The 68138-nt window shown below is 43.1% G+C and overlaps 1 protein-coding gene, 2 long non-coding RNA genes, 1 pseudogene and 1 gene segment (V, D, J or C); 4 read left to right on the top strand and 1 right to left on the bottom strand.

Moving 5' to 3' along the window:
- Positions 1–20151: 20151 nt before the first annotated feature.
- On the top strand, positions 20152–21803 carry LOC121838659. The segment is given in 2 exon segments: positions 20152–20354; positions 21217–21803. Coding segments are annotated over 2 exon segments (402 nt in total).
- A 16767-nt stretch (positions 21804–38570) lies between these two features.
- On the bottom strand, positions 38571–46923 carry LOC121839370. The gene is made up of 3 exons (XR_006078900.1): positions 46884–46923; positions 45750–45852; positions 38571–38989 (listed from the first exon to the last, which is right to left on the bottom strand). It is a non-coding gene; the product is annotated as an uncharacterized LOC121839370 (long non-coding RNA).
- A 3057-nt stretch (positions 46924–49980) lies between these two features.
- On the top strand, positions 49981–57235 carry LOC121839369. The gene is made up of 2 exons (XR_006078899.1): positions 49981–50766; positions 55972–57235. It is a non-coding gene; the product is annotated as an uncharacterized LOC121839369 (long non-coding RNA).
- A 70-nt stretch (positions 57236–57305) lies between these two features.
- LOC112267815 lies at positions 57306–64485 on the top strand (annotated as a pseudogene).
- A 796-nt stretch (positions 64486–65281) lies between these two features.
- On the top strand, positions 65282–67884 carry LOC112267814 (angiopoietin-4). Of its 2 annotated transcripts, none has more exons than XM_024445954.2 (7): positions 65282–65438; positions 66051–66126; positions 66221–66248; positions 66335–66426; positions 66640–66757; positions 66959–67144; positions 67349–67884. In XM_024445954.2, exons 2-7 carry the CDS (start codon positions 66061–66063, stop codon positions 67648–67650), a joined length of 792 nt encoding a protein of 263 aa, XP_024301722.2. In that variant the 5' UTR covers positions 65282–65438; positions 66051–66060; the 3' UTR covers positions 67651–67884. The 2 variants fall into 2 exon arrangements, with proteins under 2 accessions (XP_024301722.2, XP_024301721.2); XM_024445953.2 differs by having other exon boundaries at positions 66048–66126.
- Positions 67885–68138: the final 254 nt, after the last annotated feature.

Raw genomic sequence — 68138 nt, 5'->3', positions numbered from 1 at the left:
GAGCTGGGACCAAAGTAACAAAGCCTACCATCAGTAACACACTACGCCGCCAGGGACTCAAATCCTGCAGTGCCAGACGTGTCCCCCTGCTTAAGCCAGTACATGTCCAGCCCCGTCTGAAGTTTGCTAGAGAGCATTTGGATGATCCAGAAGAAGATTGGGAGAATGTCATATGGTCAGATGATATCAAAATAGAACTTTTTAGTAAAAACTCAACTCGTCGTGTTTGGAGTACAAAGAATGCTGAGTTGCATCCAAAGAACACCATACCTACTGTGAAGCATGGGGTGGAAACATCTTGCTTTGGGGCTGTTTTTCTGCAAAGGGAACAGGACGACTAATCCGTGTAAAGGAAAGAATGAATGGGGCCATGTATCGTGAGATTTTGAGTGAAAACCTCCTTCCATCAGCAAGGGCATTGAAGATGAAAAGTGGCTGGGTCTTTCAGCATGACAATGATCCCAAACACACTGCCCGGGCAACGAAGGAGTGGCTTCGTAAGAAGCATTTCAAGGTCCTGGAGTGGCCTAGCCAGTCTCCAGATCTCAACCCCATAGAAAATCTTTGGAGGGAGTTGAAAGTCCGTGTTGCCCAGCAACATCCCCAAAACATCACTGCTCTAGAGTAGATCTGCATGGAGGAATGGGCCAAAATACCAGCAACAGTGTGTGAAAACCTTGTGAAGACTTAAAGAAAACGTTTGACCTCTGTCATTGCCAACAAAGGGTATATAACAAAGTATTGAGAGAAACTTTTGTTATTGACCAAATACTTATTTTCCACCATAATTTGCAAATAAATTGATAAAAAATCCTACAATGTGATTTTCTGGATTTATTTTCTCATTTTGTCTGTCATAGTTGAACCAGACCTATGATGAACATTACAGGCCTCTCTCATCTTTTTAAGTGGGAGAACTTACACAATTGGTGGCTGACAAAATACTTTTTTGCCCCACTGTATGTGGTCCAGAGTTCTTTTTCCTCTTGTTGCACATTTAACAGGAGAGGTCTAGATACTACAAAGTCAACAGATTAACAGGAGAGGTCTAGATACTACAATGTTAACAGTTTAACAGGACAGGTTTAGCCACATGTAGTAGGTGATGGTTATTTTGATTTATATCTTTGGAACATTTTTTGACCATGCTTGATTTATAGACTCATAAAGATACATATCTTGGACTCTCACCGATGTGATCACACCTACATTAAGCAATGTTTGTTTTACAAGATCCACATCATTTCACCGGTATCATATCGTCAAGATAGTCAAAGAGTATTTTCTACCTCCAACCCCCTGGGAACAGAGTGAACATCTGGTGACAGTGCTGCTCTATTCTGAGACAAGCAGAACCACCCAGCCCTGTCTATGTAAATCTCAGTTTCACTCCCACAGCTACCAGTCTAGCAGATGAACAGTTTCACTGTCTGAAATACCCTGGACTGGGCCAGATGTGAGGGACTGTCTGATTTAAACCTCTATGGTGGATTCAGGAAGGGAGACATAACAGATATGCCAACATGTAATTAATGACAGATAAAATGGGTATTATACTTTATGATGATAGTTTATGTACAAGTAGTTTACATGTGTCTCATGTTGAATCCAGCGTCAGGTCTCATTCACAGAGCTAACAGTCCGTAACCTACTCATAAAAAAAGTGAATACGCCTCTGTTGATGATCACATGCATTGGATTTCCACAGCTGGTTGTAAGGTCCATTTGTGGATTTTTTGAGTGCTTGGGAGCCTGAAGCGATTGTAACTTTCAAGTAATATTCCATTACGTGAATAAAAAGGGCATAAATACAATGCTATTATTGTTAGGCATGTGTAGTGGAGGCGAAGTCAGGTGCAGGACAGCAGTGTAGAAAACAGGCGCACTTTAATACCGTTCAGAAATACAGCACAATAAAACATATACGTGCAAAAATAACGGAAAATAACAAAAGTAATGCGCCTGAACAAACCACGTGATGGGAAACAGAGGGTTAAATACAAGTAGATTGATTGGGGAAATGAAAAGCAGGTGTGTATGGAACAAGACAAGACCAATGGACATATGAAAAATGGAGCGGCGATGGCTAGAAAGCCGGTGACGTCGATCTCCGAACGCCACCCGAACCAGGAGAGGAGCCCACTTCAGCGGAGGTTGTGACAATTATTGGTTATTGGTTGTTTTTTTAGCAAGACAAAACTATAATGAATAATGGAGATTGTTTTTCAAAAGTCATATATCATGTAACTTCTGAACATATATCACTTTATCTGTTTATTAGTGTTATGGTAATATGCTATGGTAACATATTGATATCCATGGAAAAGAGAATACCAGTCAGTTTCCACCTTCCAGTGATCATTGGCACGGCCAGCCCGCTCATTAGGCAGGATTAGGTGGCCGCCTATGGCGTTAGATTGACGAGGGCGGCATTTTCTGAGCTAAACTGACCAGTACACACATACAGCAACATATAAAACCTCCCATAATTCTGCCTAAAAACAATGATAATTTCTCTCAGCCAGTGGCATATGGGCTTTTTAGGTGAGCGCTGATGCAGCCCTATGATAAGCAGTGCCCACTTTGACAAAGGCAGGGGCGCAAAACATTTTGCTTGTCCATTCCCAGTGCGCCTCTCCAGGGTGCTGTTGGAGAGACACATCGCTGCGGCGTTCCACCAACGTTCCGTCGAAAATAATCATGTAACATAAATCATGTCGGGGATATAGGATATGGTAGAAAGAGTATGTGGATTTATTGTCACCTACAGGACAGAGATAAAATGTAAAAAAGTGTTATGAGATGGACACTTACATCATGCAGGTTTCTCTGATCAATTCCTCTATTTATCTCACCTTTATTTAACCAGGTAGGTCAGTTGAGAACAAGTTCTCATTTACAACTGTGACCTGGCCAAGATGAGTCAAAGCAGTGTGACAAAAACAATAACACAGAGTTACACATAAACAAATGTACAGGCAACAACACAAAAGAAAAGAAACATGGAAAAATCCATGTACAGTGTGTGCAAATGTAGAAGAGTAGGAAGGTAGGCAATAAATAGGCCCTAGAGGCAAAATAATTACAATTTAGCATTAATACTGGAGTGATAGATGTGCAGATGATGATGTGCAAGTAGAGATACTGGGGTGCAAAAGAGCAAGAGGGTAAGTAATAATATGGAGATGAGGTAGTCGGGTGTGCTATTTACAGATGGGCTGTGTACAGGTACAGTGATTGGTAAGCTGCTCAGACAGCTGATGCTTAAAGTTAGAGAGGGAGATATAAGACTCCAGCTACAGAGATTTCTGCAATTCGTTCCAGTCATTGGCAGCAGAAAACTGGAAGGAAAGGCGGCCAAAGTACGTGTTGGCTTTGGGGATGACCAGTGAGATATACCTGCTGGAGCGCGTGCTACGGGTGGGTGTTGTTATGGTGACCAGTGAGCTGAGATAAGGCGGAGCTTAACCTAGCAAAAACTTGTAGATGACCTGGAGCCAGTGGGTCTGGTGACGAAATAAGTAGCGAGGGCCAGCCGACGAGAGCATACAGGTCGCTGTTGTGGGTGGTATATGGGGCTTTGGTGACAAAACGGATGGCACTGTGATAGACTGCATCCAGTTTGCTGTGTAGAGTGTTGGAGGCTATTTTGTAAATGACATTGCTGAAGACGAGGATCGGTAGGATAGTCAGTTTTATGAGGGTATGTTTGGCAGCGTGAGTGTCACAAGAATTTTCTATCACAATGATGATAACAATCACTATAGCTTTGACCAATTCCCCCTAGGTTGTAAAGGTAGGGTTAATAAGAATTAGGCAAAGACTCAGATTCTGCAAACGGTTCGTTGTAGTTTATTCAGGAGAGATCTCAAGTCAATCAAAATTTGAACAGTCTTTATGACACCCTCTACGCACGCACGCACGCACACACACACACACACACACACACATCACTTTTCTACCAGCCTTGGCAGTTTCTCGCCATTCTCTCCACTCCACCATAGATTAAAGAGGCCTTAAAAGGTCCCTCCTGTTGTCAGGTTTTTCAGAGGTATCATCATGTGTAGTCTCTGTTTTCTCCACATATTTCTCCCTCTTAACCTTTTATAACTAGGGGGCAGTATTTTCAAATCAAATCAAATCAAATTTTATTTGTCACATACACATGGTTAGCAGATGTTAATGCGAGTGTAGCGAAATGCTTGTGCTTCTAGTTCCGACAATGCAGTAATAACGAGCAAGTAATCTAACTAACAATTCCAAAAAAAAATACTGTCATACACAGTGTTAGGGGATAAAGAATATGTACATAAGGATATATGAATGAGTGATGGTACAGAGCAGCATAGGCAAGATACAGTAGATGATATCGAGTACAGTATATACATATGAGATAAGTATGTAAACCAAGCGGCATAGTTAAAGTGGCTAGTGATACAGGTATTACATAAGGATGCAGTCGATGATATAGAGTACAGTATCAACGTATGCATATGAGATGAACAATGTAGGGTAAGTAACATTATATAAGGTAGCATTGTTTAAAGTGGCTAGTGATATATTTACATCATTTCCCATCAATTCCCATGATTAAAGTGGCTGGAGTAGAGTCAGTGTCATTGACAGTTTGTTGGCAGTAGCCACTCAATGTTAGTGGTGGCTGTTTAACAGTCTGATGGCCTTGAGATAGAAGCTGTTTTTCAGTCTCTCGGTCCCAGCTTTGATGCACCTGTACTGACCTCGCCTTCTGGATGGCAGCGGGGTGAACAGGCAGTGGCTCGGGTGGTTGATGTCCTTGATGATCTTTATGGCCTTCCTGTAGCATCGGGTGGTGTAGGTGTCCTGGAGGGCAGGTAGTTTGCCCCCGGTGATGCGTTGTGCAGACCTCACTACCCTCTGGAGAGCCTTACGGTTGAGGGCGGTGCAGTTGCCATACCAGGCGGTGATACAGCCCGCCAGGATGCTCTCGATTGTGCATCTGTAGAAGTTTGTGAGTGCTTTTGGTGACAAGCCGAATTTCTTCAGCCTCCTGAGGTTGAAGAGGCGCTGCTGCGCCTTCCTCACGATACTGTCTGTGTGAGTGGACCAATTCAGTTTGTCTGTGATGTGTATGCCGAGGAACTTAAAACTTGCTACCCTCTCCACTACTGTTCCATCGATGTGGATGGGGGTGTTCCCTCTGCTGTTTCCTGAAGTCCACAATCATCTCCTTAGTTTTGTTGACGTTGAGTGTGAGGTTATTTTCCTGACACCACACTCCGAGGGCCCTCACCTCCTCCCTGTAGGCCGTCTCGTCGTTGTTGGTAATCAAGCCTACCACTGTTGTGTCGTCCGCAAACTTGATGATTGAGTTGGAGGCGTGCATGGCCACGCAGTCGTGGGTGAACAGGGAGTACAGGAGAGGGCTCAGAACGCACCCTTGTGGGGCCCCAGTGTTGAGGATCAGCGGGGAGGAGATGTTGTTGCCTACCCTCACCACCTGGGGGCGGCCCGTCAGGAAGTCCAGTACCCAGTTGCACAGGGCGGGGTCGAGACCCAGGGTCTCGAGCTTGATGACGAGCTTGGAGGGTACTATGGTGTTGAATGCCGAGCTGTAGTCGATGAACAGCATTCTCACATAGGTATTCCTCTTGTCCAGATGGGTTAGGGCAGTGTGCAGTGTGGTTGAGATTGCATCGTCTGTGGACCTATTTGGGCGGTAAGCAAATTGGAGTGGGTCAAGGGTGTCAGGTAGGGTGGAGGTGATATGGTCCTTGACTAGTCTCTCAAAGCACTTCATGATGACGGATGTGAGTGCTACGGGGCGGTAGTCGTTTAGCTCAGTTACCTTAGCTTTCTTGGGAACAGGAACAATGGTGGCCCTCTTGAAGCATGTGGGAACAGCAGACTGGTATAGGGATTGATTGAATATGTCCGTAAACACACCGGCCAGCTGGTCTGCGCATGCTCTGAGGGCGCGGCTGGGGATGCCGTCTGGGCCTGCAGCCTTGCGAGGGTTAACACGTTTAAATGTCTTACTCACTTCGGCTGCAGTGAAGGAGAGACCGCATGTTTCCGTTGCAGGCCGTGTCAGTGGCACTGTATTGTCCTCAAAGCGGGCAAAAAGTTATTTAGTCTGCCTGGGAGCAAGACATCCTGGTCCGTGACTGGGCTGGGTTTCTTCCTGTAGTCCGTGATTGACTGTAGACCCTGCCACATACCTCTTGTGTCTGAGCCGTTGAATTGAGATTCTACTTTGTCTCTGTACTGGCGCTTAGCTTGTTTGATAGCCTTGCGGAGGGAATAGCTGCACTGTTTGTATTCAGCCATGTTACCAGACACCTTGCCCTGATTAAAAGCAGTGGTTCGTGCCTTCAGTTTCACACGAATGCTGCCATCAATCCACGGTTTCTGGTTAGGGAATGTTTTAATCGTTGCTATGGGAACGACATCTTCAACGCACGTTCTAATGAACTCGCACACCGAATCAGCGTATTCGTCAATGTTGTTGTCTGACGCAATACGAAACATCTCCCAGTCCACGTGATGGAAGCAGTCTTGGAGTGTGGAGTCAGCTTGGTCGGACCAGCGTTGGACAGACCTCAGCGTGGGAGCTTCTTGTTTTAGTTTCTGTCTGTAGGCAGGGATCAACAAAATGGAGTCGTGGTCAGCTTTTCCGAAAGGGGGGCGGGGCAGGGCCTTATATGCGTTGCGGAAGTTAGAGTAACAATGATCCAGGGTCTTTCCACCCCTGGTTGCGCAATCGATATGCTGATAAAATTTAGGGAGTCTTGTTTTCAGATTAGCCTTGTTAAAATCCCCAGCTACAATGAATGCAGCCTCCGGATAAATCGTTTCCAGTTTGCAGAGAGTTAAATAAAGTTCGTTCAGAGCCATCGATGTGTCTGCTTGGGGGGGATATATACGGCTGTGATTATAATCGAAGAGAATTCTCTTGGTAGATAATGCGGTCTACATTTGATTGTGAGGAATTCTAAATCAGGTGAACAGAAGGATTTGAGTTCCTGTATGTTTCTTTCATCACACCATGTCACGTTGGCCATAAGACATACGCCCCCGCCCCTCTTCTTACCAGAAAGATGTTTGTTTCTGTCGGCGCGATGCGTGGAGAAACCCGCTGGCTGCACCGCTTCGGATTGCGTCTCTCCAGTGAGCCATGTTTCCGTGAAGCAGAGAACGTTACAGTCTCTGATGTCCCTCTGGAATGCTACCCTTGCTCGGATTTCATCAACCTTGTTGTCAAGAGACTGGACATTGGCAAGAAGAATGCTAGGGAGTGGTGCACGATGTGCCCGTCTCCGGAGTCTGACCAGAAGACCGCTTCGTTTCCCTCTTTTTCTGAGTCGTTTTTTTTTTGGTCGCTGCATGTGATCCACTCGGTTACACTGGTTGTAAGGCAGAACACAGGATCCGCGTCGCGAAAAACATATTCTTGGTCGTACTGATGGTGAGTTGACGCTGATCTTATATTCAGTAGTTCTTGTCGGCTGTATGTAAAGAAACCTAAGATGACCTGGGGTACTAGTGTAAGAAATAACACGTAAAAAAACAAAAAACTGCATAGTTTCCTAGGAACGCGAAGCGAGGCGGCCATCTTTGTCGGCGCCGGAAGTACACTCAGTTTTGGATAAAAAACGTTCCCGTTATAAACAGGATATTTTGTCACGACAAGATGCTCGACTATGCATATAATTGACGGCTTTGGATAGAAAACACTCTGACGTTTTCAAAACTGCAAAGATATTGTCTGTGAGTGCAACAGAACTGATGTTACAGGTGAAACTCAGATAAAAATTCAACCAGGAAGTGCCCCATTTTCTGAAAGCCCTGCATGCCAATGACTCCTTATATGGCTGTGAATGGGCTACGAATGAGCTTACGCTTTCTACGTATTCCCCAAAGTGTCTACAGCATTGTGACGTCTTTTTACGCATTTATGTTTAAGAATAGCCGTAAGGGACCACATTGAGCAAGTGGTCACATAATGGCTCCCGCAGAAAATCTTGCGTAAAGTACACAAGTAGCCATTTTTCCAATTGCTTCTTATGAGAAACCAATTGTCCCGGTGGATATTTTATCGAATAGATATGTGAAAAACACCTTGAGGATTGATTCTAAACAACGTTTTCCATGTTTCTGTCGATATTATGGAGCTAATTTGGAAAAAAGTTTGCCGTTGTAGTGACTGCATTTTCCGGTCGATTTCTCAGCCAAACATGAAGAACAAACAGAGCTATTTCGCCGACAAAAATAATATTTTTGGAAAAAAGGAACATTTGCTATCTAACTGGGAGTCTCCTGAGTGAAAACATCTGAAGTTCTTCAAAGGTAAATTATTTAATTTGATTGCTTTTCTTATTTTCGTGAAAATGTTGCCTGCTGGTAGCAGAGCCTAGCATAGCATTATGCCATGATAAACTTACACAAATGCTTGTCTAGCGTTGGCTGTAAAGCATATTTTGAAAATCTGAGATGACAGTGTGAAAAAGGCTAAGCTGTGTCTCAATATATTTCATTTGTGATTTTCATGAATAGGAACATTTTCTAGGAAGATTTATGTCCGCTGCATTATGCTAATTACTTTGAGGCTATGATTACGCTCCCGCATGCGGGATGGGTAGTATCTTGTCCCACACATGTATTATTGGAATATAGTCTTATACGTTTCAGGGTGGAATTCTTTAGTCATTACTTTAACATATAAATCCCCTTATCAGTGAGTAAAGGAGGCTTTGTTGTGAAATAGGAAGCCGATTCTGGATTTAATTTTGGATTTATTTTGGTTTAATATGAGTCTGGAAGGAGAGTTTGCAATCCAGAGATTGTATTTGTAGTTGTAGGTATTTGTAGTTGTCCACATATTCTACGTCAGAACCGTCCAGAGTAGTGATGCTAGTCAGGCGGGCGGGTGCGGGCAGAGCATGCATTTAGTTTTACTAGCGTTTAAGAACAGTTGTTGTCCACGGAAGGAGTGTGGTATGGCATTGAAGCTTGTTTGGAGGTTTGTTCACACAGTGTCCAAATAAGGGCCAGATGTATACAGAATGGTGTCGTCTGCGTAGAGGTGGATCAAGGAATCACCCGCAGCAAGAGCGACATCATTGATATATACAGAGAAAAGAGTCGGCCCGAGAATTGAACCCTGTGCTACCCCCATAGAGACTGCCAGAGGTCCGGACAACAGGCCCTCCGATTTGACACCCTGAACAAACTCTATCTGAGAAGTAGTTGGTGAACCAGGAGAGACAGTCTTTTGAGAAACCAAGGCTGTTGAGTCTGCCGATAAGAATACGGTGATTGACAGAGTCGAAAGCCTTGGCCAGGTCAATGAAGACGGCTGAACAGTACTGTCTTTTATCGATGGCGGTGCACCTGCTGAGGTGCACCTGTGACCAAATCGGAAATCGGATTGCACAGAGGAGAAGGTACGGTGGGATTCGAAATGGTCCGTGATCTGTTTGTTAACTTGGCATTCAAAGACTTAAATGCTTCTGACTAACTTAATTTAAAAACATATAAATATTTATTTTTTAAATTTACTACGTAGGCAAGTCAGTTAAGAACAAATCATTTTTTACCATGACGGCCTACCCCGTATGACGCTGGGCCAAATGTGCGCCGCCCTATGGGACTCCCGATCGCCGCCGTTTGTGATTCAGCCCGGGATCAAACCAGCATCTGTAGTGACGCCTCTAGCATTGAGATACAGAGTCCAGAGGCCAGGTCACAACTTGCAGACTTGTTTACGTGTTGCTGTGCGTTTTGTTGTCAACCTATTTTGCTACCTGACAACTTTACGGTTTTTACTTTTTAATTACAGTTTATATTTTTGTTTTTTCCCTCAACTTTTTCACTCCGGACGCTTTATCTGGACATGGTTCGTCAGGACCTCCAACAGCCGAAGCTAAGTAGTAACATTAACATGATGCCTTCTAATTGCAGTCGCTGTACTCATAATATACAGGAGAACGATCGCCTTACGGCGAGGATAGCTGTGCTGCAAGCCCAGCTTCAGACGCAATCATTAGGCAAGGGTAATTTCAGTGTAGGAAAGGATGAAACAGCGTCTGTGCCACCAGTAAGTACAGATAGTAGTATAAATCCCCTGGCACAGTCCCCGCAGCCGGACAACTTTCTCACGGTTTCTGGAAGGAAATGCTGTAGGAAGGCGACTCCATTACCCGCAGTATTAGACTTAAAACGAATCATCCAGCGATCATACACTGTTTACCAGGGGGCAGGGCTACCGACGTTAAGGCTAATCTGAAGATGGTGCTGGCTAAAGCTAAAACTGGCGAGTGTAGAGAGTATAGAGATATTGTTATCCACGTCGGCACCAACGATGTTAGGATGAAACAGTCAGAGATCACCAAGCGCAACATAGCTTCTGCGTGTAAATCAGCTAGAAAGATGTGTTGGCATCGAGTAATTGTCTCTGGCCCCCTCCCAGTTAGGGGGAGTGATGAGCTCTACAGCAGTCTCACAACTCAATCGCTGGTTGAAAACTGTTTTCTGCCCCTCCCAAAAGATAGAATTTGTAGATAATTGGCCCTCTTTCTGGGACTCATCCACAAACAGGACCAAGCCTGACCTGCTGAGGAGTGACGGACTCCATCCTAGCTGGAGGGGTGCTCTCATCTTATCTACCAACATAGACAGGGCTCTAACTCCTCTAGCTCCACAATGAAATAGGGTGCAGGACAGGCAGCAGGCTGTTAGCCAGCCTGCCAGCATAGTGGAGTCAGCTCAGCTATCACCATTGAGACCGTGTCTGTGCCTCGACCTAGGTTGGGCAAAACTAAACATGGCGGTATTCGCCTTAGCAATCTCACTAGGACCTCCTCCATTCCTGTCATTATTGAAAGAGATCATGATACCTCACATCTCAAACCTCTTAAGCCTACCCCCTACTTTTTCGAACATTCTGTTAAAAATCGCGCAACATTTTGGCGTCCTGCTACTCATGCCAGGAATATAGTATATGCATATGATTAGTATGTGTGTATAGAAAACACTCTCACGTTTCTAAAACTGGTTAAATCACGGCTGTGACTATAACAGAGCGTCTGTTTCATCGAAAAGCGCAGGAAAATCTGATCACTGAAAGTGGAAAAAAATATCCATGCGCCACTTCAACCCATTGTTAAAGGTGAACCGTATTAAATGAGGCCGAGGTTGCAGTACCTACAGCTTCCACAGGATGTCTAGAGTCTTCTCATTTGCTTCGGATTTGATTCTTGGTAGAACCGACCCAAGGGAACCGATTCCCTCAGACCTCCAACTTGATGTATTGGTTGAGTGTTTTCCGGACATTTTTTCCAGACGACCACCTATCGAATTTACATCGCCTCCTGATGATTTTTATCGCTTATTAACGTGTACTAATACCTAAAGTTGCATTAGAAAAGTATTTCGAAGTGTTTTGTGAAAATTTATCGTCGACTTTTTAACTTTTAAAAAATGACGTTACGTTATGAAACGCTATTTTTTTCCGTTTATCACACAGTCTTCATAGATCGATATCTAGGCTATATATGGACCGATTTAATCGAAAAAAGACCCAGTATTGATTATGGGACATCAAGGAGTGCCAACAAAGAAGATCAAAGATCAAAGGTCAAAGGTAATGAATGTTTTATATTTTATTGTGCGGTTTGTGTAGCGCCGACTATGCTAATTATTTTGTTTACATCCCCTACGGGTCTTTTGGGGTGTTACATGCTATCAGATAATAGCTTCTCATGCTTTCGCCGAAAAGCATTTTAAAAATCTGACTTGGTGCCTGGATTCACAACGAGTGTAGCTTTAATTCAATACCCTGCATGTGTATTTTAATGATCGTTTGCGTTTTAACTAATACTATTAGCGTTTAGCGTAGCGCATTTGCATTTCCAGAGCTCTAGTTGGGACGTCTGCGTCTCAAGTAGGAGCAAGAGGTTTTAATGTTAGATCCCTTACTTCAAAGGCAATTATAGTCAATGAACTAATCACTGATCATAATCTTGATGTGATTGGCCTGACTGAAACATGGATTAAGCCTGATGAATTTACTGTGTTAAATGAGGCCTCACCTCCTATACTATACAGCGTTCGTCATTGAGTTCCCTGAATTCCTATCGGACCTTGTAGTCATAGCAGACAATATTCTAATCTTTGGTGACTTTAATATTCACATGGAAAAGTCCACAGACCAACTCCAAAAGGCTTTCGGAGCCATCATCGACTCAGTGGGTTTTGTCCAACATGTCTCTGGACCCACTCACTGTCACAGTCATACTCTGGACCTAGTTTTGTCCCATGGAATAAATGTTGTGGATCTTAATGTTTTTCCTCATAATCCTGGACTATCGGACCACCATTTTATTACGTTTGCAATTGCAACAAATAATCTGCTCAGACCCCAACCAAGGAACATCAAAAGTCGTGCTATAAATTCACAGACAACACAAAGATTCCTTGATGTCCTTCCAGATTCCCTCTGCCTACCCAAGGACGCCAGAGGATAAAAATCAGTTAACCACCTAACTGAGGAACTCAATTTAACCTTGCGCAATACCCTAGATGCAGTTGCACCTCTAAAAACTAAAAACATTTATCATAAGAAACTAGCTCCCTGGTACACAGAAAATACCCGAGCTCTGAAGCAAGCTTCCAGAAAATTGGAACGGAAATGGCGCCACACCAAACTGGAAGTCTTCCGACTAGCTTGGAAAGACATTACCGTGCAGTACCGAAGAGCCCTTACTGCTGCTCGATCATGCTATTTTTCTAACTTAATTGAGGAAAATAAGAACAATCCGAAATTCCTTTTTGATACTGTCGCAAAGCTAACTAAAAAGCAGCATTCCCCAAGAGAGGATGGCTTTCACTTTAGCAGTGATAAATTCATGAACTTCTTTGAGGAAAAGATCATGATTATTAGAAAGCAAATTACGGACTCCTCTTTAAATCTGCGTATTCCTTCAAAGCTCAGTTGTCCTGAGTCTGCACAACTCTGCCAGGACCTAGGATCAAGAGAGACGTTCAAGTGTTTTAGTACTATATCTCTTGACACAATGATGAAAATAATCATGGCCTCTAAACCTTCAAGCTGCATACTGGACCCTATTCCAACTAAACTACTGAAAGAGCTGCTTCCTGTGCTTGGCCCTCCTATGTTGAACATAATAAACGGCTCTCTATCCACCGGATGTGTACCAAACTCACTAAAAGTGGCAGTAATAAAGCCTCTCTTGAAAAAGCCAAACCTTGACCCAGAAAATATAAAAAACTATCGGCCTATCTCGAATCTTCCATTCCTCTCAAAAATTTTTGAAAAGGCTGTTGCGCAGCAACTCACTGCCTTCCTGAAGACAAACAATGTATACGAAATGCTTCAGTCTGGTTTTAGACCCCATCATAGCACTGAGACTGCACTTGTGAAGGTGGTAAATGACCTTTTAATGGCATCAGACCGAGGCTCTGCATCTGTCCTCGTGCTCCTAGACCTTAGTGCTGCTTTTGATACCATCGATCACCACATTCTTTTGGAGAGATTGGAAACCCAAATTGGTCTACACGGACAAGTTCTGGCCTGGTTTAGATCTTATCTGTCGGAAAGATATGTTTGTCTCTGTGAATGGGTTGTCATCTGACAAATCGTCTCAAATACAGTCGTCTCAAATAAAACTGTGAAGGACCTCTGCGTTACTCCGGACCCTGATCTCTCTTTTGAAAAAATATCAAGACCATTTCAAGGACAGCTTTTTTCCATTTACGTAACATTGCAAAAATCAGAAACTTTCTGTCCAAAAATGATGCAGAAAAATTAATCCATGCTTTTGTCACTTCTAGGTTAGACTACTGCAATGCTCTACTGTCCGGCTACCCGGATAAAGCACTAAATAAACTTCAGTTAGTGCTAAATACGGCTGCTAGAATCCTGACTAGAACCAAAAAATGTGGTTACACTGGCTTCCTGTCAAAGCAAGGGCTGATTTCAAGGTTTTACTGCTAACCTACAAAGCATTACATGGGCTTGCTCCTACCTATCTCTCTGATTTGGTCCTGCCGTACATACCTAATTGCCCCTAGAATTTCTAAGCAAACAGCTGGAGGCAGGGCTTTCTCCTATAGAGCTCCATTTTTATGGAACGGTCTGCCTACCCATGTCAGAGACGCAAACTCGGTCTCAACCTTTAAGTCTTTACTGAAGACTCATCTCTTCAGTGGGTCATATGATTGAGTGTAGTCTGGCCCAGGAGTGGGAAGGTGAACGGAAAGGCTCTGGAGCAACGAACCGCCCTTACTGTCTCTGCCTGGCCGGTTCCCCTCTTTCCACTGGGATTCTCTGCCACCCTATTACAGGGGCTGAGTCACTGGCTTACTGGGGCTCTCTCATACCGTCCCTGGGAGGGGTGTGTTACCTGAGTGGGTTGAGTCACTGATGTGATCATCCTGTCTGGGTTGCACCCCCCACCACCCCTTGGGTTGTACCGTGGCGGAGATCTTTGTGGGATATACTCAGCCTTGTCTCAGGATGGTAAGTTGGTGGTTGAAGATATCCCTCTAGTGGTGTGGGGGCTGTGCTTTGGCAAAGTGGGTGGGGTTATATACTTCCTGTTTGGCCCTGTCCGGGGGTGTCCTCGGATGGGGCCACAGTGTCTCCTGACCCCTCCTGTCTCAGCCTCCAGTATTTATGCTGTAGTAGTTTATGTGTCGGGGGGCTAGGGTCAGTTTGTTATATCTGGAGTACTTCTCCTGTCCTATTCGGTGTCCTGTGTGAATTTAAGTGTGCTCTCTCTAATTCTCTCTTTCTCTCTTTCTTTCTCTCTCTCTGAGGACCTGAGCCCTAGGACCATGCCTCAGGACTACCTGACATGATGACTCCTTGCTGTCCCCAGTCCACCTGGCCGTGCTGCTGCTCCAGTTTCAACTGTTCTGCCTTATTATTATTGGACCATGCTGGTCATTTATGTACATTTGAACATATTGGCCATGTTCTGTTATAATCTCCACTCAGCACAGCCAGAAGAGGACTGGCCACCCCACATAGCCTGGTTCCTCTCTAGGTTTCTTCCTAGGTTTTGGCCTTTCTAGGGAGTTTTTCCTAGCCACCGTGCTTCTACACCTGCATTGCTTGCTGTTTGGGGTTTTAATCCTGGGTTTCTGTACAGCACTTTGAGATATCAGCTGATGTACGAAGGGCTATATAAATAAATTTGATTTGATTTGAGATGGCATGTCGAATTAGCATTAAATTGTTCATTCATTTGTCCATATAGATTATTATCTTAAACTGTAATAAGGTTATATAGCCTAATATTTCAATGGTTTGCGTCATTTTCTCTCAAATATATTACCTTGGAGACACAGGGAAAATATACATATGAAGACTGTGATAAAAGTCATGGTTGTTGTAGGTTCTGTTGTCCTGAAGGACAGCTCTCAGTCATGAAGTGTTAAACTCACAAGGCTATAAACACTCCCAGAGCACTGCAGCATGTGCTGCTAATGCAAAGTGTCCTATATATGGGGGCTCACAATTGACCCAGAGTCGTCAGCGTTTTTGCCGGGGTAGACCGTCATTGTAAATCAGAATTTGTTCTTAATAACAGACTTGCCTAGTTAAATAAAGGTTAAATAAAACAATTAAATATGTAAATAGTCTTCCTGGACAGTCAAACTGATATGATGTAGAAACCTGGTAGCTATGTAATGACCGACATGGTCTCTGATATAAGTGCTGAATAAGGACTGATATATTGATTATAGACTATCTACAAATGGAGCATATTGTTATTAATGTGTTATTTGACCAGATAGTAGCTGCTTTCTGTCTCCCTCCAGTGGTCAGGCACAGTGACTGCAGTCTGTGTGTGGACTGTGATGCTGCTGACTGACTCATATCTAAAAGGGAGATTTCCAGAGCTCTGACATCTCCAGTCTCCTGCTTCACCTGCTGCTCTCTGGAACTACCACAGTGGTGTGAGGGAGGATGTATGGGTAATGTTTAGGGCTTTATTGTATCTCTTTGAATCATGTTGATTAAATTCTAGCTATTCAAAACACAGTTCAACTTCAGGGGTTTGGATTATTGTACATCATCGATATTCAGATTGGTTGATGGTTTTCCTTGAGTTACTCAACAGAGTCAACATGTAGTTAATGTTCAGGAGAAGAATTTAGTGATCAATTATGATGTAAGGTCTTCTAGACATAGCTCTAGTTTGACTCTATTGTTGTTCAGCTCTACTACACACTGTGTCATTGTACTGGATCATCTCCTCCCCTCAGCACCTGCAGTAGGTCCCAGCTGTATCAGTACAGTCACTGTACAGTCTGACTGAGGGAGGTTTTTGTACGTCTCTGTATCACTGTGTGAACACATTACCACTGTGGTAACTCTGACAGTAGTAATCTCCTGCATCTTCAGCCTGGACTCCACTGATGGTCAGAGTGAAGTCACTCCTAGATCCACTGCCACTGAATCTAGATGGAGTCCCAGACTGAAGTGTTGTAGCATAGTAAATAAGGAGTTTAGGAGCTCCTCCAGGTTTCTGTTGGTACCAGGCTAGGAAGTTATTAGAATACACATTACTGCTGGTTTTACAGTTCAGAGAGATTTGCTGTCCTGGGAGAGCAGCTTCCACTGAAGGAGTTTGAGTCACAACGTACTGTCCTCTGGATTCTGAAAAATATAATAAAAACATTTATATGAATGAAGTATTACATTTAGTAATCAATAATTTTGAAAGAATTAGTAACATTGATATACATGTCGATAGTGTAAATTTAAATCATTAAAAAAAATGGTAACCTTGGAAGCAGAAAGCAAGTGTCCAGATGAATATGGTGATAAAAGTCATGGTTGTTGTGGGTTCTGTTGTCATGAAGGACAGCTCTCAGTCATGAAGTGTTAAACTCACAGGGATATAAACACTCCCAGAGCACTGAAGCATGTGCTGTCTATGCAAAGTGTCCTTACTATTCAAACATACTTTTTGGTGCCACAGGGATACTGTAGTTGAAGGGATCTGTGTGAACAGCAGCATTTTAATGGTTGAGGCTGATTGTCCAGCCAGTCATGGCCTTGAATGGTAAACAAGCCTCATCTGGGCTCAATCAAAGGCTGGGAATGTTCTGGAAGATTCTAGCCAGGCGTGGCAGGAGAGAGGTTATAACTTGAGGTTATAATCATGTTATATTATCTCAAATCAAAGTGTCTTATATGTGATAATAAACTGGGTGTTTCGAGCCCTGAACGATGACTGGCTGACAGCCGTGGTCTATGAAACCGTGTACCATGGGTATGAAAACAACTTTTATTTATACTGCTCTAATTATGTTGGTAACCAGTTTATAATATAAATAAAGAACCTTGGGTGTTTGTGATATATGGCCAATATACCTGTCTAAGGGCTGTGTCCAGACACACCGTGTTGCGTTGTGCTTAAGAACAGCCTTTGGCCATGGTATACTGGCCATATATAACACCTCCTCCGGCTTTTTCACTAAAATACTCTTCCTGGACAGTCAGATGTTATTAATAAATGTTGTGTGATGTAGAAACAACCTGATAGCTATGTAATCACTGACATGGTTTCTGATATAAGTGCTGAATGAGGACTGATATATTGATTATAGACATTTACAAATGGAGCATATTGTTATTACTGTGTTATTAGACCAGATAGTAGCTGCTTTATGTCTCCCTCCAGTGGTCAGGCTCAGTCACTGCAGTCTGTGTGTGGACTGTGATGCTGCTGACTGACTCAGATCTAAAAGGGAGATTTCCAGAGCTCTGACATCTCCAGTCTCCTGCTTCACCTGCTGCTCTCTGGAACTACCACAGTGGTGTGAGGGAGGATGTATGGGTAATGTTTAGGGCTTTATTGTATCTCTTTGAATCATGTTGATTGAATTCTAGCTTTTCAAAACACAAGTCATCTTTAGGGGTTTTGATAATTGCGCAATATCTCCATTCAGATTGGTTGATGGTTACTTAACAGAGTCAACATGTAGTTAATGTTCAGGAGAAACATTTAGTGATCAATTATGATGTAAGGTCTTCTAGACATAGCTCTAGTTTGACTCTATTGTTGTTCAGCTCTACTACACACTGTGTCATTGTACTGGATCATCTCCTCCCCTCAGCACCTGCAGTAGGTCCCAGCTGTATCAGTACAGTCACTGTGCAGTCTGACTGAGGGAGGTTTTTGTACGGCTCTATATCACTGTGTGAACACCCAGACACTGTTGGAGTAGTGTCCACTCTGACAGTAGTAATCTCCTGCATCTTCAACCTTGACTTCGCTGATGGTCAGAGTGAAGTCACTCCCAGATCCACTGCCACTGAATCTAGATGGAGTCCCAGACTGAAGTCTTATAGCATAGTAAATAAGGAGTTTAGGAACTCCTCCAGGTTTCTGTTGGTACCAGGCTAGGTAGTCATTGTTGTAAACATTACTGCTGGTTTTACAGTTCAGAGAGACTGTCTGTTCTGGGAGAACAGTTTTCACTACCGGAGTCTGTGTCACAATGTACTGTCCTCTGGATTCTGAAAAATATTGTAAAACATTTATAGGAATGGAATGTTACATATAGTAATGAATAGTTCTGAATAGAAATATTAACATTGATATACTATTCATGTAAACACTGTAGATTTAATTCATTTTCAACAATACATTCTGAAAATTGTAACCTTGTATGTAGAATACAAATGTCCAGATGAAGATGGTGATAAAAGTCATGGTTGTTGTGGGTTCTGTTGTCATGAAGAACAGCTCTCAGTCATGAAGTGTTAAACTCACAGGGATATAAATCCTCTTAGAGCAGCGGGGCAGATGCATTATGCAAATTAATGTTTCAAATCTATTTCAGGTTCCAAGTAGGTTCCCATCAGAATACATTTTGATATTTATTTCATAATAATTAGGTGGGTAATTAAATTGTTCTTATTTCACACCGTTTTATGCCCAAGTGTGAATTGGAATTATTTATTTTTGCATATCCCAACTCCCAATGAGACAACCTCGGAGAGTGGGGTCAAGGGCAGGGTCTGCCGTTGCCAACGGCGACCCTGGAGCAATTAGGGTTAAGTGCCTTGCTCAAGGTCACATCAGCATATTTTTCACCTTGTCGACCCAGATATTTGAACTAGTGACCTTTCAGTTACTGGCCCAACACTCTAACCGCTAACTACCTGCTGCCCCTTTAATAACATCAAACAGCAACTGTTTTATCTGATAACTAATGTATGGTAACTTTTATGTCACACCACCATTATATTATTATTCTGATGATGATCAGATATAATGAACTGTCTGTTCACTCATGCTCGGTCTCTGATGTAAGTTCCTCTAATCAGTTAGTGAACACTTCTCTAAACTAAAGCTGCTAGGATTCCTCTGGTAGTGTTGTCTGTCCTCTGTGACTTTACCTCCACTGTTAAATGTGAGATCAACATGTTTAATAAAGGAATATACAACATGATCACTATCACTACTGCTGCTGCTGTTGTCTTTCATATGGACAATATGGAGGAATACTAGCAACACTGATCTGATGCTGGACTGTACCTCCAGACTAGGAGAACCTGATACACAGAGGAAGGAAAAATACTACTATCTGGATTTAAGATACAATTCATATTTGTATTATCTAGAAACAGCTTATATGAAGTGTTTGTTTTACCTGGAAGATGTTAAAGGGTATTAGTGTTGATTATGATTCTGTATGAGTGATCTTCACTGTAACAGCTGCAGCATCACAACACAGAGAGGTTTTTGTACCAGCAGTAATAGGGATTGTATCACTATGGTGGACTTTTGGTAGCGGTACCAGACTTGATGTTGGAAGTAAGTAAAGAACAAAATTAACTATTTATTCACCATTTGATGTTGTGTTTCAATATATCTATACGTTTTGCCTTGATATTGAGGAATTTTCAACTTAACTTTTTTAGATGATTTAAACAAAATACACAAGGCCTACACATACTATGGCCAATTTGAACATGAATGTTATTACATCTAATCAAATCTGACCTGCCTTTAAACTATGAAGTGATTAGCCTACATTTTAGATTAGTTGTTTGAATAAACATGCTGCACCTACAGTAGTAGGAGATGTACAAGAAAAAGTCAGGTTTGGTCCATGTTAAGGAAATAAACATGAAAAACACTTTATTTCTCATTGAGTAGAATAATTCATTTCTGAAATGTATTCATACTATAGTAGAGTTAATTATTTGAACCACAGTCTAAAGAAATGAAGAGTGCCAAACATGCAGGAGGTTTTTGTACCAGCAGTACTAGGGATTGTATCACTGTGGTGCACTTTTGGTAGCGGCACCAGACTAGATGTTGGAAGTAAGTAACACGCTCTTTGATATTTCTTTCTGATTATTTTGGGGTGTATTTTCCTTTGTGAAACTTCGTCTATATGAAAATATTGCGATTTTTCATATTTTCCTTCCTAAAAAATGTAATTTTTAAAAATTACTTTTGACTAAGCCTTCATTGAAATTAAATGTTATTTAATTAACATGTTCAAATGTAGGTGTTTAGTTAAATGTGTGGTTTGATGGATTGCAGAGGAGAGTTCTAGTATGATAACTATTTAATAATATGGAATATAGTTGTTGCATTGTGTTTTCCTGTTTGTGTGCGATTCTTTATTTATATTTTTATTATCTTTAACTCAAATATTTTTGGTTAAATGCAGATTTTGAATGAGACTTCTTTCAAATAAATATTTATTGACTCAAAATGATAAATTGTAGGTTTATTTGAATGTGTGATTTGTAAAATTGCATAATATTACACCTAATTGTGGTATAAAAACTAATAGTATTGTATATAATATTCATCATTGTTGCATTGTATTCATGGTAGACTTCACTGTTAGTGTGAAGACAAAGACAAAGAATATGAGTAGGTTGTTCTGATCAGATCCATTCCTAAACAATATCTGTATAACATGTATAACTGACACCATATGACTAGTAACTCTAGTTATTTAACCACTTTAGACTTGTTTGGTTCATAAATCTGCTTTGTATCCTATTACTTTAGTGTTTTCTCCACATCTTTTAAATAATCCAACTTCTACATTCATATTTAGAGGGCATTTCCAATTCACTTTATTTGGTTGTGGACCTTAATGGAGATAATCTCTTAGTGTTGCTGTACTTGTTGTAATTACTTAGTTGATGTATTCTGTTTGTTCCAGGTAACAGTGCCCCCACCCTCACCGTCCTGCCCCCCTCTAGTGAGGAGCTGTCCAGTACAACAACAGCCACACTGATGTGTCTGGCCAACAAGGGCTTCCCCTCAGACTGGACCATAAGATGGAAAGTGGACGGGACCAGCCAGAAGCAGAAGGCCAGTTCTAGGGTCCTGGAGAAGGATGGCCTGTACAGCTGGAGCAGCACCCTGACTCTCACTGGCCACGAGTGGACCAAGGCAGGAGAGGTGACCTGTGAAGCCCAGCAGAATTCCCAGAATCCAGTCACCAAGACCTTGAGGAGGGCTGACTGTTCTGGGTAGGCCCTCTAGTCACACACCCCTGTGGAGAGAGGCTGCTGGTTCCTCTGCTTTGACTCTGTTCTGAGATCAGATGTTCTCTGTCTTTTGATCACTGACATGTCGAGTAACAGGGGGCTTTGCTTGAGTTCATGTGTCAGTCCTCTCTGTAGACTGAGATTGAATCGGTATTAGATTTGATGAGTTCTGTTTTGTTACTATTAGATACTGTAGGAATGTTTGCTTTGATGCTTTGATGAATAGATGAAAATAAAGATTTCCCTTTGGAACACATATTTCTGTTGTCTCTTTTAATAATTAGACTGCAGTCTTAAATGTTGTTGAATGGTATAGACATACATTAATAAAGCCTGATTCACAGTTTCCTTGAAAACTATCAGGCCTGAATGTCATTGCTTAGTTATTTATGTTCTCACTTGAAACCACATCATCTTCAACCAGCAAATCAAATCAAAACAAATGTTACTAATCACATGCACCGAATACAACAGATGTAGACCTTACAGAGAAATGCTTACTTACGAGAGCCCTAACCAACAATACAGCTTAAAAAAATACGTATGAGAATAAGAGATAAAAGTAACAAGTAATTAAAGAGCAGCAATAAAATAACAATAGAGAGACTATATACATGGGGGAACCGATACAGAGTCAATGTGCGGTGGCACCGGTTCGTTGAGGTAGTATGTACATGTAGGTAGAGTTATTAAAGTGACTATGCATAGATGACAACAGAGTAGCGGTGGTGTGAAGAGGGGGAGAGGGGGGGAATGCAAATTGTCTGGGTAGCCATTTGACTAGATGTTCAGGAGTCTTATGGCTTGGGGGTAGAAGCTGTTAAGAAGCCTCTTGGACCTAGACTTGGCGCTCCGGTACTGCTTGCCATGCTGTAGCAGAGAGAACAGTCTAGGACTAGGGTGGTGTTTAGTCCCATGGTCCTTAGCTTATTGATGAGCTTTGAGGGCACTATGGTGTTGAAAGCTGAGCTGTAGTCAATGAATAGAATTCTCACATAGGTGTTCCTGTTGTCCAGGTGGGAAAGGGCAGTGTGGAGAGCAATAGCGATTGTATCATCTGTGGATCTGTTGGGGCGGTATGCAAATTGGAGTGGGTTTAGGGTTGCTGGGATGATGTTGTAGATGTGAGCCATGACCAGCCTTTCAAAGCACTTCATGGCTACAGACGTGAGTGCTACGGGTTGGTAGGCAGGTTACCTTAGTGTTCTTGGGCACAGGCACTATGGTGGTCTGCTTGAAACATGTTGGTATTACAGACTCAGACAGGGAGAGGTTGAAAGTGTAAGTGAAGAGACTTGCCAGTTGGTCAGCGCATGCTCGCAGTACACGTCCTGGTAATCCGTCTGGCCCTGCGGCCTTAAAAATGTTGACCTGTTTAAAGGTCTTACTCACATCGGCTGCAGAGAGCATGATCACACAGTCTTCTATGACAGTTGGTGCTCTCATGCATGTTTCAATGTTATTTGCCTCGAAGCGAGCATAGAAGTTATTTAGCTCATCTGGTAGGCTCGTGTCACTGTGCAGCTCTCGGCTGTGCTTCCGTTTGTAGTCTGTAATGGTTTGCAAGTCCTGCCACATCCGTCTAGCGTCAGAGCCAGAGAAGTACGATTCGATCTTAGTCCTGTATTGACGCTTTGCCTGTTTGATGGTTTGTCGGATGGCATAGCGGGATTTCTTTTAAGCTTCCGGGTTAGAGTCCCGCTCCTTGAAAGTGACAGCTCAAGCCTTTAGCTCAGTGCAGATGCTGCCTGTAATCCATGGCTTCTGGTAGGGGTATGTTTATTTTTTATTTTTTTCACCTTTATTTAACCAGGTAGGTTAGTTGAGAACATGTTCTCATTTTCAACTGCGACCTGGCCAAGATAAAGGATAGCAATTAGACACATACAACAACACAGAGTTACACATGGAATAAACCAAACATAGTCAATACTACAGTAGAACAAAAGAAAACAAAAAGTCTATATACAGTGAGTGCAAATGAGGTAAAATAAGGGAGTTAAGGCAATAAATAGGCCATGGTGGTGAAGTAATTACAATATAGCAATTAAAACACTGGAATGGTAGATGTGCAGAAGATGAATGTGCAAGTAGAGATACTGGGGTGCAAAGGACCAAGATAAATAAATAAATATTGTATTGGGATGAGGTGGGTAGATAGAAAAGCTTTTTATAGATGGGCTATGTACAGGTGCAGTGATCTGTGAGCTGCTCTGACAGGTGGTGCTTAAAGCTAGTGAGGGAGATATGAGTCTCCAGGTTCAGAGATTTTTGCAGTTCGTTCCAGTCATTGGCAGCAGAGAACTGGAAGGAAAGACGACCAAAGGAGGAATTGGCTTTGGGGGTGACCAGTGAGATATACCTGCTGGAGCGCTTGCTACGAGTGGGTGCTGCTATGGTGACCAGTGAGCTGAGATAAGGTGGGGTTTTACCTAGCAAAGACTTGTAGATAACCTGTAGCCAGTGGGTTTGGTGATGAGTATGGAGCGAGGGCCAACCAACGAGAGCGTACAGGTCGCAATGGTGGGTAGTGTATGGGGCTTTGGTGACAAAACGGATGGCACTGTAATAGACTGCATCCAGTTTGTTGAGTAGAGTGTTGGAGGCAATTTTATAGATGACATCACCGAAGTCGAGAATCAGTAGGATGGTCAGTTTTACGAGGGTATGTTTGGCAGCATGAGTGAAGGATGCTTTGTTGTGATATAGGAAGCCAATTCTAGATTTAATTTTGGATTGGAGATGCTTAATATGAGTCTGGAAGGAAAGTTTACAGTCTAACCAGACACCAGTATGTACGTATGGTAACTGTGGGGATGATGTCATCGATGCACTTATTGATGAAGCCAATGACTGATGTGGTGTACTCCTCAATGCCATTGATGGAATCCCGGAACATATTACAGTCTGTGCCAGCAAACAGTCCTGTAGCTTAGAATCTGACCACTTTTTTATTGATCAGGTCACTGGTGCTTCCTGCTTTAATTTTAGCTCGTAAGCAGGAATCAGGAGGATTTAATTATGGTCAGATTTGCAAAATGGAGGGCAAAGGAGAGCTTTGTATGCGTCTCTGTGTGTGTAGTATACAGTGGGGCAAAAAAGTATTTAGTCTGCCACCAATTGTGCAAGTTCTCCCACTTAAAAAGATGAGAGAGGCCTGTAATTTTCATCATAGGTACACTTCAACTATGACACACAAAATGAGGGGAAAAAATCCAGAAAATCACATTGTAGGATTTTTAATGAATTTATTTGCAAATTATGGTAGACAATAAGTATTTCTGGCTCTCACAGACCTGTAACTTCTTCTTTAAGAGGCTCCTCTGTCCTCCACTCGTTACCTGTATTAATGGCACCTGTTTGAACTTGTTATCAGTATAAAAGACACCTGTCCACAACCTCAAACAGTCACACTCCAAACTCCACTATGGCCAAGACCAAAGAGCTGTCAAAGGACACCAGAAACAAAATTGTAGACGTGCACCAGGCTGGGAAGACTGAATTTGCAATAGGTAAGCAGCTTGGTTTGAAGAAATCAACTGTGGGAGCAATTATTAGCAAATGGAAGGCATACAAGACCACTGATAATCTCCCTCGATCTGGGGCTCCATGCAAGATCTCACCCCGTGGGGTCAAAATGATGACAAGAACGGTGAGCAAAAATCCCAGAACCACACGGGGGACCTAGTGAATGACCTGCAGAGAGCTGGGACCAAAGTAACAAAGCCTACCATCAGTAACACACTACGCCGCCAGGGACTCAAATCCTGCAGTGCCAGACGTGTCCCCCTGCTTAAGCCAGTACATGTCCAGCCCCGTCTGAAGTTTGCTAGAGAGCATTTGGATGATCCAGAAGAAGATTGGGAGAATGTCATATGGTCAGATGATATCAAAATAGAACTTTTTAGTAAAAACTCAACTCGTCGTGTTTGGAGTACAAAGAATGCTGAGTTGCATCCAAAGAACACCATACCTACTGTGAAGCATGGGGTGGAAACATCTTGCTTTGGGGCTGTTTTTCTGCAAAGGGAACAGGACGACTAATCCGTGTAAAGGAAAGAATGAATGGGGCCATGTATCGTGAGATTTTGAGTGAAAACCTCCTTCCATCAGCAAGGGCATTGAAGATGAAAAGTGGCTGGGTCTTTCAGCATGACAATGATCCCAAACACACTGCCCGGGCAACGAAGGAGTGGCTTCGTAAGAAGCATTTCAAGGTCCTGGAGTGGCCTAGCCAGTCTCCAGATCTCAACCCCATAGAAAATCTTTGGAGGGAGTTGAAAGTCCGTGTTGCCCAGCAACATCCCCAAAACATCACTGCTCTAGAGTAGATCTGCATGGAGGAATGGGCCAAAATACCAGCAACAGTGTGTGAAAACCTTGTGAAGACTTAAAGAAAACGTTTGACCTCTGTCATTGCCAACAAAGGGTATATAACAAAGTATTGAGAGAAACTTTTGTTATTGACCAAATACTTATTTTCCACCATAATTTGCAAATAAATTGATAAAAAATCCTACAATGTGATTTTCTGGATTTATTTTCTCATTTTGTCTGTCATAGTTGAACCAGACCTATGATGAACATTACAGGCCTCTCTCATCTTTTTAAGTGGGAGAACTTGCACAATTGGTGGCTGACAAAATACTTTTTTTGCCCCACTGTATGTGGTCCAGAGTTCTTTTTCCTCTTGTTGCACATTTAACAGGAGAGGTCTAGATACTACAAAGTCAACAGATTAACAGGAGAGGTCTAGATACTACAATGTTAACAGTTTAACAGGACAGGTTTAGCCACATGTAGTAGGTGATGGTTATTTTGATTTATATCTTTGGAACATTTTTTGACCATGCTTGATTTATAGACTCATAAAGACACATATCTTGGACTCTCACCGACATTAAGCAATGTTTGTTTTACAAGATCCACATCATTTCACCGGTATCATATCGTCAAGATAGTCAAAGAGTATTTTCTACCTCCAACCCCCTGGGAACAGAGTGAACATCTGGTGACAGTGCTGCTCTATTCTGAGACAAGCAGAACCACCCAGCCCTGTCTATGTAAATCTCAGTTTCACTCCCACAGCTACCAGTCTAGCAGATGAACAGTTTCACTGTCTGAAATACCCTGGACTGGGCCAGATGTGAGGGACTGTCTGATTTAAACCTCTATGGTGGATTCAGGAAGGGAGACATAACAGATATGCCAACATGTAATTAATGACAGATAAAATGGGTATTATACTTTATGATGATAGTTTATGTACAAGTAGTTTACATGTGTCTCATGTTGAATCCAGCGTCAGGTCTCATTCACAGAGCTAACAGTCCGTAACCTACTCATAAAAAAAGTTAATATGCTGCTGATGATGATCACATCCATTGGATTTCCACAGCTGGTTGTAAGGTCCATTTGTGGATTTTTTGAGTGCTTGGGAGCCTGAAGCGATTGTAAATTTCAAGTAATATTCAATAACGTGAATAAAAAGGGCATAATTACAATGCTATTATTGTTAGGCATGTGTAGTGGAGGCGAAGTCAGGTGCAGGACAGCAGTGTAGAAAACAGGCGCACTTTAATACCGTTCAGAAATACAGCACAATAAAACATATACGTGCAAAAATAACGGAAAATAACAAAAGTAATGCGCCTGAACAAACCACGTGATGGGAAACAGAGGGTTAAATACAAGTAGATTGATTGGGGAAATGAAAAGCAGGTGTGTATGGAACAAGACAAGACCAATGGACATATGAAAAATGGAGCGGCGATGGCTAGAAAGCCGGTGACGTCGATCTCCGAACGCCACCCGAACCAGGAGAGGAGCCCACTTCAGCGGAGGTTGTGACAATTATTGGTTATTGGTTGTTTTTTTAGCAAGACAAAACTATAATGAATAATGGAGATTGTTTTTCAAAAGTCATATATCATGTAACTTCTGAACATATATCACTTTATCTGTTTATTAGTGTTATGGTAATATGCTATGGTAACATATTGATATCCATGGAAAAGAGAATACCAGTCAGTTTCCACCTTCCAGTGATCATTGGCACGGCCAGCCCGCTCATTAGGCAGGATTAGGTGGCCGCCTATGGCGTTAGATTGACGAGGGCGGCATTTTCTGAGCTAAACTGACCAGTACACACATACAGCAACATATAAAACCTCCCATAATTCTGCCTAAAAACAATGATAATTTCTCTCAGCCAGTGGCATATGGGCTTTTAGGTGAGCGCTGATGCAGCCCTATGATAAGCAGTGCCCACTTTGACAAAGGCAGGGGCGCAAAACATTTTGCTTGTCCATTCCCAGTGCGCCTCTCCAGGGTGCTGTTGGAGAGACACATCGCTGCGGCGTTCCACCAACGTTCCGTCGAAAATAATCATGTAACATAAATCATGTCGGGGATATAGGATATGGTAGAAAGAGTATGTGGATTTATTGTCACCTACAGGACAGAGATAAAATGTAAAAAAGTGTTATGAGATGGACACTTACATCATGCAGGTTTCTCTGATCAATTCCTCTATTTATCTCACCTTTATTTAACCAGGTAGGTCAGTTGAGAACAAGTTCTCATTTACAACTGTGACCTGGCCAAGATGAGTCAAAGCAGTGCGACAAAAACAATAACACAGAGTTACACATAAACAAATGTACAGGCAACAACACAAAAGAAAAGAAACATATAAAAATCTATGTACAGTGTGTGCAAATGTAGAAGAGTAGGAAGGTAGGCAATAAATAGGCCCTAGAGGCAAAATAAATACAATTTAGCATTAATACTGGAGTGATAGATGTGCAGATGATGATGTGCAAGTAGAGATACTGGGGTGCAAAAGAGCAAGAGGGTAAGTAATAATATGGAGATGAGGTAGTCGGGTGTGCTATTTACAGATGGGCTGTGTACAGGTACAGTGATTGGTAAGCTGCTCAGACAGCTGATGCTTAAAGTTAGAGAGGGAGATATAAGACTCCAGCTACAGAGATTTCTGCAATTCGTTCCAGTCATTGGCAGCAGAAAACTGGAAGGAAAGGCGGCCAAAGTACGTGTTGGCTTTGGGGATGACCAGTGAGATATACCTGCTGGAGCGCGTGCTACGGGTGGGTGTTGTTATGGTGACCAGTGAGCTGAGATAAGGCGGAGCTTAACCTAGCAAAAACTTGTAGATGACCTGGAGCCAGTGGGTCTGGTGACGAAATAAGTAGCGAGGGCCAGCCGACGAGAGCATACAGGTCGCTGTTGTGGGTGGTATATGGGGCTGGTGACAAAACGGATGGCACTGTGATAGACTGCATCCAGTTTGCTGTGTAGAGTGTTGGAGGCTATTTTGTAAATGACATTGCTGAAGACGAGGATCGGTAGGATAGTCAGTTTTATGAGGGTATGTTTGGCAGCGTGAGTGTCACGAGAATTTTCTATCACAATGATGATAACAATCACTATAGCTTTGACCAATTCCCCCTAGGTTGTAAAGGTAGGGTTAATAAGAATTAGGCAAAGACTCAGATTCTGCAAACGGTTCGTTGTAGTTTATTCAGGAGAGATCTCAAGTCAATCAAAATTTGAACAGTCTTTATGACACCCTCTACGCACGCACGCACACACACACACACACACACACACATCACTTTTCTACCAGCCTTGGCAGTTTCTCGCCATTCTCTCCACTCCACCATAGATTAAAGAGGCCTTAAAAGGTCCCTCCTGTTGTCAGGTTTTTCAGAGGTATCATCATGTGTAGTCTCTGTTTTCTCCACATATTTCTCCCTCTTAACCTTTTATAACTAGGGGGCAGTATTTTCAGTTTTGGATAAAAAACGTTCCCGTTTTAAACAGGATATTTTGTCACGACAAGATGCTCGACTATGCATATAATTGACGGCTTTGGATAGAAAACACTCTGACGTTTCCAAAACTGCAAAGATATTGTCTGTGAGTGCAACAGAACTGATGTTACAGGTGAAACTCAGATAAAAATTCAACCAGGAAGTGCCCCATTTTCTGAAAGCCCTGCATGCCAATGACTCCTTATATGGCTGTGAATGGGCTACGAATGAGCTTACGCTTTCTACGTATTCCCCAAAGTGTCTACAGCATTGTGACGTCTTTTTACGCATTTATGTTGAAGAATAGCCGTAAGGGACCACATTGAGCAAGTGGTCACATAATGGCTCCCGCAGAAAATCTTGCGTAAAGTACACAAGTAGCCATTTTCCCAATTGCTTCTTATGAGAAACCAATTGTCCCGGTGGATATTTTATCGAATAGATATGTGAAAAACACCTTGAGGATTGATTCTAAACAACGTTTTGCATGTTTCTGTTGATATTATGGAGCTAATTTGGAAAAAAGTTTGCCGTTGTAGTGACTGCATTTTCCGGTCGATTTCTCAGCCAAACATGAAGAACAAACAGAGCTATTTCGCCGACAAAAATAATATTTTTGGAAAAAAGGAACATTTGCTATCTAACTGGGAGTCTCCTGAGTGAAAACATCCAAAGTTCTTCAAAGGTAAATTATTTAATTTGATTGCTTTTCTTATTTTCGTGAAAATGTTGCCTGCTGGTAGCAGAGCCTAGCATAGCATTATGCCATGATAAACTTACACAAATGCTTGTCTAGCGTTGGCTGTAAAGCATATTTTGAAAATCTGAGATGACAGTGTGAAAAAGGCTAAGCTGTGTCTCAATATATTTCATTTCTGATTTTCATGAATAGGAACATTTTCTAGGAAGATTTATGTCCGCTGCATTATGCTAATTACTTTGAGGCTATGATTACGCTCCCGCATGCGGGATGGGTAGTATCTTGTCCCACACATGTATTATTGGAATATAGTCTTATACGTTTCAGGGTGGAATTCTTTAGTCATTACTTTAACATATAAATCCCCTTATCAGTGAGTAAAGGAGGCTTTGTTGTGAAATAGGAAGCCGATTCTGGATTTAATTTTGGATTTATTTTGGTTTAATATGAGTCTGGAAGGAGAGTTTGCAATCCAGAGATTGTATTTGTAGTTGTAGGTATTTGTAGTTGTCCACATATTCTAAGTCAGAACCGTCCAGAGTAGTGATGCTAGTCAGGCGGGCGGGTGCGGGCAGAGCATGCATTTAGTTTTACTAGCGTTTAAGAGCAGTTGGAGTCCACGGAAGGAGTGTGGTATGGCATTGAAGCTTGTTTGGAGGTTTGTTCACACAGTGTCCAAATAAGGGCCAGATGTATACAGAATGGTGTCGTCTGCGTAGAGGTGGATCAAGGAATCACCCGCAGCAAGAGCGACATCATTGATATATACAGAGAAAAGAGTCGGCCCGAGAATTGAACCCTGTGCTACCCCCATAGAGACTGCCAGAGGTCCGGACAACAGGCCCTCCGATTTGACACCCTGAACAAACTCTATCTGAGAAGTAGTCATTTTTTACCATGACGGCCTACCCCGTATGACGCTGGGCCAAATGTGCGCCGCCCTATGGGACTCCCGATCGCCGCCGTTTGTGATTCAGCCCGGGATCAAACCAGCATCTGTAGTGACGCCTCTAGCATTGAGATACAGAGTCCAGAGGCCAGGTCACAACTTGCAGACTTGTTTACGTGTTGCTGTGCGTTTTGTTGTCAACCTATTTTGCTACCTGACAACTTTACGGTTTTTACTTTTTAATTACAGTTTATATTTTTGTTTTTTCCCTCAACTTTTTCACTCCGGACGCTTTATCTGGACATGGTTCGTCAGGACCTCCAACAGCCGAAGCTAAGTAGTAACATTAACATGATGCCTTCTAATTGCAGTCGCTGTACTCATAATATACAGGAGAGCGATCGCCTTACGGCGAGGATAGCTGTGCTGCAAGCCCAGCTTCAGACGCAATCGTTAGGCAAGGGTAATTTCAGTGTAGGAAAGGATGAAACAGCGTCTGTGCCACCAGTAAGTACAGATAGTAGTATAAATCCCCTGGCACAGTCCCCGCAGCCGGACAACTTTCTCACGGTTTCTGGAAGGAAATGCTGTAGGAAGGAGACTCCAATACCCGCAGTATTAGACTTAAAACGAATCATCCAGCGATCATACACTGTTTACCAGGGGGCAGGGCTACCGACGTTAAGGCTAATCTGAAGATGGTGCTGGCTAAAGCTAAAACTGGCGAGTGTAGAGAGTATAGAGATATTGTTATCCACGTCGGCACCAACGATGTTAGGATGAAACAGTCAGAGATCACCAAGCGCAACATAGCTTCTGCGTGTAAATCAGCTAGAAAGATGTGTTGGCATCGAGTAATTGTCTCTGGCCCCCTCCCAGTTAGGGGGAGTGATGAGCTCTACAGCAGTCTCACAACTCAATCGCTGGTTGAAAACTGTTTTCTGCCCCTCCCAAAAGATAGAATTTGTAGATAATTGGCCCTCTTTCTGGGACTCATCCACAAACAGGACCAAGCCTGACCTGCTGAGGAGTGACGGACTCCATCCTAGCTGGAGGGGTGCTCTCATCTTATCTACCAACATAGACAGGGCTCTAACTCCTCTAGCTCCACAATGAAATAGGGTGCAGGACAGGCAGCAGGCTGTTAGCCAGCCTGCCAGCATAGTGGAGTCAGCTCAGCTATCACCATTGAGACCGTGTCTGTGCCTCGACCTAGGTTGGGCAAAACTAAACATGGCGGTATTCGCCTTAGCAATCTCACTAGGACCTCCTCCATTCCTGTCATTATTGAAAGAGATCATGATACCTCACATCTCAAAATAGGGCTACTTAATGTTAGATCCCTTACTTCAAAGGCAAATATAGTCAATGAACTAATCACTGATCATAATCTTGATGTGATTGGCCTGACTGAAAAATGGATTAAGCCTGATGAATTTACTGTGTTAAATGAGGCCTCACCTCCTGGCTACACTAGTGACCATATCCCCCGTGCATCCCGCAAAGGCGGAGGTGTTGCTAACATTTACGATAGCACATTTCAATTTACAAAAAAAAAATGACATTTTCATCTTTTGAGCTTCTAGTCATGAAATCTATGCAGCCTACTCAATCACTTTTTATAGCTACTGTTTACAGGCCTCCTGGGCCATATACAGCGTTCATCATTGAGTTCCCTGAATTCCTATCGGACCTTGTAGTCATAGCAGACAATATTCTAATCTTTGGTGACTTTAATATTCACATGGAAAAGTCCACAGACCAACTCCAAAAGGCTTTCGGAGCCATCATCGACTCAGTGGGTTTTGTCCAACATGTCTCTGGACCCACTCACTGTCACAGTCATACTCTGGACCTAGTTTTGTCCCATGGAATAAATGTTGTGGATCTTAATGTTTTTCCTCATAATCCTGGACTATCGGACCACCATTTTATTACGTTTGCAATTGCAACAAATAATCTGCTCAGACCCCAACCAAGGAACATCAAATAAGAACAATCCGAAATTCCTTTTTGATACTGTCGCAAAGCTAACTAAAAAGCAGCATTCCCCAAGAGAGGATGGCTTTCACTTTAGCAGTGATAAATTCATGAACTTCTTTGAGGAAAAGATCATGATTATTAGAAAGCAAATTACGGACTCCTCTTTAAATCTGCGTATTCCTTCAAAGCTCATTTGTCCTGAATCTGCACAACTCTGCCAGGACCTAGGATCAAGAGAGACGTTCAAGTGTTTTAGTACTATATCTCTTGACACAATGATGAAAATAATCATGGCCTCTAAACCTTCAAGCTGCATACTGGACCCTATTCCAACTAAACTACTGAAAGAGCTGCTTCCTGTGCTTGGCCCTCCTATGTTGAACATAATAAACGGCTCTCTATCCACCGGATGTGTACCAAACTCACTAAAAGTGGCAGTAATAAAGCCTCTCTTGAAAAAGCCAAACCTTGACCCAGAAAATATAAAAAACTATCGGCCTATCTCGAATCTTCCATTCCTCTCAAAATTTTTTGAAAAGGCTGTTGCGCAGCAACTCACTGCCTTCCTGAAGACAAACAATGTATACGAAATGCTTCAGTCTGGTTTTAGACCCCATCATAGCACTGAGACTGCACTTGTGAAGGTGGTAAATGACCTTTTAATGGCATCAGACCGAGGCTCTGCATCTGTCCTCGTGCTCCTAGACCTTAGTGCTGCTTTTGATACCATCGATCACCACATTCTTTTGGAGAGATTGGAAACCCAAATTGGTCTACACGGACAAGTTCTGGCCTGGTTTAGATCTTATCTGTCGGAAAGATATCAGTTTGTCTCTGTGAATGGGTTGTCATCTGACAAATCAACTGTAAATTTCGGTGTTCCTCAAGGTTCCGTTTTAGGACCACTATTGTTTTCACTATATATTTTACCTCTTGGGGATGTCATTCGAAAACATAATGTTAACTTTCACTGCTATGCGGATGACACACAGCTGTACATTTCAATGAAACATGGTGAAGCCCCAAAATTGCCCTCGCTAGAAGCATGTGTTTCAGACATAAGGAAGTGGATGGCTGCAAACTTTCTACTTTTAAACTCGGACAAAACAGAGATGCTTGTTCTAGGTCCCAAGAAACAAAGAGATCTTCTGTTGAATCTGACAATTAATCTTAATGGTTGTACAGTCGTCTCAAATAAAACTGTGAAGGACCTCTGCGTTACTCCGGACCCTGATCTCTCTTTTGAAAAAATATCAAGACCATTTCAAGGACAGCTTTTTTCCATTTACGTAACATTGCAAAAATCAGAAACTTTCTGTCCAAAAATGATGCAGAAAAATTAATCCATGCTTTTGTCACTTCTAGGTTAGACTACTGCAATGCTCTACTTTCCGGCTACCCGGATAAAGCACTAAATAAACTTCAGTTAGTGCTAAATACGGCTGCTAGAATCCTGACTAGAACCAAAAAATGTGGTTACACTGGCTTCCTGTCAAAGCAAGGGCTGATTTCAAGGTTTTACTGCTAACCTACAAAGCATTACATGGGCTTGCTCCTACCTATCTCTCTGATTTGGTCCTGCCGTACATACCTAATTGTCCCTAGAATTTCTAAGCAAACAGCTGGAGGCAGGGCTTTTTCCTATAGAGCTCCATTTTTATGGAACGGTCTGCCTACCCATGTCAGAGACGCAAACTCGGTCTCAACCTTTAAGTCTTTACTGAAGACTCATCTCTTCAGTGGGTCATATGATTGAGTGTAGTCTGGCCCAGGAGTGGGAAGGTGAACGGAAAGGCTCTGGAGCAACGAACCGCCCTTACTGTCTCTGCCTGGCCGGTTCCCCTCTTTCCACTGGGATTCTCTGCCTCTAACCCTATTACAGGGGCTGAGTCACTGGCTTACTGGGGCTCTCTCATACCGTCCCTGGGAGGGGTGTGTTACCTGAGTGGGTTGAGTCACTGATGTGATCATCCTGTCTGGGTTGCCCCCCCCACCCCCCCTTGGGTTGTACCGTGGCGGAGATCTTTGTGGGATATACTCAGCCTTGTCTAAGGATGGTAAGTTGGTGGTTGAAGATATCCCTCTAGTGGTGTGGGGGCTGTGCTTTGGCAAAGTGGGTGGGGTTATATACTTCCTGTTTGGCCCTGTCCGAGGGTGTCCTCGGATGGGGCCACAGTGTCTCCTGACCCCTCCTGTCTCAGCCTCCAGTATTTATGCTGTAGTAGTTTATGTGTCGGGGGGCTAGGGTCAGTTTGTTATATCTGGAGTACTTCTCCTGTCCTATTCGGTGTCCTGTGTGAATTTAAGTGTGCTCTCTCTAATTCTCTCTTTCTCTCTTTCTTTCTCTCTCTCGGAGGACCTGAGCCCTAGGACCATGCCTCAGGACTACCTGACATGATGACTCCTTGCTGTCCCCAGTCCACCTGGCCGTGCTGCTGCTCCAGTTTCAACTGTTCTGCCTTATTATTATTGGACCATGCTGGTCATTTATGTACATTTGAACATATTGGCCATGTTCTGTTATAATCTCCACTCAGCACAGCCAGAAGAGGACTGGCCACCCCACATAGCCTGGTTCCTCTCTAGGTTTCTTCCTAGGTTTTGGCCTTTCTAGGGAGTTTTTCCTAGCCACCGTGCTTCTACACCTGCATTGCTTGCTGTTTGGGGTTTTAGGCTGGGTTTCTGTACAGCACTTTGAGATATCAGCTGATGTACGAAGGGCTATATAAATAAATTTGATTTGATTTGAGATGGCATGTCGAATTAGCATGAAATTGTTCATTCATTTGTCCATATAGATTATTATCTTAAACTGTAATAAGGTTATATAGCCTAATATTTCAATGGTTTGCGTCATTTTCTCTCAAATATATTACCTTGGAGACACAGGGAAAATATACATATGAAGACTGTGATAAAAGTCATGGTTGTTGTAGGTTCTGTTGTCCTGAAGGACAGCTCTCAGTCATGAAGTGTTAAACTCACAAGGCTATAAACACTCCCAGAGCACTGCAGCATGTGCTGCTAATGCAAAGTGTCCTATATATGGGGGCTCACAATTGACCCAGAGTCGTCAGCGTTTTTGCCGGGGTAGACCGTCATTGTAAATCAGAATTTGTTCTTAATAACGGACTTGCCTAGTTAAATAAAGGTTAAATAAAACAATTAAATATGTAAATAGTCTTCCTGGACAGTCAAACTGATATGATGTAGAAACCTGGTAGCTATGTAATGACCGACATGGTCTCTGATATAAGTGCTGAATAAGGACTGATATATTGATTATAGACTATCTACAAATGGAGCATATTGTTATTAATATGTTATTTGACCAGATAGTAGCTGCTTTCTGTCTCCCTCCAGTGGTCAGGCTCAGTCACTGCAGTCTGTGTGTGGACTGTGATGCTGCTGACTGACTCAGATCTAAAAGGGAGATTTCCAGAGCTCTGACATCTCCAGTCTCCTGCTTCACCTGCTGCTCTCTGGAACTACCACAGTGGTGTGAGGGAGGATGTATGGGTAATGTTTAGGGCTTTATTGTATCTCTTTGAATCATGTTGATTAAATTCTAGCTATTCAAAACACAGTTCAACTTCAGGGGTTTGGATTATTGTACATCATCGATATTCAGATTGGTTGATGGTTTTCCTTGAGTTACTCAACAGAGTCAACATGTAGTTAATGTTCAGGAGAAGAATTTAGTGATCAATGATGATGTAAGGTCTTCTAGACATAGCTCTAGTTTGACTCTATTGTTGTTCTGCTCTACTACACATGTCACGTGTCATTGTACTGGATCATCTCCTCCCCTCAGCACCTGCAGTAGGTCCCAGCTGTATCAGTACAGTCACTGTACAGTCTGACTGAGGGAGGTTTTTGTACGGCTCTGTATCACTGTGTGAACACATTACCACTGTGGTAACTCTGACAGTAGTAATCACCTGCATCTTCAACCTTGACTTCGCTGATGGTCAGAGTGAAGTCACTCCCAGATCCACTGCCACTGAATCTAGATGGAGTCCCAGACTGAAGTGTTGTAGCACGGTAAATAAGGAGTTTAGGAGCTCCTCCAGGTTTCTGTTGGTACCAGGCTAAAAAGTCATTGTTGTAAACATTACTGCTGGTTTTACAGTTCAGAGAGACTGTCTGTCCTGGGAGAACAGCTTTCACTACCGGAGTCTGTGTCACAATGTACTGTCCTCTGGATTCTGAAAAATATTGTAAAACATTTATAGTAATGAATAGTTCTGAATAGAAATATTAACATTGATATACTGTACATGTAAACACTATAGATTTAATTCATTTTCAACAATACATTCTGAAAATTGTAACCTTGTATGTAGAAGACAAGTGTCCAGATGAAGATGGTGATAAAAGTCATGGTTGTTGTGGGTTCTGTTGTCATGAAGAACAGCTCTCAGTCATGAAGTGTTAAACTCACAGGGATATAAATGCTCTTAGAGCAGTGGAGCAAATTAATTATGCAAATTAATGTTTCAAATCTATTTCAGGTTTCAAGTAGGTTCCCATGAGAATACATTTTGAGATTTATTTTATAATAATTAGGTGGGTAATTAAATTTGTCTTATTTCACACAGTTTTATGCCCAAGTGTGAATTGGATTTTTTTTTTTTGCATATTCCAACTCCCCCTGAGACAACCTCGGAGAGTGGGGTCAAGGGCAGGGTCTGCCTTTGCCAACGGCGACCCTGGAGCAATTAGGGTTAAGTGCCTTGCTCAAGGTCACATCAGCATATTTTTCACCTTGTCGACCCAGATATTTGAACTAGTGACCTTTCAGTTACTGGCCCAACACTCTAACCGCTAGCTACCTGCTGCCCCTTTAATAACATCAAACAGCAACTGTTTTATCTGATGACTAATGTATGGTAACTTTTATGTCACACCACCATTATATTATTATTCTGATGATGATCAGATATAATGAACTGTCTGTTCACTCATGCTCGGTCTCTCATGTAAGTTCCTCTAATCAGTTAGTGAACACTTCTCTAAACTAAAGCTGCTAGGATTCCTCTGGTAGTGTTGTCTGTCCTCTGTGACTTTACCTCCACTGTTAAATGTGAGATCAACATGTTTAATAAAGGAATATACAACATGATCACTATCACTACTGCTGCTGCTGTTGTCTTTCATATGGACAATATGGAGGAATACTAGCAACACTGATCTGATGCTGGACTGTACCTCCAGACTAGGAGAACCTGATACACAGAGGAAGGAAAAATGACTCATATCTGGATTTAAGATACAATTCATATTTGTATAATCTAGAAACAGCTTATATGAAGTGTTTGTTCTACCTGGAAGATGTTAAAGTGTATTAGTGTTGATTATGATTCTGTATGAGTGATCTTCACTGTAACAGCTGCAGCATCACAACACAGAGAGGTTTTTGAACCAGCAGTAATAGTGTAATGAACACGATGGGAGACAGAGAGCTGGTTTCAATGCAGGGCGCAGCAGGTGTTTGTTTGTAAAAGACAACAGGAGGAGGCAGGTAGCTGTGTCCAGGGACAGGCAGAAGGTCATACACAGGGGTCCAAAAAGGCAACAGTACAGGCAGGGACAAGGCTAGTAATGTAGTCCGGGAGATCAGGCAAGAGGTTGATAACAGGAAATCCGTTAGGCTGAAGTACAGACAGGGAATAGGCAAAAGGCATCGTTAGTGAGGCAAGCCAAAAACTGACAGGTGTGAGATTTTTTTTTAATCAATTTGAGAATAAGGTTGTAATGTAACAAAATGTGGAAATAGTCAATGGGTCTGAATACTTTCCGAATGCAACAAGGGCTTCCCCTCAGACAGGATCATGAGCTGGAAAGTGGATGGGACCAGCAAGAAGCAGGAGGCCAGTCCCATAAATCGCAGACTCCAGTCACCAAGACCATGAGGAAGGCTGACTGACTGTTCTGGGTAGGAACCCTCAGTCACACACCCCTGCAGAGAGAGGCTGCTGGATCCTCTGCTTTGACTCTGTTCTGAGATCAGATGTTCTCTGTCTTATTGATCACTGACATGTAAACAGACAGGGGGCTTTGCTTGAGTTCATGTGTCAATAATCTCTGTAGACTGAGGTTGTATCAGTGTTAGATTTGATGTGTTCTGCTTTATTACTATTAGATACTGTAGGAATGTTTGCTTTGATGCTTTGATGAATAAATTAAAATAAAGATTTACCTTAAGAACAAATATTTTTGTTGTCTCTTTCAATAAACCAAAGTAGACTTTAATCTTAAATGTTGTTGAATGATATAGAAATATATTCATAAAGCCTTGTTGACAGATTGAAAACCTTCAGACCTAAATAATGTCATTGCTTAGTTATATATGTTCTCACTTGAAACCAAATCGTCATCAACCACTAGTTCATACTAACACAAGATACTACAATGTTAACAGATTAACAGGAGAGGTCTAGATACTACAATGTTAACAGATTAACAGGAGAGGTCTAGATACTACAATGTTAACAGATTAACATGAGAGGTCTAGATACTACAATGTTAACAGATTAACAGGAGAGGTCTAGACACTACAATGTTAACAGATTAACATGAGAGGTCTAGCCACATGTAGTAGATGGTACTCCTGATTCATCTTTCTTGGAAAAGTTTTTAACCTGCTTGATTTATAAAGGCTGTAATCTACAAATGTAGGACCTTAATTTGATCACCCTATTGCAGGAGAACTGTCCTGCAATGCAGGAAATGTAAAACATTTAGTGTATTTGAGGTTTAACATGGCTTCTGAAGTTTGTAATTTCCACCTTGAAATTTCAGACTTGATTTTCCCTGATGATAAACACATCACTACCAACAAAAATGTACATTAATTATAATCCACATTATAATTCACATTTCCTGTTACTGTTGGATTATTTTCCTGCTGTAGCAAATTGTCTCAAATTAAGAATGCTATTGAACATTTCCTCAATATCTTGGACACTCACCAATGTGATCACACCCGTACTTAGCAAACCCCTGAGGACAGAGTGATCTGGTGACAGTGCTGCTCTATTCTGGGACAAACAGAACCACCCAGCCCTGTCTATGTAAATCTCAGTTTTACTCTCACAATTACCAGTCTAGCAGATGAACAGTTTCACTGCCTGAAATACCCTGGACTGGGCCAGATGTGGAGAGAAAGGGTGGAGATGACTCAATGAAATGAATGGATGATTAAATCGTCAATCAATTTCAGTCACATTGTGGTGACTATTATAGAAATGATACTCAGCACTGCTAAAAATAGCCAGGAATCAAAGTTTATCGATCTAAACTCTTTTCCCTAGGTTAACAAGAGGTGAATACTTCTGCTGGAATTTTGATTCATTTGCAAATGCTGCCCTCTACTGTGGTTTTCTGTGGCCTTTGTCCTATTTTTTTGTCCCTTTTTTGAACCATATTTATCATAAGCCTGGGCTGTCTATTCAGACACAAGTTAAACGTGAGAAACACTAACTGGCACAATGGTGTGAGGTGTCAAGACGATGGAATAGGAGGAATCTCATGGCATCGATGTTACCATACATATGGACAATATTCCAGGCTTGGTTTGCACAGAGCCTTCCTCGCCCCCACCTCACTGGTGGAACACACTAGTTAAATGGCCCTCCAAGGTATGCCCCTCTCCCCTGCCCCCTGATGGATGGTTGTCCTTTTCAAACGACGCCTTCATTGCGCAAATGTGTTTAATTAGCGGAAGGGGCTTTAATGAATTTGTGTGTATGTGTGTGTCACAGATGGAGGATGGGAATGACCAATGTTTGAGAGGGATGCACTCAGTCCAGCCCGGGGACAACGGGTTACCATTTAACAGCACCTGAGAGAAGGAGATATCGTCGGTCCATGAATTGGGAGACTATATTTAGCGTTCAGAATCTATTTGGTGCAGATACCGTAGCCTGTTTCACCTCTTCCATGACTAAACACAGTAAACCAATGCTATTTCTGGAAAATATGTATAAAACTTTGGTGTCAGTGCCATTTGCAGCAAACTATCAGAGGGGAAAGTATATGAATGTGTCCAGGAAGCTCAAGATGGAGGACATACCATGATATAGTTGTGGGGACCTTCACCTTGGTTAATGGTTCCATGTTGTTAATGGCGGTCAGGCCATTAAGCCCATTACCCCCAACAAACTCTTTAGCTGTGTTTGGTTTCCCATTGACTATTAAAATCAACTCCGGTCTAAATCCAATTAAAACATTGTTCACAAAATGTCTGAAGAGTATCGCAAGGGTAGAGGGGATCCAAAAAGGACTGTTGTTGTAATTTCTTTGTAAATTACTCAGATGTTACCAAAAATAGAAGCTAGCATGACAAACTAACTGAAGCTATAGCATGCTAGCTAACCAAATACGTTGTCAAGTTTATTTTGGTCTCATGATGACAGTGGAGTCTGCTGAGGGGAGAACGGCTCATAACGGATAGCTGAAATGGAGTTAATGGAATGGTATCAAAAACATGATACCATTCCAGCCATTATTATGAGCCATCCTCCCTTATAAGCAGCCTCCACTGCATTGCGACAGTTTCTCACTTTGTACGTTTTTTTGGAAGAATTACAGCAATTGGCTCAATTTACATTCAAAAGCTAACTTTGGTAATGATCACTAATGTCTATGGGAAGGCTAGGAGACATGCCTCTCCTTCGACGCCATATCATTCGCTGCTGAATTTCTGCTGGAACATTTTTACATTTGAGTAATTTAACAGACACTCTTATCCAGAGCACACATCTTCAACTTTTTACATTTTTTATACTTGGATTCAAAACACACAACCCTGGTGTTGCAAGCACCATTCTCTACCAACTGAGCCATACGGGACCTCTATTTGCATGGACTTTGCAGGATATTATGGGATTGATAGTCAACAAAACAATTATATAGCCTATGTAAGGATGTGTAACCAGATGTGTTTCGTCTAATACAGTTTATCAGATTCAGAACACACATCTAGTACATTTCCTGTTGTGTTAGTTTATACTGCCATCCAATCCCATTCCAAGTGCCATAAAGTACAGTAGTGCATACAGGTGATAAAAAACTGATATTTGTTCATAAAATGCTTGTTGACCACTTGCCTTATCTCACTTGCCTTATCTCAGCAGATTATAATACATGTGAGTGCATGTGTCCTTATTGGGATGATATTCACAAAATACAGGACATACCAGAATAGGGAACTTTCTTGCCGGCTTGTTGATGCTACAAATCGACCAGAGTGGGTACTAAAATCCTGATAAGTGACTCCTCCACACCGAGAGAGGGGGTGCCTGGGTGGTTTCTGAGTCCAAGCCATCATAAACACCTCTGCCCCTGACCATAGAGCGAGAGGATGCGGCACTCACCATAGTGACATGGAACTCTGGTGACCACGCAGGTGGAAGCAATGCCCGAAATAAACAGATAAATGAGACAGAAAGAGGGGGGCTGCGGATGCAGATAACACCACGACACGACGCCTCCGTCAACAAGATTTACTGTGAAGTGGGGCTACGGAGGGGGGTGTGTGGGGAAGGTGGGTTAACAGCCAGTCGTAAAGAACAGGGGGAGGGGTTGCCTCATAGGGAGAAACAAGGGAGAACGGGAGGAGAGAAAGAAAAAGAGAGAAAGAGAGAGTGAGCAAGAAAGGGACGTAGATAAAGCCTGAACCGGCATCATGAGCTGTGCACTGCCCTACGACTCCTTGCCCGCTCGGCTGAGCCCCAGGCGAGCGGTGAACTGGGAACGTGAGCAGCTAGCGGCGCAGAGGCTCTCCTCTCCCAGAGGGCTGAGCCTCATCAACCCTTCTACTGGGCTTCGGCGGCACTCGGCACTCCCCGGGTACATGCTCTCGCCCTTCCAGGAGCAGCAACACCAGGAGCACCAGGAACAGCTGCAGCAACAGCGCCTCTCATTGTCCCTGTGCTCCGAGGCCTCCATGGCGCCCCCTGCTCCTCACATGGGTGGACCCCTGCCCTGCTGCCGGCCAGTGGGCATCATGCCCCTGCTGCGCCTGACCCTGCTGGCCTTCAGCTGCCTCTTCTGGGCGGCCGGTCTGGCCATCTTCACCCTGGGCGTGTGGGCCCAGGTATCACTGGCCGACTACATGCTGCTGTCGGCCAACCGCTACCCCAATGCCCCGCTCATCCTTCTGGCCACGGGGGCCACCATCACAGCCTGGGGCTTCCTGGGCTGTCTGGGAGTGGCCGCCAACCTACCCTTCGTGCTGCGGGCATACGGCTTCATCCAGTTGGCGGCACTGATGGCAGGGCTGGCCGCCGGCCTCTCGGGCCTGTTTTACCGCGAGGACATCGCCGGAGGGTTCCGTAGCGGACTGCAGCAGGCAGTGGCGGGCTATGGCGAAGATGAGGGCCGCTCCAACGCTCTGGATAGCCTGCAGAGGGCACTAGAGTGCTGTGGGGCCGAGGGCTGGCGTGATTGGCTGACCTCCGACTGGGCCAATCAGGACGCAGCCTTCTCGCCCATGGGCAACGGCTCCTCTGTGTCGCTACCCGACAGCTGCTGTATGCAACGCATGGGCTGCAGAAACCGACCCTTGCCAGCCGTGGGCAGTGAAGGGGTGGCGGCTGCTGGGATCCATCCCCACGGATGTTTCCGGAAGGTGTTCAGTTTCGTCAATGATAACGTCTTCCACATTGCTGCTACCGTGCTGGGGCTAGCCTTCACCCAGATAGGTGGCATTGCCCTGGCCTGTCTACTAGCTAATCGCCTGCAACCAAGACTACACCGACCAGTCGCACACTAATAAAGAGAGTGGGCAATACTGGACCTTGACTAGGGATCAACCAATCGCAGAGTTATACCATTTGGCCTGTACAAGGCCTCGAACTTCACATTTGGGATTTTGTGTAGAAGAGGAAAATGGAGGACATTTATTTTTACTCTGTCACTACTTTAATCCAAGAACGAGCTGTGACATACCTGCTCCTTTTCATATCCACTCACCATCTCTTTCTCCGACCAACAATCCTGAGGTATTTACTGTATAAGACAGACCATTGACTGACTGTAAATATACTGCCTGCTGTTCATGAACAAATGTGATCACTGTACATATACATGTGTGAAATGACTGTTTAACAAGATTTGCAGTGAAACAAAGTGTTATTTTATTATGTGCTATTTTGGCAGTCATAATAACTCATTTAGTTGTTTCTTGTAAATAATCCGGCACAGAGGAATGTAATATTTACTGTTATATTTGAACAGTATGATTGTTATGATCAGACCATACACTCTTAGAAAAAAGGGTTCCAAAGGGTTCTTCGGGTGTCCCCATAGGAAAATCCTTTTTGGTTCCAGATAGAACCCTTGTGGGTTCAATGTAGAACCCTCTGTGGAACAGGGTTCTACATGGAACCAGAACGGGTTCTTCTAAGTGTTCTCCTATGGGGACAGACAAAGAAACCTTTTAGGTTCTAGCACCTTTTTTTCTAAGAGTGTATTGACTATACCATTTTCCGTTTTGTGATTTTTGTCTTGTATATATATATATTTGACAGTCAGTTGACCATTATGGAATATGTCTAATGTCAAAATTGCTACAGCAGACACACCCTAGGTCTAGTTCCATGTATACATTTGTATTGCTTTTTTAAGTGTTTGTGCAGTTATATTTTGTGATACATGTTCATTTTATGATGATACAATCCCAACATTTTGTGATAAAGTCAGGTTAAGCTTTTGAAAAGACCAGATACATGTCTATACCTCCATTTGGTGTATTTTAATGGGAATGTATCATCCTTTTCTGATCTCGGTTTGCAAGTTCCTGTGACAATAATACTTTGTTATATTTAGCGCATACACCAATTCAACTACACACCAATTCTGTAATGGTCCCAAAGCATTGGCATGACACAGATATAGTGCATTGGTTGGGCTGTCACATAAGCATGAAGCAGTACTGGACAGCCTGAAAAAAATCATCATTACCTCGGTCATTCCTTTTGTACAACTATCGCAATTCCTTACAAGGTGCATTGTTGTTCATCAAACTGCAATAAGAATGGCAATTGACATTGATTTTATATTGAATATGATTGCTAATTATAATCAATGGCATTGAAATAAATCAACGTAAGGATCATTTCATGGTCAAGTAATTCAGACCTATGGAAGTTAATCATACAAAAAGTAACTATATAGCCAGGAATTAAATAGGTATTGTGTAGGTGGGGGAACTGTCTTCAAAATGTCTTGTTCCCCTAATCATTTTTAATAGACATCTATTCCCATTATAGGCTGTTTCAACACCCGCCTCCTAATTTATGTCTTGTGTACAGCCCAATGGATCAATACATTCGCTAATGTGATCTCACGATCACCATTTATCCTCTACCCTCCAATACTCACTGTGCATTTTGATTATCTTCCTCTTGTAATTGTGTTGTGTGTTGTGTTCCACGTATTATAATTAAGCAGTAAGGTCGAGGGAGTGTGGTATATGGACAATATACCACGGCAACGGGCTGTTCTTATGCATGACGCTACGCGGAGTGCCTGGACACAGACCTTAGCCGTGTTATATTGGCCATATACCACAAACCCCCGAGGTGCCTTATTGCTATTACAAACTGGTTACCAATGTAATTAGAGCAGTAAAAATACATGTTTTATGACACCCGTGTCAGCCAATCAGCATTCAAGGCTCAAACCACCCAGTTTATGTGTAACATCTATTCTAATGCTTATCAGTGACGGTGAACCCGACACACAGACATTACCTCGTGACTGATGAACAAAAGACTTGTGTCATACCTTGTGACAGAGAATGGGTGTACTTCAGTCTGTTGGTTGTCCTTGACATGCGAGGCACAAACACCTGACATCCCTGTACTACTCATGTTGACGTGGCTATAATCTGAAACACAACTTGTGTATATAAAAATATATTCACTGGAAAGTACATTTCACAAAAATACTCAAAGGAAAGGACAAGGGAACTACACTCCAAAGACAAAACTATCTTCTGAGGGAATCTTTGAAAACAATAGTGTGTGTTGATGTTTCTGCAACTCTTTATAAACCATCTGTAGTGTATAACCTTTATGTATTTTGTGACGGTATATATATATATATGACTTACCGTTGTATACATTTAAGCTATGGGAATATGCATGATAGTGGCCAATTGTCTCAAATGCCTATACTGTAAAACATTTCCAACGAAGCCTTTATGATTAAAATTCCATAGTCAAAATCAAATCAAATTTCATTTGTCACATACACATGGTTAGCAGATGTTAATGTGAGTGTGGCGAAATGCTTGTGCTTCTAGTTCCGACAATGCAGTAATAACCAACGAGTAATCTAACCTAACAATTTCACAACAACTACCTTACACACACAAGTGTAATGGGATGAATAATATGTACATAAAGATACAGTGAATCATTTTGCACGCCCAATTTTTCAGTTTTTGATTTGTTAAAAAAGTTTGAAATATCCAATAAATGTCGTTCCACTTCATGATTGTGTCCCACTTGTTTTTGTTCTTCACAAAAAAATAGTTTTATATCTTTATGTTTGAAGCCTGAAATGTGGCAAAAGGTCGCAAAGGGGGCCGAATACTTTCGCAAGGCACTGTATATGAATGAGTGATGGTACAGAACGGCATAGGCAAGATGCAGTAGATGGTATCGAGTACAGTATATACATATGAGATGAGTAATGTAGGGTATGTAAACATTATATTAAGTGGCATTGTTTAAAGTGGCTAGTGATACATTTTTTACATACATTTTTCCAATATTAAAGTGGCTGGAGATGAGTCAGTATGTTGGCAGCAGCCACTCAATGTTAGTGGTGGATGTTTAATTAACAGTCTGATGGGCTTGAGATAGAAGCTGTTTTTCAGTCTCTCGGTTCCTGCTTTGGTGCACCTGTACTGACCTCGCCTTCTGGATGATAGCGGGGTGAACAGGCAGTGGCTCGGGTGGTTGTTGTCCTTGATGATCTTTATGGCCTTCCTGTGACATCGGGTGGTGTAGGTGTCCTGGAGGGCAGGTAGTTTGTCCCCGGCGATGTGTTGTGCAGACCTCACTACCCTCTGGAGAGCCTTACGGTTGTGGGCGGAGCAGTTGCCGTACTAGGCAGTGATACAGCCCGACAGGATGCTCTCGATTGTGCATCTGTAAAAGTTTGTGAGTGCTTTTGGTGACAAGCCGAATTTCTTCAGCCTCCTGAGGTTGAAGAGGCGCTGCTGCGCCTTCACCACACTGTCTCTGTGGGTGGACCAATTCAGTTTGTCCGTGATGTGTACGCCGAGGAACTTAAAACTTACTACCTTCTCCACTACTGTCCTGTCAATGTGGATAGGGGGGGTACTCACCCTGCGGTTTCCTGAAGTCCACGATCATCTCCTTTGTTTTGTTGACATTGGGTGTGAGGTTATTTTCCTGACACCACAGTCAGAGGGCCCTCACCTCCTCCCTGTAGGCCGTCTTGTCGTTGTTGGTAATCAAGCCTAACACTGTACTGTCGTCTGCAAACTTAATGATTGAGTTGGAGGCGTGCATGGCCACGCAGTCGTGGGTGAACAGGGAGTACAGGAGAGGGCTCAGAACGCACCCTTGTGGGGTCCCAGTGTTGAGGATCAGCGGGGTGGAGATGTTGTTACCTACTAGAGGTCGACCGATTAATCGGAATGGCCGATTAATTAGGGCCGATTATTATTGCTTTTACACCTTTATTTAACTAGGCAAGTCTTACTTTCAATGACGGCCTAGGAACTGTGGGTTAACTGCCTTGTTCAAGGTCAGAACGACAGATTTTTACCTTGTCAGCTCTGGGATTCAATCTCGCAACCTTACGGTTAACTAGTCCAACGCTCTAACCACCTGCCTCTCATTGCACTCCACGAGGAGCCTGCCTGTTACGTGAATGCAGTAGAAGCCACGGTAAGTTGCTAGCTAGCATTAAACTTATCTTATAAAAAACAATCAATCAATCATAATCACTAGTTAACTACACATGGTTGATGATATTTCTAGTTTATCTAGCGTGTCCTGTGTTGCATATAATCGATGCAACGCTGGGGGATGATTTAACAAAAGCGCATTTGCGAAAAAAGCACAATCGTTGCACGACTGTACCTAACCATAAACACCAATGCCTTTTTTAAAATCAATACACAGAAGTATATATTTTTAAACCTGCATATTTAAAGAAATCCAGGTTAGCAAGCAATATTAACCAGGTGAAATTGTGTCACTTCTCTTGCGTTCATTGCACACAGTCAGGGTATATGCAACAGTTTGGGCAGCCTGGCTCATTGCGAACTAATTTGCCAGAATTGTACGTAATTATGACATAACATTGAAGGTTGTACAATGTAACAAGAATATTTAGACTTAAGATGCCACCTGTTAGATAAAATACCGAACGGTTCCGTATTTCACTGAAATAATAAACGTTTTGTTTTCGAAATTATAGTTTCCGGATTCGACTATATTAATGACCAAAGGCTTGTATTTCTGTGTGTTATTATGTTATAATTAAGTCTATGATTTGATATTTGATAGAGCAGTCTGACTGAGCGATGGTAGGCAGCAGCAGGCTTGTAAGCATTCATTCAAACAGCACTTTTGCCAGCAGCTCTTTGCAAGCACAGCTCTGTTTATGACTTCAAGCCTATCAGCCTAATGGCTGGTTTAACCGATGTGAAATGGCGAGCTAGTTAGCGGGGTGCGCGCTAATAGCATTTCAAACGTCACTCGCTCTGAGACTTGGAGTAGTTATTCCCCCTGCTCTGCTAGGTCCGCGGCTTTTGTGGAGCGATGGGTAACGCTGCTTCGAATGTGGCTGTTGTCGATGTGTTCCTGGTTTCGAGCCCAGGTAGGGGCGAGGAGAGGGACGGAAGCTATACTGTTACACTGGCAATACTAAAGTGCCTATAAGAACATCCAATAGTCAAAGGTATATGAAATACAAATGGTATAGAGAGAAATAGTCCTATAAATACTATATTAACTACAACCTAAAACCTCTTACCTTGGAATATTGAAGACTCATGTTAAAAGGAGCCACCAGCTTTCATATGTTCTCTTGTTCTGAGCAAGGAACTCAAACGTTAGCTTTTTTACATGGCACATATTGCACTTTTACTTCTCCAACACTTTGTTTTTGCATTATTTGAACCAAATTGAACATGTTTCATTATTTATTTGAGGCTAAATGGATTTTTATTGATGTATTATATTAAGTTAAAATAAGTGTTCATTCAGTATTGTTGTAATTGTCATTATTACAAATAAAATAAAATACATTTTAAAAAATTGGCTGATTAATCGCTATCGGCTTTTTTGGTCCTCCAATAAATCGGCATCGGCGTCGAAAAATCATAATCGGTCGACCTCTATTACCTACCCTCACCACCTGGGGGCGGCCCATCAGGAAGTCCAGTACCCAGTTGCACAGGGCGGGGCCGAGACCCAGGGTCTCGAGCTTGATGAGTTTGGAAGGTACTATGGTGTTAAATGCTGAGCTGTCGTCGATGAACAGCATTCTCACATAGGTATTCCTCTTGTCCAGATGGGTTAGGGAAGTGTGGTTGCGTCGTCTGTGAACCTATTAGGGCGGTAAGCAAATTGGAATGGGTCTAGGGTGTCAGGTAGGGTGGAGGTGATATGGTCCTTGACTAGTCTCTCATATTCCACTATTTTGCCCAAAAACTAATCCAGGGATTCCTTCCCCAGTGCTTCCTCTTTTAAGATATAAACTGCCAAATGTATCACCAGCTTCTCAGATTGGCAGGCACAGCGCTTCCATCTGCATTTTAAAAGCCTTGGATGCTAGCTGGGTTTATTTTATGACCAGGACCAGCGCTGGAACTGAACCGAAGTATTAAATCTTCTGCATCGGGAATGGTCGATTCTGCCTGGGCCTCTCTGGCCAGACACAGTCACAGTGTTGAATTATGGGTACCTGTATGACATCTCATTTCAAACCAAGACAGGGGTGATAAGATCTCCTGCACAAGGAAGTTATATAAATATTCATACACATAACTCATATAGTATACAGCGCTAAGCTAAACCGCCTGACTCAAGTCATCTTACGTACCCTTGCTAAAGCAGGAACTAGCTCACACAGCCAGCAATAAAACTACCCCCCTAAAACCATCCCCTCAGCTTGGTTGTCTCCCGACCCCAGGAAACAAAGACATTCCATTGCATGAACACATGCACCCAGCCATAAAAACTGCCCCTCTACCTCACGAACCCCTGACACAAACATCTCCTAGTATAAACACATCTCCCCCCTCTACTGGTCGGGGGCTCAGAGAACAAGACTCTGTTCTGTACCAATGGGGCTCATGCTCTGGATTAGAGCAGGTCCGCCTCCAACTTTTTGGGACCAATCAGAAGACAAAAAACGACAAGACTCTACCTACTTTATTCTATGTATAAAAATGAATGTAACCTTTGTATAAGGCCTCTTTTTCACCTGACTCCTTGCCGAGTTATATGAACTAGATCCGTGCACGTATAACTGCGGGACAAGATATCTTTGACTCATTAAAACTGCCTTTTGTTACAACTGAAATCCACTCTGTCCAGCGTCCGTGATTTGGTCTCAACTCTCCAATATATAAACACCAATCATAACATGGTAGCAAGAGGATGGCATTTCCTAAATTCGATCTATGATAAATTGGTGTGAGAGGCGAGACAAATCATCCGGTTCGAATCAGACGGAAGAGTGACCGAACCAGGAGAAAATCAGCCATTCATCTTGCCTCAGGAAATCTGATCAGAGCGCTCTACTAAATGAGGTACGCAAAGCCTGTTAAATCGAAATCTGCATATTGTATTATAGCCAAAACCAAATTTTGATCAGAAAGTACTGGGCGTGAGTATGAATCGTTGCCAAATTATTTTTTACATAAGAACCTAAGGCATTGATTAAAGATATCTTGTTTTGTAAAAAAAATTTTAAAAAAATGATTTTTTAATTTTTAATAATTGGCCTATACTGAGTTATTTTAATAGGAATGTGTGAATTGTGATTGACCAATGTGTTAATTTCCTTCGGGACCCTATTTGTTCCGAAATCTGCATAGAAAACTGTCCTAATTATATATATATTAGGTTGTGTATAGAGGTGACGTTAAATAGAGGCTGTGTTTTAACATGTAAAGGACACGATTATGGATGTTGGAAATTCAATGAGAATTTCATACGAATGAATGTGGTGATAGATGAACCGAATCTGCATGTAAAATGTCCTATTGATAACGAATAGGTCTTGTTGAGGTGTGGTTGGATTGAATGAATCTGCATGAAAAATGCCCTATAAAAAAGCTGTCTACTATTTAACAGGTTATGTAAGAGGTGTAGTCGAGTAGATATAGGATATGTAAGCTTGGCGTTCCACTAGACAGAGATCGGGAATGATGTGACCATTGCACATCAAACAATAACATGATATAACCAGAGTTGACGTTCCATGATTTTGAGACCGGGGAAATTAAATTGAGAGAAATGTTTGAGATACGTACCTGGACTATTATGCACACGTGCTGATAGACAAAGCTACTTTAGTAGCCAAATCGCCGTTCAACCTTGATTGACAGCCGGTGGCCTCGAACACTGATTTTCGCTTTTTTCATTGCTGTTGATATTGCCTAAAGTTTAAAATTGTTCTGACAATTGTTATAGAATCGCTTGAATTTACTGATAAAAGTTCAGAAAGGAAGTTACTGAATTATTTACAGAAAGTATTTAAATGATTCGCAAAAAAAAAAAATGTTTTTTAAATTCTTCTATTTTTCTATTTCCTAACGTACTAGAATAATTCTGACAAATGGTATAGAACCGCTTGAATTTGCTAAACATATTGTCCCAAGAGGGGATTGCTCAATCATTTCTAAGAAAATACCTAAACAAATCGCTGAACAGATTCGAATTACATGCCGGAGAGGCACACACGTAACTGAAACCACATTACTGATAAGATCTTTCTGTGCGAGGGTGGGGGCGAGAGAACTCTGAGCTAGCACTACAGTACATCCCAGATATCGAACAGAGACGGGCTGAGTATACAAAGATAGAAATAAACCACACAAAGAACTGACTAAAACCTAGATAACGCATTATACACATTATCTGACGAATTAGATCAAATGTCTGCAGCCACCACGCCCAAAACTCAAATTCAATGAATATTTAGATCAGAGTATGATTGACAGAGCGGGAGGTAAAGAACAGTATCGGAAAGTGGAGAAAGTGTGGAAAGGATTAATGCTAAAATGGACACAAGCAGGTTACTTTAGCGGAGGACCCCCTACATGGGGGAAACTCCAAGATATGCAAAAAGAACTAGAGGACGCAGTAGAGCATGCAAAAGCGAGTGAGACGGAGAGAAACAAGATACACATGTTCAAAAAAGTAGGCAGGAGAGAGAGAAAGCTGGCAGAAGCAGAATTGAATGTAGGAACATGGGCTATAGAAGTGTGTAGGAGGATGCAGCCCAAAAACAAACCAGATATGATGTGCGTGGCTTCTGCGTCGTCGGGGGATGTTAAAGCTCCGCCTGAGAACTTGCCCACGGCTCCCCCTGAGGCCGTTTCTCCCTCACTATATCCACAATTGACAACGGAGGCAGTTCAGCCCCCGCCATACTCAAAGGGACAAAATCACCGGAGCCCGTCACACAACCCATTCCTGCCCAGGGCACCTCCCACAATACAGGCTCCAGTTCTGAGAATAGACCAAGGGGAGTTAAAAGGGGAAATGACACTGGGGATAACGGGTGGCCATATTGTATGTGAACAGCTCGAAACTGGGACTCCAGGCGCAGGAGGCCTCCCCCAGGAACGGAGGCCGCAATGCTCCTCTGTGAACTCGCTCACCTCTGAAACCAGAGGACACCTACAAACAAGATTAGATTCAAACCACTTCTATCAGACGGATAGGGAGGACTGTCATCAGAACATGGATATCGAAAACGAAGAAGAAATTGACATGGTGCTCACCCCAGCTCCGATGGGAGCTCCAAACGTGACTAAGATGCAGGACCTGCTGAAATCATCAATAGCTCGAGCTAAGGAACTCAGGGAGCTTATAGCTAACCAAGATAACAACAGAGAGGGAGCATACTGTGCAGAAGGCATAATGAGAGGAACAGTAACCGAAGTCACTGAGTCAATAGGGTCCGAAACACTCCGTCGGTCCTCCAGAATCGCTGATAGAAGAGAGCGAGAGCAGGAGATGGCAGGACAGTACCCCCTGCGACCGACACCAGGTGATGCACACACTTTGGAGTACCAGCCCTGGAAAATGACTGATTTAACAACACTGATGGAACAGATGCCTAGCCTACATGGAGGAGCTTCAGCGTGGCTACTTCAACTGCAGACACTTACTTCAGGCCTGCAACTCTGCCTAGGAGACATGAAAGCACTTCTAGCAAGAGCCACCGACCACGGAACCATGGAGGCCCTCATGACAGCAGCTGACCTTGGATGGCGGGCCCCAACACTGCCCATAGACCACTTCCGTACCAGATTATGGGAAGTTCTACGGAGAGCATACCCTACAGAAAGAAACCATGCCACCTTATCCTCCTTTACAATCAACCCAGGTGAGCAACCTGCAGCATACCTGGACAGGGCTAAGACCACATGGAGATCGGTCCACGAAGAACCATTCGATCACACTGATACCACACTCAGCATGTGGAAGGAAATGGTGGTGAACGGGTGTCCTGGAGATGTTAAAACCAAACTCAGAGGAACAGTGGGGTTGATTGCACTTCCTCTGACCCAATTCAATACGCATGTGCACCACCATGTATCCCAACACAACAAGGAAAGAGGGGGTGCTGAGAGCCAGGTGCAGTCCCTCCAGGTACAACTCCTGAAACTCCAATTGAAGGAAGCACAACAAGGAGAAAAACCTAAGAAACAGATGGTGGCGGAAGAAACGAAGGAGTCAGGCACCAAAACAGACATCTCCCAAATAGTGGCCCAGACTGTCTCTCAGATGATCCAACAGCAGGCAGCCTCACTCACTGCCACTAGGGGGGCCCAACCACCCCAATACCCTCCCCCACAGCAGTATATCCTGCAACAACAACAGCCAGTATGGGCTCAACGGGGTCCCTACACTGGACAACACAGAGGGGGAAACTACCAGTGTTATAACTGCGGAATTCCCGGTCACTTTGCCAGAGATTGCAGGAAACCACTCTCCCCGCAGCAACAGCAATGGAGAGGAAGGGGAAGTGGGGGAAACCCACCTCTGCAACACCATCAACCAGGACCCAGTTCCCCACAGCAGTCAGCACCTGCATACAACCACCCCGGACCTACGCACATGCAACAGCAGCAGGGAGGATACAACCAACCGCAGTTCCAGGGAATGGCAGGGAACACCATGCCCTGGCCATAAAGATGCCCACCACCCACAGCAGGAGAAGGGAGACAACATTTTCAACAGCACACTGAACCAACTATGATGTGTGAAGTTGAGGGTGTCCCCCATCAGTTCCTGGTAGATACAGGATGCACCTATTCTACTATCAAGTTCCCTCAAATACTACTGAAAGTGGAGTGGAAGTATCCACCAACACCTGATCGCCCAGCAAGAATTATGATGATGCCACTCCAGCCGACGCCCACGCTGTCTGAAACCTAAGAAGTATACTGGCTAAAATGCCTACCCACAGGGCCTACCACCCCTCACATCTACACTCTGCACCCATACAAGACTCCCCAAGCTGAGGCACTGATGGCTGCCCCTACACTGCAGACTGGGACGAAGACATGATGCACCTCACCCCACCTATCAGGTGTTGTACTATTGTGTGAGGCCCAGAGGGGGTGGCAGCACTGGTCATCCTACGACCAAGGAACCTCCATGCACCCCTGGCCTGGACGGCTGGAGCATCAACAGCCATAGCACTCCTGAAAACAGAGATATCAGCGGCAGGAGCTCTGACTGCACCTGACTACAAGAACAAGTTCCATTTGGATGTTTCTGAAAAGGAAGGATTCACCTCATCCGTCCTATTCCAGAAACAAGAGGGGGAGAGAAGGGTCTTGATGTACTACTCTTCCAAACTTGACCACATTGAGGTAGGACAGACAACATGCTCCAGATACGTTGCTGCAGTAGCAAAAGCTATTGAAAAAACAGCTCACCTCGTGATGTCACCCTGCAATCAAGCATCATCCCTCAACCAGTACCTGCTCAATTAGCTGAAATCATCGGATTGACGCAGGCCCTCATCAGAGGAAAAGGAAAGACTGTGAATAACTATACAGACTCAGCCTATGCCCATGGAGCAGTCCACATTGATGGACCCAGAACTTTTACGAGAAGCACATGGCCCCACACACAAAGGCAAACTAAAGACCCTTCAAAAGGTCTCGCACATCTGGTGGCACCCTCATATGATTAGGTATGACTGACTTATTTTGTGACAAATGCAACATAGGTGGCAGCCACAACCCAAAGAAATCATATCAAACACACCGAGGGGCTAATACCCAGTACCTAATGCATGTTTTCAGGACATTAGTATAGATTACACCGACATGGGCCCCGACAATGTATTCTAAAGATAAACACTATCTCCTAGTTATGATAGATAGGTTCTCCAAATGGGTAGAGGCAATACCAACAGCAAGGAAGGATGCCGAGTCAGTCATTAAATGGCTAACAAACCAAACTAATACCCAGGTATGGCATCCAAAGAAAAAAATCAAATTTGACAAATGGCTCACATTTCAATAACAAACACCTGAGACAGGTGGAAGAAAGATTTGGCATAACACACAGATTTGGTTCTGTGTACCACCCCCCGGTCCCAAGGTCTGTTGGAACGCTAAATCAGATTTTGAAAGCTAAGATAGCAAAAGTGTCTGGAAGAGTCATGCCTGGTCCACCAAGGGAGGGAGGTCATATGCCCGCCCTTGATGTACAACAAAGTGTAATGTCTGATTATGTGAAAAAACTGACGGTTCTCTCTGCAGCACTCTCTACCCAGGTTCACAAGGTCCAGGAAGGGGAGCTGCCGGGGGACACGCCACCACTGAAGGTAAAGGTTGGTGACTGGGTAGGGTTAAAGTCCACACGAGAAAGTGGCTGGAACCCAGGTGGACTGGACCGTACGAAGTGAAGGAGGTTACTTCACACTCAGTCCAGGTCAAAGGTAAATTAGGCGCACCTTGGCACCACCTTACACATTGCACCCTAGCCCCAACTCCTTCCAAAACACTGACCGAAGTCAGAGCTGATTTGAGCGGCCTAAATTCGATTCCAAATGAAGACACTCCTTCCTCAGGTGATGCGGCATCAAACTCCGCCTCCCCTGAAAAAGGAACCTCGCCCAGTTAGAGGGACATTTCTCCCTCCCTGGGTGAGGCTGGGGATATCTGGCCCTTTGTTTGTGATATTCCTACTGATCTTTGGGGTGTCCTTAGGCACTCTCACATGGTTAATAGAACAACAAACACATACTAAAGCATCAACCCTTCTCACCCCAACCCATATCCCTGATAACATTCCTAGCACCACTCCCTTCAATCTCACACGCACCAAACGTAGCACTACACCTACAGACCCACCATGCACACCAGACAAGGTTAGAGGCACCACCTTATGTATACCCACGAATGCAACCACCACCATTGCACTATAGTTTTCACGTCTAATAGACGTGAAGAGGGGGATTTGTTATATAAATATTCATACACATAACTCATATAGTATACAGCGCTAAGCTAAACCGCCTGACTCAAGTCATCTTACGTACCCTTGCTAAAGCAGGAACTAGCTCACACAGCCAGCAATAAAACTACCCCCCTAAAACCATCCCCTCAGCTTGGTTGTCTCCCGACCCCAGGAAACAAAGACATTCCATTGCATGAACACATGCACCCAGCCATAAAAACTGCCCCTCTACCTCACGAACCCCTGACACAAACATCTCCTAGTATAAACACATCTCCCCCCTCTACTGGTCGGGGGCTCAGAGAACAAGACTCTGTTCTGTACCAATGGGGCTCATGCTCTGGATTAGAGCAGGTCCGCCTCCAACTTTTTGGGACCAATCAGAAGACAAAAACGACAAGACTCTACCTACTTTATTCTATGTATAAAAATGAATGTAACCTTTGTATAAGGCCTCTTTTTCACCTGACTCCTTGCCGAGTTATATGAACTAGATCCGTGCACGTATAACTGCGGGACAAGATATCTTTGACTCATTAAAACTGCCTTTTGTTACAACTGAAATCCACTCTGTCCAGCGTCCGTGATTTGGTCTCAACTCTCCAATATATAAACACCAATCATAACACTCTCCATCCTCATCTCTCGAGCGTCTACCTTTCAACAATGTCGCGCTGAAAAAACTTCCACTTGACTCCTCCGAAGAACCAGGGTCACGAACGGTGAGCGGAGCATGCTTCTCCCGCGTCCAGCCACAACCTCTTGTCAACCCCACTTTCGTGGCAGTATCCGGACCAGCACTCGCTCTGCTTGGGCTAGATGATAAGGAAATATTTCACGACTTGCTTGGTCCAGAATATTTGAGCGGTTCTAAAGTTTTACCGGGCTCGGAGCCGGCTGCGCACTGTTACTGCGGTCATCAGTTTGGACTATTTGCTGGACAGCTGGGTGATGGGGCGGTGTGTTACCTTGGGGAGGTGGAAGCACCTGCAGACCAACTCGGTTCCATGCAGCGTGACAACCCATGTGGGCGATGGGAAATACAGGTGAAGGGTGCAGGTGTCACACCTTACTCCAGGTAACAGCTTTTATTTTTGACCTACGTTTTGAATAGTCTAGCTGCCTAGGCCTAATAGGTTTTCAAAGAAGGTCCGCGTTTTTGTATAAACCTATCACAACTGACAATTAGCCTACGATAGGCCTACTTCACAAACTTTAACAGTAGTATGATTTACAGCCTAGGCTCTATGCTTAATTTTAGGAGGTTAATGTTCGTTGTATGTACTCTTCCCTTTGCACTCTTTGTTAGTAATTCACTAGACCTGTGTACATATATGCTCGTATTTAGCAGTAGGCTAACTAGGACATACTTTTGGAAGTCTGTAAACACGCCCTTTGGAATGTAGGGGTATGTTCCAGAATGTTCGTCCATGCACAGGCACACAATAGGCATTTGCTGACTCAATGGATCTGGCATCCCAGCCAAGTCTTCCATGTCTAGATTAGAGCCATGTGATACAATTACACAACAGCTACAGAGCTGCTTAAGAGATCAACTTCTTCAACACCTTCTGCATTGCTAAACAATGCACAGGCATCTGAATTGTGTCAGGCCCACCTAGTGATTGGTACTACTGCTTGAGTAGGTCTACTTCTATTTGATTTGTACCAATTTGAATGCACACAAAACTTGTGCTCAAAGAATAAAACTCTTGTGAATTTCAGATAGCTATCACTCATAATTGATTCTGGGACCAACACACCTTTTGGTCACACTTGACCTTTGTTTCACAGCTATCATGTACATGTAGTGGCGTAGAATCACAATTCCTTTACATCGTTACATGTAGGCTGAACTACTCTGTAAAAATAGGCCTCACGAAACTGTAAAAATAACTAATTTCAAACAAAAGTTGGTCAGTACAGTTGGTAGTACTATTACCGGCAAGAGGACCATTTATAATCGTATCCTTATTATTATTCCTAATCCATGTAATGGTTGTACTCCTCTCCTCTTCTCTCCTCCTCTCTCCTCTTCTCTCTTCCTACCAGAGAGTCAGACGGACGGAAGGTCCTTCGTTCCAGCATCCGGGAGTTCCTGTGCAGCGAGGCCATGGCCGCTCTGGGCATCCCCACCACCCGTGCCGCGTCTCTGGTTACATCGGACCTCTATGTCAACAGAGACCCCCTCAACAATGGCCGGCGCCGCCCGGAGAGGTGTTCAGTGGTCCTACGCATCGCCCCCTCCTTCATCAGGTGAACGGTTATTGGTGGTTCCCCTCTTCCTCTCACTTACAATATATGTATAAATGGCCTCCATTCCTTGTCTCCTTTCCTTCAAGATGACCACAGTAGGAAGGTGAATGGATGGATTTATACAATATTTCTCTCCCTTGTCAAGTTCTCAGTGGTAGAGAGAGTAATCCATTGAATATGATGATTTGGCCATATTATATTACTGTGATGGCTTTCTTACTGTATGTGGGGTACCAGGGTCATAGGTGAAAGAAAACAAGGAAAATCATTCATTTAACAGCATCGGGATGTAGGTGACCAGCTGGCTGACTAGCTGACTAGCTGACTGACTGACTAGCTGACTGACTAGCTGACTAGCCATGAACTCTGCTTTTGGTACTGAATGCTGACTTGCTTGTGCAGGTTCGGGTCCTTTGAGATCTTTCAGTCTCGGGATGAGTTTTCAGGCCGACAGGGTCCCAGTCCAGGGCGCCACGACATTCGGGCTCAGCTAGTGGACTACGTCATCGACACCTTTTACCCTGACATCCAACGATGCCACGGCAACCGCAAAGAGAGGAACACAGCATTTTTCAAAGAGGTATAGCCTACACTGAAACTTCAGTTTCAACGTGAAGTGCCTGTAGCACTATACGACAACTGTACTACCCTTTGTATTTCTACTCTTATGATAAATATGAGATTGTTACTTATTATCAATATGAACAACGGTACCAGATGGACATTGCTAATATTCTAAAATTATTCTCTAGCGCTGTACATAAACTATACAGGGTGAATACATTTCACCTTAAGTACACACTGACAAAATTACATTAATTTGTAGACCTGCTCTGTGGCGCCCCCTTGTGTTCCCAGGTGACAGTGCGGACGGCTCGTCTGGTGGCCCAGTGGCAATGTGTTGGCTTCTGTCATGGTGTCCTCAACACAGACAACATGAGCATATTGGGACTTACTGTGGATTACGGCCCCTTTGGCTTCATAGACAGGTACATCTGCCTCACTTCCCCTTTCAACAGGAACTTCAAGATCCTATTGACATCAAAACATATTAATTCAGGAAATCGATACTTGTATCACGCTTGCTGTGCATAACTCACAAAATAACTTATAGGAAATCTGAATATACAGTATTATTAGGTAGAAAGAACAGAGTTAAAATTTGTTGTATATTTTTGCTAACAAAATGCAATTTGTGCAGTTATATACGGTACATAATCGATTAATCATAAGGGCTTATTGGTAAACACTCCATATCTCTTCCCATCTTCCAGATTCGACCCAGAGTTTGTGTGCAACGCCTCGGACCGGAGGGGGCGCTACTCATACCAAGCCCAGCCGTCCGTGTGCCGTTGGAACCTGGCTCGTCTGGCTGAGGCCCTGGGCTCTGAGCTCCATGCATCCCAGGCAGGGGCCATCCTTGATGAGTTCATGCCCCTCTATGAGACCCTCTACCTGGCCAACATGAGGAGGAAGCTGGGCCTACTGAGGCGGAAGGAACCAGAGGACCAGGAGCTTGTCTCTGAGCTGCTCCAGCTCATGCACAACACCGGTATGGGGAGAGGGATGGGACAAACTGTGCAGAAAACAGGCATAATGTACCTGTATGAACAGAGAGGACTAAATCTGCACAACAAGTTATTTGAACCAGCAACCAAACATTTAAAGTCCCCCCTCTCTCTTTCACTCTCACAGGAGCAGACTTCACCAACACCTTCCGCTTGCTGAGTGGCGTGTCCTGCCCTGTGGTGGGGGAGGGGAAGGGGGCCACAGGGGGCCCGGTGGTGGACCTCCTCCTGGAGCAGTGTGTCTCCCTGGAGGAGCTTAAGGTGGCCAACAAGCCCACCATGGAGCCCCGGTGAGGGGGGGTACAGTGGTGTGGCCCACCTGGAGGCTAGTCCTCCATCACATGAAACCTAAATATGATCTTTAGTGATCAAAAACTCTGTTTTAATTCACAGTTCACAGGATTGGAAATGCAAGATGTATACATGTAATGCTCTACAACATGCATTGAGGTTAACTTGGAAGGAATTGACTTCAACAATTCTGCCACCAACCAATCCACTGTGATCCCCTCATTTTCATTCACACACAAACCCCAAATGACTGGGCTATACAGTAGGTTAACCTAACAAATGTTCTCAGAAATGTTCCTAATCACATGTTTGCAAGATGTTGTGGTTCCTAATATCATCCTTTGTTGTGTTCCCTTGATGTGCAATCAGCGATTTGGAGAAAAATCATACAAGGACAATCTGTAAGTTAAAGCTGTTTTAGTGCAGAATGACTTGTTTAAGGTTGCTATACATTTTTATTATCTGTGGTTAAGTAGGTAGCTAGCAATATTAGCTAAACATGCTAATGTAAGTATGTCAGATATAGCACCTCAGTGTATGTATTCATATAGTTATCACCAAGTAATTAGCTAACTAGCACTATGTTGCCCATTCTCCTAGCTGTTTTCAATCTAGCCCCTTAGTCTCAGTCTTCACCTCTCTTGACTCCCTATGCACACAGTGAGCTGGCTATGGTCCTCTCTATGGCCCAGACCAACCCAGCCATGTTTGGCCTGGTGGCAGACCGACCAGAGGTGGCCCATCAGCTGGAGAAGATGGGCAGACTGAAGGAGCTGCTGAGCACCAATCAGGACGAGCTGAGGGCAAAGCAGAGAGAGGATTGGCTACGCTGGATCAGTCAGTACAGGTTGGTTAGTTAGGAGATGCCGGATCGAGGATCCTACACAATCAAAACCACTTACTTGGTTATTGATGAAAGAAATAGCATGCTTCCTGCATACCAAAGCATATATGAATTGATCCATACTTTCTTGGTATTGTTTGACGCCAGTGGTGGCTGGTGGCACTTTAAATTGGGAGGACAGGCTCATAGTAATGGCTGGAACAGCATAAATGGAATGGTCTCAAACCCATCAAACACCTGGTTTCTATGTGTTTTATACCATTACATTTGCTCCATTCTATTAATTATTATGAGCTGTCCTCCCCTCACCAACCTCCTCTGTTTCACGTTGTAATCATGGTTTACATCATCCCCCCATGTGTGTATGATGACCCAGGAAGCGGTTGGTGAAGGAGTGTGATGGAGCGAGGGAGGTGTGTACCATAGAGGAAGAGAGGATCCGTGTGATGGACAGCACCAATCCACGTGTGGTTCTCCGCAACTACATTGCCCAGAATGCAATACAGGCTGCTGAAAATGGAGACTTCTCAGAGGTATAGAATTGACATGTTGCATCTACTAAATACACTGCAGCTATCAACACATGGTGAATATTTTTGTTGTTGCACTTTCTGTTTGTTGTTATATTACAGTATACAGTGAGCTCCAAAAGTATTGGGACAGTGACATTGCTAGGAATATTCCTTGCTAGGAATATGGGACCAAATACTAAACTTATACTACACATTTAAGTGAATTTGTTCCAATACTTTTGGCCCCCAAAAAGTGCTGTAAATTCTAAACGGTCACCCAATATGGATGAAAATAATCTGATTACTTTTGGAAAATATTCTTTGGTTAGCCAGCATCTGCCTCGTCAGTTTATGCTGCAGATATCTTTAGGCAAGTGCTGGCTCAGCTGCCTTATGCCTCTTCTTGATGAAATGGCATCACTGCTAACAGGTCAGCTGCACTGTCAGGTTCCAAGGAAAGCATTCCCAACACTCATTCTTTGGTTGTGCAATGGGCCTACTCCACCCAGCCACCAAGCAGATCATGGCCAGTAAAAGAGGAAATGTTCATCTGAATGTCTGACCCATAACAGTCTACTATGATAAAGACGTCAATAGACAGATGTAACAGATCCAGGAGTAATCAGATTATTTCATGAGTTGGATGATCAATTGTGCAAATACTTTGAATGTGGTTGATTTTAGTGTACTCATTTCTACTGAAACTAGAAGTTTAGCTGAGTAAGCAGCTGATTTGTCATGTGTCATTCCAGTACTTGGGAAATGAACAGAATGGAGCTATGTTGACTAACCCAAAAAAATATTTTGACCGAAAGATCATGATGAAATTTTGGATGATTCAGTTTTCAGTAAGTGGGGGTCTGATGATTTTAGTTTTAAAAAAGGAGAGAACTTGGCCGTTTTGAGATTTAAAATATATTAAAACGGCTAGGAAAAGCTTCCATTCCCACTGAAAGGTGACTTCTGGGTTGTGTAATGGCAGGTAGCCTAGCAGTTAAGAATGTTGTGCTAGTAATCGAAAGGTCGCTGGTTATAATCCACGAGCCAACTGGGTGAAAAATCTGATGTGCCCTTGAGCAAGACACTTCACCCTATTATGCTCCTGTAAATCACTCTGGATAAGACCGTCTGCTTAAAATGTAAAAACCTGCTACTTCAGTGTGCTTGAGTCAAACACATGCAGCTCACATCTTGATATTAGTTGAAGTAATCCAAAATGTAATCAGCTGTTAAGACTAACTGTAATCCGATTATTTTTATTTTTTAAATGTAATCTGGGTTGATTAGTTACTTCATTTTTGTGGTCTAATTACGTCATCCCTGTTACATGTAATCCGTTAGTACCCAACCCTGTATATCATTGCTCATTATGTTAAATCAACTCTTGTTCAATCTCTCAGGTCCGCAGAGTTCTAAAAGTTCTAGAGAACCCCTACTGTGCCTATCCTGAGTCAGAACTACCTGGTGGGCCTAAAACATTTGGAGAGAGGTACCAGAAAGGGATGGATAAAGACAAAGAGGGAAGGAAGGACGAGAGGAGGACAGATGGAAACCAAAATTGTGTCCCATATGACAGCAAGCCTCCTGTGTGGGCACGAGAGATCTGTGTCACCTGATCGTCATAGTGCCTCCCTGACCCCAAAACTCAACTGACAGTGGAGAAAGATGGTGTTCCTCAGGGCACTGTTCTAGGTCCATTCCGCTTTTCAAAGATAGAACCCTGCTCTTTGTTCTGAGTCAGTTGGGTTAATGTCAAGGGAGGTAGTTCAGAGTGCTCCTGGATGTCAATCAGTAGAATAAACTGATGGTGAATGAAGACTCAGGTAATCAGTCAGTGACCTGTCTGTGTTGGAGAGACCAGGAGCACCCTGGCTGTGTGTCTATGCACTCACACACTTGAGTTTTGCATGTATTTAGATTATTTCACACACAGCATGCAGTGTATGCATGATTGAAGAGATATAATAAAATACTCATACATTCAGAAACATAATCATTGATCATCTTACTAACGCCCACAAATAGTTTTTAACCACTGTTCTAAGATGAAGACCATCTATACACAATCTCTTGAATCCATAAATAAAATGTATATCTTAATAATACATCTTAATACAAGAGGCAAGGTTTCACACAATGTTATGTTCATGTATATTATGTGATGTGTTGAAAGTGGGGGAAAAAAATGCTTTAAAAGGAGTTTGTTCTGAACTTCGATGTGCATTTAAAAAAATATGTGTGCAAAGTTTTATGTACAGCAGGTTTGGAATTGCTTATTGATAACTTGCTGTACCATGTTACTCTGTCAAAACAGCAAACATTAATAAACCTATCACTACTTTATATCCAGCTGTATCTTTAAATTCTTCTGGATTTGATTGCGATGAGCTTTTTCACGTCTTTTCAGAATGTAGATATTGCTGTATGTTTGTTTCATATTGATAGTACATACAGAACAGTACTCAGTACACAGCCAATGTGCCACATTTTATTATCCTCACTTAGTGTTATCATAAGAGTGCTTGATTTGACTGTCCTGATTGCTACAACCAACCCTCAAGAGACAGTCTAACACATGTACTATGGTAGAGTGAACCTAGAGCTAAGGCCATAGCCTAGTTACATAAATCAAGTAGAGTACTACATGTGTTTCCTGGTTTTTATTCATTTTAATCCTGTAGTTCTCCTATTCAATGGTTGTTCTTACCTGGACCAGAGGGTGGTGCTAGTAGTTAGGAAACAATTCCTTTTGAAACACTGCAATTGTTTTTGAATAGGATATATCTAAAGGCATTTGAGAGATAAACACATATGGAGTTGGTAACAAGAATGTCCATACTTTTATTTTGATTTCTCGTTCATTGGACTGTGCTGTGTGTATTCCTGGCTGTTCGTAATTTCCTGTAAATTCCAGTATTGGAATGTCAAGAGTGTTTGTTTTGGAGTGAGGGCTCTGAGTAACAGGGATCGCCCACAATAACATTAGCACAAGCACGGTGTGGGGGAGTGGTTTTCCGCAACAACACTATGGGCAAGTTTATTTTGCATGGCCCGGTGCCCCGGTGGGGAGGAGTTTGCACATTTTAGATCTTTCCATTGGTCCATAAGTGAAAACTCCCTGTCTGTGAGCCCTGTCTGTGATACTTGGAGGCATCTGACAACACTAAACTGGAAACGTGGAGTCGCAGTGTGTACAGTAGGTGGTGCTTGAGTCAATAAATAGGCTTATAAATAGGAAATCCTCTCTAAATTGACTGGTCGTAGACAATACACCATAAAGGAATACACGGGCGGAGGTAGGTTCTTTCTACATATGTGAATCACCCGATGGCAATTTCAAATTTGCGATTATAATATTTATCCTGTGTGAAATGTCTAATGACGGCAGCATAACAAAAAATCATCTATAATTTTTCCCTTATTTGGGTACATGTATGTATGGTGTTTACTGTTTTGTTATTAATGGAGTGGATATGGTGATGTTTCAAGTTCTCTCCGAATGTTTGAGTTTTGTAACAAAAGTACAGTAGCTCTGGCTCAGAATGTCTGTTTCTCAGTTTTTGGATTTCTATATAATCACTACATTTTAGAGGAGACAGAAAAAGTAATTTACTTGCAAGAATGGCCTACAACAAATGTGTGCTTGTGTAGGGGACCAGTGTGGTTTCAGATGTGGGCAGGTTACTGATGGAACAATAATCATACTAATACACACTGAATACTACTAAGAGATAGATCTGGGTCTAAGGATATTATCCATGTTTGACATGACTTTTCTGTTTAGGACCTGTAAAGGACGCAATTTAGGAAACATTGCATTTTTACAATGTTGGGTCACACAGGGATAATAAGGAAACAGCAGAAGAAAAAGTAACTAAAATGACATTTTCATCTCTCCCTCTCAGAAGATTTGACAAAATGTGGAATAGGATATTTTTTTGTGGACTGGTTGTCTGTCTCATCAGCCTCACTGACCAGACTCAGGTAAATATACAGTCAGTCAGCACTGATAAACAGAGAAACATGTTATTCCTTTAAACCTGGGAGTAACCATTACTTATCTGCTGGTTTTGTACAGGGCCAGAAAACAACTTTAGTTGTTCAAGGTAAGTATCCCTCTTTTTTTAAATCACTTACATTGGAAAGACAAGAGTTCATGTACTGTATGTACATGTGTGTTTGCTTGTTTCAGGGACAGATTGCACACAGATCAAAACTCTCTCCCCTCGAGCCACCAGTGGAGTGTATGTCATTCAGCCTGCGGGAGTCAGATCCCCCTTTAAGGTATGGAAACATCTAAATATTTATGCCAGGTACTAGATCTACTGTTGTCATTTGGTTACACAGCCACACAGGGGCAGTAAAGCTTAGCTATGGAATGTTGGTGTCGCCAGGCTTGCCAGAGTTACTGAAGTTCTACAGAGTTCCATTCTTGGACAGTTTTTGTTCACAAAAAAACTATTTATTGATTCAAAAGTACATTGATGTTGTATACAGGTGTATTGTGAGATGCTGGCAGACGGAGGCTGGACAGTCTTTCAAAGGCGCACCGGGGCAGAGGTTCTTTTCAACAGGAAGTGGGCAGTGTACAAACAAGGCTTTGGGAATCTACGGAGTAATGAAGGGTCCCTCTGAGCACCTCACATTTCACCAGCAACTAATACTGTAAACTGTGTACTTTGCTGAGCCAATGTTGGCCAAATTTAAATGAATTTTTGTCTATAATAATGTTTACCTCTAAGGCAACTTATAGAGGTTTCCCTATACTGTCCGTTTTTCTCTTCTCAATTCAGTTCTCTACCCTGTTGTTTCCTAGAGGACCACTGGCTGGGTCTGAGTAAGGTGTTTGCTCTAACAAAGGGCAGGGAGCGGAGCTCGACCATGCGGGTCGACCTATGGGACTTTGAAGGGGGCACTGCCTTCGCTGAGTACAGTGACTTCCGTCTGGGCACGGAGAAGGAGGCCTATAAGCTGAACGTTGGAGCCTACAGGGGCAATGCAGGTAACGGTGGTCATATTTTTTACTTCAGTGTTATAGTTATTTCACATTTGGTGGCAGCATGGGACCATTACACATCACATATATGTCACATGATATGTATTCTGGGTTGATATTTATAAATGGTGTATACTTTGGAAGTCAATATAATCAAGAGTGAAGTAGAACTGATGTACTCTCTCTGCATCCCTCCCTGTCTCTCTATAGGTGATGCCATCCGTGGGAAATACGCCGGCATTGACCAGAATGGCTTTGGCTTCAGCACAACCGACAAGGACAACGACGGCTGCTCACCCTGCATCTTTGGAGACATCGCCGAGAACACGTGCAGCTTCTCGGAGGGAGGAGGAGGGTGGTGGTACAGTCGCTGTGGCTCTGCCAGCCTGAACGGAGACTGGCACCCCACCGGCGAACACATCGGCTGGGCCTCCGGCCTCCACTGGGAGACCTGGAAAGGACCTGCCCCATACTCGGCCCGAGCGAGCCGCATGATGATTAAATCTGTGTGAGGCCACGTCTCAATACATCTGAAATGGTTTCCTAGGCCTATGTCTCCTTTGCTTTATGACCACCGGTCTGAGCCACATTAGTGGGCATGAGTAAAGGAAACCATTGAAATAACAGGAACACATACAGCTATGTGTTCCATGGAGTGATGCCTGCATATCGTGCCATATTGCTTTGCTTGAATGGTCTGTTTATTTGGATCTGTTGTGCAATAAACACACTATTTGTTTATCCCATTTGCTTTGTTGTATTATATCATGGTGCATAAGTCAGAGCCAACATGTAAGTGACAGAAATAGAAAATATACATTTGTTACACTTTTTTTACCCTCTAAAGTCTACAATGACTTATGTTTTCAGTGAAGAGAAAATACCTTGAAGTTATTTGTTACACTGCAACAATTCTACATTTAACTTCTGAAGTTTCATCACAGTTTGACAATTCATATTGTAGAATGTTGATATTGCATGCATTTTTAAATGAAATACA

Source organism: Oncorhynchus tshawytscha, linkage group LG15, assembly GCF_018296145.1.
Source record: "Oncorhynchus tshawytscha isolate Ot180627B linkage group LG15, Otsh_v2.0, whole genome shotgun sequence".
Classification (NCBI taxonomy): Eukaryota; Metazoa; Chordata; class Actinopteri; order Salmoniformes; family Salmonidae; genus Oncorhynchus; species Oncorhynchus tshawytscha.
This window is presented reverse-complemented; position numbering and strand designations above follow the sequence as displayed.

Coding starts and splice junctions, on each gene's coding strand:
- LOC112267814 (XM_024445954.2), top strand. CDS start 66,061: ATGTGGAATAGGATATTTTTTTGTGGACTGGTTGTCTGTCTCATCAGC. Junction 66,127..66,220: donor GCCTCACTGACCAGACTCAG/GTAAATATACAG, acceptor GGTTTTGTACAG/GGCCAGAAAACAACTTTAGT. Junction 67,145..67,348: donor AGCCTACAGGGGCAATGCAG/GTAACGGTGGTC, acceptor GTCTCTCTATAG/GTGATGCCATCCGTGGGAAA.